This window comes from Phyllopteryx taeniolatus, chromosome 10, assembly GCF_024500385.1.
Source record: "Phyllopteryx taeniolatus isolate TA_2022b chromosome 10, UOR_Ptae_1.2, whole genome shotgun sequence".
In the NCBI taxonomy this organism is placed as follows: Eukaryota; Metazoa; Chordata; class Actinopteri; order Syngnathiformes; family Syngnathidae; genus Phyllopteryx; species Phyllopteryx taeniolatus.
In genome coordinates, this window is record NC_084511.1 from 23190247 (window position 1) to 23262335 (window position 72089).

A 72089-nucleotide genomic window follows, 5' to 3' on the forward strand; every position below is an offset into this window, starting at 1 on the left:
ACATTAATTAACATTTTTGTAAGGAGCTGGGGATTGTGTGTCCTTGTGTGTGTGTGGGGTGGGGGGGGGGGGGGGGGGGGGGGGGGGGGGGGGGGGGGGGCATATTGCTATTTCAGTACCTTGAAAGATGAATCATATGCCTTTTTTCATATTTTTTGACCTTACAAACCCCAAATTAACACATAATTATGAGGGGGCATGAAAATAATTTACAGTTTAAAGCCAGTATAAATCTTGAGAAATGTGGTGTGTTACCCCTAAACACTCTAGGGGTAAGAGTAGCATTCAAATTGGGTGCCTGGTTAACAAAAACTGGTTACCTGCGCCCGGTGTCTTCCCGATCGGCGTTTTGTGGCAACATTTATCCAGGTAAGGAAATTGGGAATACAGTAGATTCTCATTTGCAATACTGACTTGGCTGAGGAAAGCAGAGTAAAACAAAGCAAAATTAAAGCACATTTAAAGACAGTAAATACAAATAAATATGTATAAACATTCTACATTCCTGTTGAAAGTAGAGTACACCGTCAAAATAACGTTAACCTTTTGGTTGCGACAGAGACTGGTAGAGTCACAGAAAGGTTTATAAGGGGACATCATTGGAAATTTTTATGGATCAAACATCTGTTGTGGATTTTACAGTTTAGATTATAGCTCGAGAACAGCAAGTTGTGTCAAAAGTACTGAAATTTTGGTAAAGTCTAATTAAGTTCACCTGTAAAAGTTACACAGCAGTGTATTTTAGGTTCATCCTGAAAGGTCACCCAAAGGCCAAATATCCCAAACTATTTGTGCGTAGTATATTAAACATGTCATCATACTGCAGGAGTATTCGAAGTTCAGACCGGGGGCCATTTTCTGCCCGCTCTAGGTATATATTTATTTATTTATTCAACTTATTGCCTATCCTAATAATAAAATTAAACAAGGCCCGCATCAAAAGGTTCAGAGGAAAAAGTTAAAATGTTGAAAGATAGCACTGTATTTTTTTTTCCTATTAACAAAAATACATTTTTTAAATTATATTTTTATCTTAAATTACATATTTTATTACATTTGAATAATTGATTTTATTCAATTAATTATTTAATCCAGTGAAAAAGTGCAATTGTTATTTGATTGCCATTTTTGTCTTTTATATTTAATTCTATGACTAAATTAAAAATAAAAATGTAACTAAAGTTCTTTATAGTATAATTCTTTTGTACTACAATTATAAGAATTAAACCATACTTTTTTATTATTTAAAATGTATTTAATAATCAGTTAACTGATTTAATTGAATGAAACATGTTTAATAGTTTATTTTACCAGCAATTTTGTATTTTATATAAAATATCCATCCATTCATTCATGCTCATTTTAAAATTGTAATGTTTTTAATTAATTGAATTATAATTCATTATTAATAATAATAATGCATACAACTTATATAGCGCCTAGCAAGGCACTCAAAGATGCTTTTCTATTGCACACGTTATTCATTCACTCAACAGTCACACCCTGGTGGTGGACTGGTAAGCTACTTGTGTGACAGTCTGACGGATGCGTGGCTGCCATTCTGTGCCTACGGCCCCACCCACCGACACTAAGCATCCAAACACATTCACTCATAGGCAATGTGGGTTAAGTGGTTTGCTCAGGGACGCAATGACGACATGCGCTTGGGCGAGAATACGGACCGGCGACCCATACACTTACCCTCTGCACCACGCCACCCTGCTGTAATGAACAAACTATTTATTACAAAATACTGTACTAGTATATTTGTACTTCAACAACTTTAACCATTTTTTAAATGGTTAAAGTTGTTAAATGGTTAAAGTTGTTTAAGAAAAATTTTTTTTTTTATTTGTAAAAATAAATAAAAAACATTTTCATTTGCCAACTTTAGGGTAAAACTAACGTCTAAATCAGGGGTCACCAACATTGTGCCCCAAAGGAAATAAAAATATACAGTAGCTCACCAATAATGGAACATTGTGATAGCCTTGGAATGTTGTAAAAGTGATCTTTTGAGATGTATAAAAACAGTTGCATATATATATATATATATATATATATGCATATAATATATTCTCTTTCCTACCTTTTAAAATCATAGTTGATAATTATTGTGAGAAGTCATTAACATGTTCAGTGTCTTCACACAGATGAATATGCTGTAATTAATTATTTAGAAGGACATATTTGAAGGGACGTTGAGCAAATATGTTATTTTAAAAAGTTTTTATCAAATCGGTAGCCCTTCGCATTAATCGGTAACCAAGAAGTAGGTCTGACTTTCCAAAAGGTTGGTGACCCCGGTCTAAATTACAGGACTCTTGATCATGTAAATGCTCGCAGTGAGTGATGTTCAAGAAGGGCGAAAGCACCGTTTTCCTTCCTGAAATCCGAGAGGCAAAGAGCTGTCGTTTGCCAATTTGGCCTGAATACGCTGGATTGAATGTCATTTTCCCACTAGGCTACACCAGGAAGGAGGGATGGAAGTACAAGGTGGGAGGGAGGGGGCGTGCGTGCGTGCGTGGGGGGCGCAGGCGGCGGTGTGTAATGCTAGAGTAAAATTTGAGCTTTGATGGCAGCTAATAGTGTGTGATGGGTGGCACCGATGTTGGGTTTCCAGGAAGAACGCCACAGGTCCCCCACCGACCCCCCTCAGTCCCCTCTCCTGTCTCTCAGCCAAGTGCTGACACACCTATAAGATTATGCCGGGCTGGCCTTCCTTCCCACAGCTGTAATTTCTGCCCGATCCGCATAATTACACATCTCCGACTTCAGGCCTGCCTCGTGTCTCCTGTTGCGACAAGCTGTCCAGCCGAGGAATAGGCACTTTGTTTGCTTCGTGTTTCAACGTTAACCAGCAGGCTGGGGCTTTATTAAAAATGACGCCGACGTGACGCACTAGTAACGTTACAGTCATCCAGATAATAAGTGGTACCTTGACTTACGAGTGCCCAAACCTGCGAGTTTTCAACTCACAAGTAGTCCCTTGGTCTCATGCACACTCCTGAAACACTCTCATTCTACTTATGAGACAATCTTCTGAAATGCTAAATATTTTTTCCTCCATATACATTACTAAAACATTCTCACATTCATCAATATTTTTTTTCACTCTCATACACAACTGAAATGCTCTCTTACACACATGCACGCACACACACACACACACACACAATCTCTTTCTCACACAGACACACAAACTCACACACTCTTGCTCTCACACATAATCACAACACACGCACACACATAATGTCTGTCTCTCTCTCTCTCTCTCTCTCTCTCTCTCTCACTCACACCCACACACACACATGCACATATGCACATATGCACATATAGGCACGAACGTCGCGCTGTCCATATAAATCTCCTTAAATATCCATTCAGATCGTTTTAAAAATCTAAAGTATATAAATCTTAGTAAGTATTCATCTCACAATGTCCATATCAATCTGCACTGGTTGTCAGCTGCATAATGACAGAAAGACAACCCCATTAGCGGGATCATCTTCACGTGCAATGTGAGCAAAACAGATGGCCAGACGGGCTGGCCGACACGCATTCCTGTGGCTAGCGCACACCGCTCATTCATAAAATTCTTTCATTCCCTCAGACCTTGTTTGATTTTACGACCCTTTCAGCTTGTCCGTGGCCCTTTTCGGGCACGCATAGACAGAGTCTGTAATTTTGTGAGGTTTGTTAGGTTGGTCATTCTAATAAGCCCAAGAGAGAATTTAGTAGACTTTGTGTGAAGATTACATTCCTGTCGTGAATAGAACATTTTTAAAAGATCTGGAATGTGACCCAAAGTTTTATACGAAAGTCGCACAAAACTTGAGCGCTTGAACGGCCTTTGTATGACATCATACGAGCGGTTGCTTCATCAAGCTTCAAAGGATTGTTGCTTTTTATTTGGGTTTTTGTGGCAACGTACGAAAAGAAGAATATACTCTGGAAGTCGCAATATGCCACTATAGACATATGCATTTAATGACTTATACTGTTTGTGTAAAGTGCTACTGTTTGCCCGTGAATGATGCCACACCAGTTTATGCTCGCATATTATTTAGTTTTGTGTGCAACCGAATACTATGGATGAGCCTCACGTGACGGTGGTTTGTTTATGTTGAATAATGTATCGACTGAATACAGCCATTTATGTACAAACGTTTGTAACATGGGTTTATAGTGAGCCTGTTGACGTCAGCAGCAGAAGACGAGCTCATTTCCTTATTTGTACTTGTTCTGTGGCGTAATTGTTACCTCTATTGAAAGTCTGAATGTTTTTTTTTAGACAATACAGTAATGAGTGAAAATAGTGAGGTTATATACAGTTGAGTAGTCTTGTTTATTAAACTTGATCGCTGTGATGATTTGTTGCACAAGGAAGGCAGCACATGAGGTAAGTGCGATAATATTCAATTGCACCCATATTCACATGTTTTTTCAGCTCACTGTTGTATTGATTACATCGCTCATCTTTGAAAAAGAGTTTGGGAAGGTGATGTGACACGGGCGTTTGATTTTGTGGCGCTAAAGGCTTTTTGTAGAGTGGTGGCGTCGGCCTTTGATGGGCACGGCTAGCGTCCGGCGTTGTCTGCGTTATTTGTTGAAAATGACTGCCGCTTCATTTTCTTGAGCAAAAAATACATAAAGAGAACTTGTTAGTGAAATATAGGCCATCTCGATGCCATCGGTCCTTTAAGTACTTTATTTTGCAGTGGAGTGTAGCACAGTAGTTTTACTAACAAGGTTTAATTACATACTAGTACCCCAAAAGTGGCACCAGTAGTGGGAAGTAGTAGTAGTCACCTTTAAGACAATTATTATACTGGTGCGCTGAATTTTCTTACTAGTGAAGACAATGAGCATACTAGTACATGGACCTTAAGCTGAATATCAAGGATATTGAATAAATGCTCAATCGGCTTGCCATACACACATGCTGATTGCTTTGTTTTTGAAATGCTTTCATGCATTATTTATTTATTTTGTATTTTTTTTTGGGGGGGGGGGTGGGGGTAACACAATAGGGCTCTTGCTCACACACAGCGTGGCAAAGCCTCTGGGAAGCTCCGGGTCACTTTCCCCGGCCAAGTTTTGCAGGCTGCCATGTTGTCTATTCTGCTCAGCTATTTAAAAAATGTTGAATATCAACAATGGCCTTGACTGGTGCATTGTCAACTTTTGTATGAAGCAATCTTGACTGAATGAAATGGCTCACAGAGCTGCGGCGAGGGCTCAGCTGCACGGTAGTGTGGGACTGGCCGACTCGTCTCTTTTTCTAGCCGCAGGCCCGGCCGTCTGCCCGGTCGTTCGCCCGGTCGGGCCTGGCCTGGCCTCACAGATGGTGGATGTCGCCACTTTTTCTTCCTGTCCTGGAAAGTGTGTCCTAACAATAGGAAAGGCAGCCATCGTGCAACCAGTCGCTGCTTGGTGAGTGCTCTTACTTTTCTAGCCAGAGGGGGAGGAGAAGAAAAGAGGGAGGGAGCATTTAGGGGAGTCAGTGCGGAGGAGCTCTGTCTTTTTTGCATTGCTGGGTTACATGGCAGGAAACACTATTGATGACAATTGTTCGTTAATGGAAAAATCAGTTGAACTATATACTAAAACAAAAGATTTTAACAATACACTTCCGGTCTAAACATGCCAGAGTCACTATGAAAATGTACACAAATAAGATAAAGAAGCCAATTTAAAGCACTGGTTGGAGCATATCGAGCAACACAAATCAAATAGTTTATAAATGCTTTTACAGTAACACAGATGTAGATAATGTCTGAATGTTTGTTGTGGTTTGCACTGAATATGATTATAATTGAGATTCTTAATGTTAATTTCTAATAATCTATACAGTGCTCAAATGTGTTCGACCACATGAGAACACCATACAGTAGGTCATCCTTATGTCAATATTATTATATACAGTATAGATTGATATTTCTACGAAATGTTATTGTTACATGCCGCTATGACTTGATGCTGAATGTCAGTTAATGCAAAGCAGGAACATTTTTACATACAAAAGCAATTTTTCGCCTTTGTCTCGCACACGCACCGTCATCATCGTCGGTCATTCGGAGACAGGTATGAGTGTCCTCCTTCTTGGCCCTTGTGGGTCTTCAGGCAGGCGTAAAAGCTGATCCAGGAGCCGCATACTTTGGTAGGGGTCGTGGATTTGACCTTTTTTGGGGAAATGCGCTTTATTCTGCGGCTGTGTTTGATATGAAATTGTGCAGTCCCCTCTCGGACAAGCTATTTCTATGTCGCTCTGTTGGCTGCTCTGGCCTCCCAAGTTTCATGGTCTACGTGGCAGTTTAAAATTTACTTGGACGTTGTCCTTGTACTGTTTCTTTCGGCCTCCTTGGGCACGCTGTCCTGCATGGAGCTGAGCATACAGGACCTGTTTTGGTAGGCGAAAGACAGGCCGCCATTTGAGCTGGATTTGCGTGATTGCAGTGATGGTGGAAATCTTGGCCTCCTCCAAGATGCTGATGTTTGTGAGTTTGAAGATTTTCATGAGGCACCACTGATGGTATGTTTCTAGTACTTTCAGCTGCCTGGTGCACGTGGGCCAGGACTAGTCAGATGGGTAGCACCACCGCTTTGAAGACCAGAATTTTTGTTCTGGTCTGGAGGTCGCAGTTTTAAAACAACCCTTCTTCTGAATCTTGAATCTTTTAGCGCAGATGAGACAATGGTGTATTTCCTCATCGATGGTGGCTTTGGAAGAGGCTGCCAAGGTATGTGAAGTGGTCCACATTTTCCAGTCTGGTGTTGTCAATTCAGGTAGTTGGGGATGAAGCAGTGGTGCTAATGTTGGGCAGTGGCTGGTAGAGGATCTGGGTCTTTTTCTATTTTGTGGGAACATATAAGCACCAAGCTGCTTATATGCCTTGGCAAAGGTCTCAAGATTGGACTTGAGGTCTCTTAATTGGCCACCGGGGTGTTATCATCAGCATGCTGCGGCTACGTGATGGATGCCGTAGTTCTGCCTTTGGCTCTGAAAGTATGGATGTTGAACAGTTATCCATCGGTTTTTGGAAGCTTATGTACGGGGGCCCATAATTTGGTGCTACCACACTGGCTGCACCACTGTTATGCTTTGAAATGGTTTTAGTTGTTTACCTGGTTTGAAGTAATGCTGCACAAGACTTATAGCCACATGAAAAGGTATGTTGGGAGACCTTTATTCAAATAAACAGTTGAGAAAATTTAGATGTCCTCTCATTTTATTCTTAAAGGTCCCATCTTTTGCCTATTTAGCCCTCCACAGACTGACTCTCTAACATGGACTTAGTCTAAAAGTGTCAATTTCATTTTAAAGAAACACCGTGGTTTTGTAATACGAGTGTCGAGAAAAGGCCCCTCTGACAGTTACTTCTGTTTGACACAGTTTTGTATCCGCTTTGTCCATATTTGACTAAGACCGCCCCCTTCCTCCTATTGGTTGCCTCCGTATACAAGACCCACTTGTGAGAGTACACGTGTTTGTTATGATGATAGCGCTGGCTCGGGAATGTAAAAGGGAAGGTGGAGATCTTCGCTAGTGACGTAGATAAGCTCGAGATATCAAAGGCATCAGGGCAGAAAAACGTCTGGAACTCAGGAATGAGTGGACAATTTTAATTCATATTTCACATGTGAGGCACCACAGAGACAATGTTACAACCCCAGTTGGGACGTTGTGTTAAACATAAATAAAAACAGAATCCAATGATTTGCAAATCATGTTCATGTTTGATTGTTTTTAGCAAATAATCATTAACTTAGAATTTTATGGCTGCAACACGTTCCAAAAAAGCTGGGACACGGTCATGTTTACCACTGTGTAACAACATTCAATAAACGTTTGGGAACTGAGGACACTAATTGTTGAAGCTTCTTTCCCATTCTTGCTTGATGTACAGCTTCAGCTGTTCAACAGTCCGGGGTCTCCGTTGTCGCTTCATAATGCGCCACACATTTTCAATGGGCGACAGGTCTGGACTGCAGGCAGGGCAGTCTAGTACCCGCACTCTTTTACTACGAAGCCATGCTGTTGTAACACGTGCAGAATGTGGTTTAGCATTGTCTTGCTGAAATAAGCAGGGGCGTCCATGAAAGAGGCGTTGCTTGGATGGCAGCATATGTTTCTCCAAAACCTGTATTTACCTCCATCCATCCATCCATCCATTTTCAACACCGCTTATCCTGGTTAGGGTCGCGGGACGCTGGAGCCTATCCCAGCTGACTTCAGGCGAAAGGCGGACTACACCCTGAACTGGTCGCCAGTCAGTCGCAGGGCACATATAGACACGGACAACCGTGTACCACTACACCATCAGTGACCCCTGTATTTACCTTTCAGCATTAATGGTGACTTCACAATGGTGTAGGTTACCCATGCCATTGGCACTAACACAGCCCCATACCATCACAGATGCTGGCTTTTGAACTTTGCGTCCATAACAGTCCGGATGGTTCTTTTACTCTTTGGCCCGGAGGACACGACGTCCGCAATTTCCAAAAACTATTTGAAATGTGGACTCGTCGGACCACAGACCACTTTTCCACTTTGCATCAGTCCATCTTAGATGAGCTCTGGCCCAGAGACGCTGGCGGCGTTTCTGGGTCTTGTTGCTAAATGGCTTTTGCTTTGCATAGTAGAGTTTCAAGGTGCACTTACGGATGTAGTGCCGAACTGTATTTACTGACATTGGTTTTCTGAAGTGTTCCTGAGCCCATGTGGTGATATCTTTTACACATTGACGTCGGTTTTTGATGCAGTGCCGCCTGAGGGATCGAAGGTCACGGGCGTTCAATGTTGGTTTTCGGCCTTGCCTCTTACATGCAGTGATTTCTCCAGATTTTCTGAACCTTTTGATGATATTATGGACCGTAGATGATGAAATTCCTAAATTCCTTTCAATTGTATGTTGAGGAACATTGTCTTTAAACTGTTCGACTATTTTGTCACGCACTTGTTCACAAAGAGGTGAACCTTCCCCCATCTTTGCTTGTGAATAACTGAGCAATTCAGGGAAGCTCCTTTTATACCCAATCATGGCAGCCACCTGTTCCCAATTAGCCTGTTCACCTGGGGGATGTTCCAAACAGGTGTTTGATGAGCATTCCTCAACTTGCTCAGTCTTTTTTTGCCACCTGTCACAGCTTTTTTGGAACATGTTGCAACCATAAAATTCCAAGTTAATGATTATTTTCTAAAAACAATAAAGTTTATCAGTTTGAACATTACATATCTTGTGTTTGTAGTGTATTCAATTAAATATAGGTTGAACATGATTTACAAATCATTGTATTCTGTTTTTATTTACGTTTAACACAATGTCCCAACTTCATTGGAATTGGGGTTGTACATCTCAAATAATAGAGCATGTTGTTTTGGCAAAATACGGGACCTTTAATGCATTGCCATTGTATCACATCCCGACTCGGTACGGGCAGAAACAAGCGTCTTGGACTCAGGTGCTTAAAAATGTGATCTGGACATCCCTAACAAAAATGAATGGATCACTTAAGAATCTGCATTATAGTGTGTGTGTGGGTGTGTGTGTGTGTGTGGGGGGGGGGGGGGGGTTAGTGTGTGTCACTCTAGTGTAAAGCTTGATGTCCTAGTCTAACGTCCGGGAGCTCCTCAGCCACCTGTGTCGTCCTCCAGCTCACCTCTCGCGGCTTAACCCGGCGCAAGGTGACCAATTTCCTCCGGGGCCATCCATTATGCTGTCAACACAGCCCACCTCCTGCCTCTCCCTCCCACAAGTCTCTAAGCTCTAATGAAATGTGCCATAATCGGCCCGCTCATCTCGCCACGCTCAAGGTAATTAATATATTTAGAGGGCGATGGCTAACTCTTAATTAAATTAGGCCTCCCTTTTAATGAGACCTTGACTGGGAACCAAATGGATGAGCGCTATCTGCTTTATCAAGAGCCAAGCTGGCATGCAACAGACGTTTGTCATTTCCCCCTTAAATCATAGCTCTATTACACATCATGGCGCAATGTGATTTATTAAGCTTGTTTGTTTCCTTATTTGAGGGTTTTAATAAATTACCCCTTCTAATTAACAAGCGAAGTCCGTTTGGAGTTCCCCAAAAAGCCAAGGCAATCCGAGTGGAAAACATCACATCATCATTTTAGAAGAGAGTGCAGATAACGACCTAGTGGCATTAATCATGCTCCCAAAAAAATTGGTAATTAATGAATTAAAGTTGCACTGGACATTAATTGTGCATTTTGACAATATTATCTTAAACTAATGAATTTGACAAAGAGTCTGCTTTTTTTTTTTTTTAATAAACGTGGCTAGATTAGTAGGATCTCAATTATGGGTTAAAACAAAAGAAGGGCTGCTTTGCTTGGGGCCACAGCAGAAAGTGACAACTCGGCACTTTCTTCCAAACAAGAAGGAAAAAAAAACCTCAGAAAGTTCCTTTTGTTTTTAGGGAGAAAGTGAACATGGCAACGATTCAAAAGATACACAGGAAATAATGAGCGGCATAATTAGCCCGTAATGGTTTTTAAACTGATTGTCGTCAAGAGGTGCTTGATAGTGTCATTCACTGGGAGCTGCTTGCATGCATTCACTTTTAATCCTGTGGATGCTCGCCTTTTTTTTTTCTTTTTTTTAAATTCAGATTCCATCTGGTGCTAGTTGTGCTTGTGGAAAACAAATGGCACCTATCAGGATGCATTCGTCAAAATGAAAAGAAGCTCAGAAGTCAACTCAAAATGTGAGATTAGCTTGTAGAGTTTAAACATGATTGCCAACCTCCCATTTGTTTTTTTGTTTTGGTTATTTTTCTCATATGACGTAATAGAGTTACTATTACCATCATCTTCTCTCCCTTTCTGTGGTGGATTTAGACCATCTTTATTTCAATTTTTTATTCCAATTTCCATCCTAGATGAGCTCGGGGCCCAGAGAAGGCAGCCGGCCGCATTTCTGGGTGTTGTTAAAATATGGCTTTCGCTGTGCATGGTAGAGTTTTAATTAACTTGCATTTGTAGATGTAGTGATGAACTGTATTAACTGACAATGGTTTTCTGAAGTGTTCCTGAACCCACGTGGCAATATCATCTACACAATGGTGCCAGTTTTTAATGCAGTGCCACCTGAGGGATCGAACGTCATGGGTATTCATTGTTGGTTTTCAGCCTTGCCGCAGAGATTTCTCCATGTTTTCTGAATCTTATCATTAGGCTTTACACGATCACACATATGCTGTGCAAATGTGGTGGAACCCCAGATAGTTCCTGACACTGTTTCGACCCCTCCCCCCCCCCCCCGCCCCACCATGAGCAGTAACAGTTTCAAGATTCCCACTGTTACAGCTAGTGTATGTCTTCTCTTACTTGAAGCCGCGTCTTCTTTTTGAATAAAAATCCAAAGAAAAAGAAAACACGAGTTAATCCTTGACCCGAGGGCTTGTCAAATATTTTTCGGAAGTCTTGCGTTTGACTTTAGAAGCCCCCCCACCCCTTACAGTGGAATTGGGAATCGTCCCACCTCCTTGCACAAAGACAAATGTCCCTGTGATAAACAAGAATTCTACTCAGTGACTCAGAAGCAAAGGCACATCCCGAGACAATTTCTGCTTAATCGCCACCGAGTCCACAGTGGTTCGTGCAATTTCAGTATTTTATTTTTCCATTTAACGCGTCATATAGCAAATGTTTGAATGGGAGCCTTTTTCCTAATCTGGCCCCAGTGAATTGTCTCGGAAAGGACCTCGAGGAGCAAAAATAATCATGAAGAAATGCCACGCTGATGTCCTTTCGTGTGCTTTTTAGCCTCATTAGACAATGAGCGCAGTGCACAAATATGTCGTTTATTATCGGCTGAAGTCTTACTCCTCCTCTTGTTAGGTATTTATATTTCTGATAGGGGTGTTATGAGTAGGGCTGTCACGATCGAGTCTTTTTAGAATCGATTATCCTACAGATGATCCACGGGTCAAGTAATCGGTGCCCACCCCCAAAAAAGCTCTTTATTTATTTATTTGTTTCACTAATAACATGCATTTTATTCTCATTTAAGAGGGCTGGACTTCCATCCTTGAACTGCATATGTTGGTGCTGAGTGTATGGTATAAACTGAGTACAGAATTTGAGACAAAAACAAATAAAAACGGTTAGCATTTGCGGTTAGCATTTGCGATTAGCATTAGCGCGTTAGCGATTACCCTTATTCAGCTCACTCATACATCATGTTATATGTACATTACAAATCTAATAGCGTCTTAAAAATCACTTACAGACTCTCGTCTGTCATTTATGGCAAAGTTTATCAGTGTTCCATTACTGTGTACGTCAACGATAAATGCTCTTGTGAAACACTGATTCCATTGCCGTGAACATGGTTCCGGGTGAAACTTTTTTTCTTCTTCTTCTTCTTTGTTTTTGAGGGGGCGAGTCAGAAATTCTGCATCGATCTACTTTTGAAGTCCACTTAGTCGATTTATTCCAATTTTTTCCCCAGCTCTAGTTATGAGATTAAGCATTTATTTCATATACTGTACTAGTAAGAAAATTTAGCGCGCTAGTAGAACGACTGTCTCTTGTAGTAATCTTTTTTTCCCACTACTAGGGTCACATTTGGCCTCCTAGCACATTTTTAAAGCTTACTAGTAACTACTACAAACCTCACTGGTTTCACCACTGTCCTACAGGAGTAACACTCCTAAGCCCAAGTATGAGGCATGTGTCACGCACTAGTGGCCTCCTTATCAGAGGGATCGAATATATGCTTAAGCAGCCTTCCTTAAAGCTCTTTAAGCATTTATTTGAGATCCTTAATTTCCATCTAAAAATCGATGTACTTGTAAGCTCTTTGTCCTCACTAGTCAAACAATTTAGCACACTAATCCAATGACTGTGTCTTACTAGTAACATTTTTCATTGACTGCCTTCCACTACTACATTTTATGAAATTTCTGCACACTGCAACAAAATAGTTTACTAGTAATGTTTCATTGCCTGCCCAAAGTGAACTAGTTCGATATTGACTGACTCGTGCAGTTGTCAACTAGTGCGTAGTTGTGCCTCGCTAGTAGCATGTAGTTGTCCTGCTAGTATGCCAAAGTTCTCCCCTTAGTGAGGACAAAGAGCACACTAGTAGCTGAACATGAAGGATATCCACCGAATACTCCAATGGCTTTACGGAAAACCGTTCCAGCATTTATTCGCAGCACTCTACTTTTCATTCACAATTCAGCGCACTAGTGGGATATCAGATAAATAGTCAAACGACTTCAGGGGAGGAAAGAGAGGCTCGGGTTTGATGCTCGACTGCTACTACGAGTGTTGCTGCCCTGTAATCAGTAGAAACACTCCACTCAAACTCCACCAAGAGTGAATCTTCACCTCTGCCTTCACAATTGACTTCGACAAATACTGGCCACAACATTAGGTACAACTCCTGCGCACAGTACTGCTTGTGATATTTTGCCCCTCTCGTGCCGCTTGAAAAAAGACCACCAAAATATTAGAAACATCTTTCGATATGATGCGGTGCTGTTGTACACTGCAGACAGACTGCAACCGCAATAATACACCTGATGTCATGAAAATGTTATATCATTAAATGTGCAAGCGTTCCTAATGAAGTGGCCAATGGGTGTGCACTAGTATAGTGTTGTTGTTTAGTTTTTTGTTTTTTTTTTGCAAAATAAAAATTATAATTGAGAAACTGATTTATTACTTAAGGCACCTATATTGAAAGACACTTGGATTAATGTAAATTTATAATAATATAGATTTTGCAGTGTTGTTGCTGGAAAACTACTGTAGATTTCATTGTACATTTATGGGATATTTCCTAATTGGGTTCACAATGGGACCAATACTATAGTCTTTGTTTTTTTGTTGTGGCAAAATAAGAAAAATCACTAAATTCATTTAACACTACTCCTATGTTAAAAAACACACGTTTGGATTTGTACGAATGATTATTCATTTTGGATTTTGCATTATTTTGGTGGCAAACCGGATTTCATTTGTGCATCTAAAATATATACTAAGCTTAACTCTAAATTCAAATGTGTTTTCTGTTATCTACGTCATTATTTATTTTAGTCCCGCAGTCAATAATAACATGGATCGATTACGTATGTGTATGGGAGACACTCACGTTATTCACCCATTTTTCTCACGTATTTTATTTTTGGGGGGCCTGAGGAGGGGGAAGCGGGGGGGGGGGGGGGGGGGGGGTCTGTATAGCAACGTTTGTGGCTTCATGTAATAAATGAATAAATCAAATTAACACGAGCGACACCGCACAGCCGCTTAGTGAAATAAAGAGGTGATAATGGCGTCGCTTTTCTTGCACGAAATGAGCCGTAAATATAATTTTACCTGCAGCCTTGAACTGCGACCACTTTTCTCCCCGAGCATTCACAAGCGCACAAAGGGAACAGCAGAGCGTGCCTAAACTGCAACTTCATTTGCATCTCTTGCTCCTTCTCGAAAAGGGGGAGAGAAAAAAAATCATGCAAATCTTAATGAGACAGATTTCATTGTTGGCCCACTGTTCCGCTGTCATTGAAATGTCGTTATTGCTTAATTACGTTTTCTTGCAAAAGGTCCACATGCCGTCACCGGACTGAAATAAACAAAATTAAAAAAAAACTCAAATGAGAGTAATGTAAGCCTCAGCGCCTGATAAAAAAGATAAACATAATTATTAGGATTATTTAAATGTTTCCTTTATTAAACCAAGAGAAATTGTAATATGCATGGCCTAAAATAAATCGACAAAGAAAATTCAGGATGTTTAAAAAGATACCGTACATGAAAATCACATTTTAAATAAAATGACAGCAATGTAAGATTCAGGCTCTGATTAAAATATAATGACCAACATAATTATTACGATTATGGAAATGTTTTATTTATTAAACGAGGTGCAATTGAGAATAAAACTGTCTCCCCTCCCAAAAATCTAAATAAATAAATAAAAGACATACGTAAAAAAAATACATAAAAATCTACAAAAAACGTACATAACTATGACAAGGTAAATAAAATGAAAGCAATGGATAGCACCAATTAAAACATAATAATCATCATAAAACAATAGAATTGTTTTACAATGAAATTATATTTCTGTTAAAAAAAAAAAACGAGTTGCAATGACACAAGAGAAAATGAGATTATAAGCATCATTTTAACATGCCTAATACCACCTACCTATAATCAAAAAGATATAATCAGCATCATTATTATTTAATATTTGATGTTTTTGTTTTCTTCAGCTGAAAGTGTGATGAAAGTCTGCCCTAAATAAATAAAAGTTAGAGGTGTTTTAAAAATCTATATATTTTTTTCTATTAAAACTACAACTAAAATGAGAACAAGATATAAGCACTTTGCATCACCAGAAGAGCATGTAAACACAATGACCATATGTAAATTGTTCCTTTATTTTAGCAAGCGAACTTGAGATTTAAAAATAAAATAAAATACAATAAATAAAAGACAAATATGTGACATATGTAATGTTAATTGAGCAGTAGAGTTTGCTGCGCGCATTCATGCGTTGGGTGAAAGGACTCTTTTGAGCAAAACTGAACGCTTCCTCAATTGTGGGATTACGGAGCCCTTTAGTCCTCCTTTTCAATGGCGTTTATTTGCCTCTAAAAACGAACGAACTCCGTATTTAGACCACATTAAACAGTTACATCTTTTGTTTTTTTATGTTTTAATGTGCGTATCTCCCCCCCCACCCCCTCCACACACACACACACACACACACACACACACAGTTGTGCAGGTTTTTCGTCCATTTCGGCCGAAATTCGACTGCTGCCACCATGCAGGACCCCCGAGCGTAACTGCGGTGCCCTGCGGGTGCGCGTGCGCGTGAGACCGAGCCCCACTGTGCTGGTGGTCCTGCATCCCTTAATTAGGAAATTAGCCGCTCAGAGGCCCCTCATTACCCAAACCCCGGGTTACTCCTGGGTGTTTTCTCTCTCTCTCTCTCTCTCTCTCTCTCTCTCTCTCTCTCTCTTGGCTCTCTCCGCTCGTCTTTATGCAATTTCCATAAGAAGATTACAAGCGGATCAGTATTGAGATCAACAAATAACCGGCGGCGTGAGAATGACGTGCAATGGCCGCTAATTGCCGCTTATACACTTGGATTGCCCTCGTCGTATTTGTCAAGCGGCCATTGAACATGGAAATTAAACTGTTGATTTATCCCCACCGAGGGGTCATTTTTGTGATATTTCTCCGGTTTTACAACTCATAAGCAGGATTTCACCCTTTACAAATCAAGTGCTTTTTTTTTTTATTCCCCCAAAATATATTTTACTATTATTATTGTTATTGTAAACCACAGGAAAAACTAAAAAAAAAAAAAAAGGTACTTAAATAAAATACTTTAATTAAAAGAATTTCACAAAAATAATGTTACCTAAATAGATGTTTAAAAACAAACCGTTTCAAAGATGAAAGTGCACAAGTTCATCAGTGGCCCAATAATGCGGCCGTCTGCAATAAAAGTGAAATACAATTGAACTGGAGTGGTTCTTTTGCATACCACTAGAGGGAGCCTGCGTACAACTACTGATACCACACTTTCAAAAGAACTGCCTTAAATAAACGAGGAGGTAACGTGCTGTTGTTATGGTCAAGAAATGCTGTAATATTTCGCAATATCTATTTATTTATGAATGAAGTTTCAACACTAAATCACATGGTCAAAATAATGTTTCATTTTCATTTGGTTTGATTAAAGTTTTAAACACCCAGAATCGCTCGAATCAACTCGAAAAACAAGCGCAGATGAAAATCCAACATAAGACACAATAACAAAAATGATAAATAGGCATACAAAATCTTCATTTTTTATTTAACTGTAATCTCTACTGCATCTTCAGACCAAACTTACTTTAATGGCTGCCTGCTGTTCCACTAGTGGCCTGTTGGTGGTATTGAGGTGTATCGAGTTGTGGTCAGATTCCCCACAAGAAGAGCCTTTAACAAATAGTGTTTGAATCGAAAATGTGAAACCAGCAAAAAATGTTTTATGACGGACTATAATTTTTATGTCCAAATATGTTTTTATGGCATAACAAAATCTTTGAGTGTGTTTTAACGGGAAAACCCATTTTTATCGCTTATTGTAACCTTTTTTTTTTATTTTTAACCAAGATAGTGTGTGAATTGAAAATTGTGTGGGAAGCTACCCCGTTGGTGACAATATGTGGTTGGGCAAAGTATCCATTTGTGTGCCAAAACACAAGTTGTTGTCATCAGCCAAATACATTTGCGTGCACAATAGCACTTTTGTGTCCACGCCTCATGGAAAACTAACATTTCATGACCAAGTGGTTTTATTTCGATATCCTATAGCGTTTTGTGAACACATTTTTTTAAATTCCAAAAACAAAATTGCATTTCTGTGAGAAACTACCACTTGTCGGCCAATTTCTTTCGTGACATTTTTTTATGTCATCAATGCATAAATATTCCAGTTCTGGGTTCAAAATTTTTATGGCACACTTTTGTAATGTTTTATACTGCATGTGTTTTACATTTACATATAACATTGTAACGTTTTGTGAAGAAATAGTGTTTTAATTGAAGAAATATTACATGTATTTTACAATAGAGAGCATTTTTTTTTTTTGCAACTAAATACAACTTTTTTTTTTTTGGGTGTGGTCAGCAATTGCATTTACATGCACATACTCCATGTTGCACTTAAATATAAGCAAATATACAACGTACAAAACAGTATTGTGAATATAGTTCCAGTCGTGCAAACTCTGACTGTTTAACTCAAATATTTCAATATTTTTTGGGGGGTAACGAATCTGAATCAGAATCTTTCCCATGACTCCTCAGGTGTTAATGGCTCTCTCACTCTCTCTCTCTCTCTCTCTCTCTCTCTCTCTCTCTCTCTCTCGATGGTCGATTCCCAGGGGCCCATTAGCAGGTGTGAATGCTTTGGGGTTTCAGCTCGTTTTTGGGGGGGAAGCAGACACATGTTAATGTCGTCTCGTCATTTTAATAACCATTAACACACACACACACACACACATTGGAACCGAGTGGAGCTGTTTGGAAGGGGGAGGGCCACATGATCAGGGAGTATGTATGAGATGTCCGCCACTCTCCACAAGAGGTCGTTGATGTATTACAAGTTTTCGCAAGATGCATAGGAAGGAGTCTATTTTAAACTGGATTTAGGTCATATTTAACCACAGGCTACACTAGTTGTTTTTCGCTCAATTCTGCGACCAAAGCTGTCATTTCAGACAGTCCCTGAAGGCAACACCTGATCTAAAAACAGATTAATTAAAATAAATGGTGAAAAGTGTTTTGTGATGATCAGTCTGCAATATATTGTGATGTATATTATATTTTGACGACAACATGGAATTACAGCTGGGTTAAAGTGGTTATTTCCTGCTTTTCTGGCTACATTTCCCCTCAACGTTACTTTTAATTTAATAATTTTTTTTGGGAGGGATATATATATATATATATATATATATATATATATATATATATACCATTTTGCAGTGATATTGAGCTCTGGAAAATAAAATTAAGAGACCCCTCCCCCCATGTATTTCTCTCTTTTTTTTGCATATAAATGCTCTAAATGACAATATTTATATTTGGAAATTGGGACTTGTGTTGTCAGTATTTTAAAGAATAATAATTAAAAAAAATCAAATTAAACGAACTTGTAGCAAAATTATATATATATATATATATATATAAACGTGTATAGTTTTCAACTTTTTTTTTTTTTTTTTTTTTTTTTGGGAGCCGAAAACACAGGCGCAACCCGGCTCGCTCTCCGATTGGCTGGTCGGCCGTTGGGGAGGCTGGCTCTGATTGGTCGCCCTCCACTCCATCACACGGGCCCTGCCGGGCCTAATAACGCCCGCGCGGGGCTCGGTCGAACAAGTTTGCAGACTTGTGTCGAGAGCCGAGGAGCACCTGCGCGCCGAGCTTTTTCCTCCAAGTTTCGGCTTCTTTTCGGAGTCTAAAGCTTGTCTTTGACTTGAGGTGCTTTTTACCGAACTTTGTTTTTGTTTTTTGTTTGTTTTTATTTTGTTTTTGTTTTGTGGCAAGAGAGCAAAGCCGTCCGGGTCAGCTATGTATAACATGATGGAGACCGAGATCAAGTCCCCGCTGCCTCCTCAGCCCAACTCGGGCTCGGCTCCGGGCTCCAAGGGCGGCGGCGGCGGCGGCGTCGGCGACCCGGAGCGCGTCAAGCGGCCCATGAACGCCTTCATGGTGTGGTCCCGCGGCCAGCGGCGCAAGATGGCTCAGGAGAACCCCAAGATGCACAACTCGGAGATCAGCAAGCGACTCGGCGCCGACTGGAAGCTGCTGACGGACGCCGAGAAGCGGCCGTTCATCGACGAGGCCAAGCGGCTGCGGGCTATGCACATGAAGGAGCACCCGGACTACAAGTACCGGCCGCGCAGGAAGACCAAGACCCTGCTGAAGAAAGACAAGTACTCGTTACCCGGCGGGCTCCTGGCCCCGGGCGGCCCCGCGGTGGCCAACCCGGTGCAGGTGGGCCAGAGGATGGACGGCTACGCGGCGCACATGAACGGCTGGAGCAACAGCGCCTACTCGCTGATGCAGGAGCAGCTGGCCTACCCGCAGCACCACGGCATGAGCGGCCCGCAGATCCAGCAGATGCACCGCTACGAGATGGCCTCGCTCCAGTACCCCATGATGACCACGGCGCAGAGCTACATGAACGCGGCCTCCACCTACAGCATGTCCCCGGGGGCGGCGGCGGCGGCAGCGGCGGCGGCTTACGGCTCGCAGCAGGCCGCCGTGGTGAGCGCCGGTGGGGCCGGAGCCAACCCCAACCCGGCCATGGTGGGCCTGGGCTCTATGTGCAAGAGCGAGCCCAGCTCGCCGCCCCCGGCCATCACGTCGCACTCCCAGCGGGCCTGCTTGGGGGACCTGAGGGACATGATCAGCATGTACCTGCCGCCCGGCGGGGACAGCGCGGAGCACTCGGCCCTGCAGGGCAGCCGGTTACACAGCGTGCACCCCCACTACCAGAGCGCGGGGACGGGTGTCAACGGGACCCTGCCTCTCACCCACATCTGAGCGAGAGCAAAAGAAGACTTAACTATTCAAAAGGAAAAAAACAACAACAGCAACAACAAAAAAAGTACTTGCATACTTGAACTTTTTGCTTGTTGGAAAGCGACTGTGTCAAACTCGAGGCCTGGGGGCCACATCCGGCCCACTAAAGCAAATAAAGTGTCTGATTCATGAATTGCATTTTTTTTTCAAGTTTACAAGCGTTTATCCCCCAAAATACCTTGTATAAATCGAACAATCCTTAAATATTTGCCCACAGCTATTTTCTATGACTTCTCATTTCAAATTAGATTTGTTCATTAAAAAAATAGGTAATGATACATTTATGTGGCTTGTAACAAAAAACGAGTTTGACACCCTTGCAAAAGAAACAATTTTCACACGCAATATTTTTATGTTCTCGTTGTGCTGTTTTGGACTGAGACTGAGACCATTAAGTCCGCCAGAGGAAATTGCATTGCAAAAAAAAAAAAAAAAAAGATTAAAAAAAAGGCAGTTTTTATGATCACAACGATATAAGCAATCAAAGTGATGTAGAAAAATTGGACTTCTATGTATTAAATAATGCCGCATTTTCACCTGTGTGTGAAAAGGCAAGTGGCCTCGTGGAGAGGCTGGTTTATTTCAGAAAAAAAAGTTTACACTTAATTTGTAGAATGTCAGCTGTCCAAACTTGTAGACCTTTTCCTTTTCTTTCCTCTCATCACCTGTTTTTTTTTTTTTTTTTTTTTTAATTTTAGGTTGGAATGAAATCTTAAGACTGTGCTGGTCGCAAGCGCAAGTTTTTATTTATAGTTACCCCCTCCCTCTTTTCTTAGCTTGTGATCCCAATGTTTTGTCAAGTGAAAAATGTGTTCACATTTGTTTTTGTTTTGTAATTTTCTGTGATGGTTTTTAGTTTGTGTTGTTTTTTTTGGGCAGTGTCAACTTCACTCATTTGCTGAAGTAAAAAAGTTTTTTTTTTTTAATTTAAACTGACGTTTCTACATATTTTAAGAGCCTCTGCTATTCTTAAATGCTGAATAAATTTGTATAAAACATTTTCAGTCTCTTGGTTTTTATACTGATTTGTTGACCGGGTGGACACATTTTATTGTCCTGTCACTAACATCTTTTCATTGCTTTACTTCATTCATTTCACTAATAGCCAAATGCTTTCCTTAGTACGATAGACCCTTCTAGAACGATATTGACGGTTATCAATAAAGACACGAGACATAGTAACACTGGCACATCTTACAAGCTTGTTAAATTTGAAATTGGTGTATTGTAATTATACAAGGATCTAACCTTATTGGTTATTAAAGGTCTTAGCACCGCAATTTGGCCCATGCACACAACTACTCTGACTCTATACAAAAGTCATATCTTACATATTAGCCCGATAGCATGGTTGCCCAAGTCATTTTTAGCCTATTTTCACAATATTAATCATTTAAAAAAAGCATCCTACAAAAATTATTATGATTATGATTATTTTTAGTCATCCAGTTCATGGTGATTTGCAAAGGATGAATCAAGAGAACTGGATGCTTCTTGTTTGTTGAATTTGTTGTGTTTTTTTCCTCAAAACGTAAAAAAGAAATTACACAATTACGCTGCAGGTGCCGTTAAAAGTTGCTCTTAAAAGCAACAATTGACACATCTAACGTACCATCTAAATATGTAATTTCTTATATACTGCTGTGCTTTTCTGCACATGTGCACTTTTCAGGTCGTTCACTGGAAATCTGTGGCATCTCCAGTCCCAAACATGAGCGTAGTGTAGCGTTAATGCCGACGAGGCGGCCTGCTGTTGCCGTGTATTTTGGCAGAAATGGGCTGCGGCCACCAAAGAGGTTTTTGGGAGCATGCGGTGGCGTTCCCGCTGGCCTTCCCACACTCTCCTTTATGGGAGGACTTGATCCACAAGCTGAGCACAGCAGCCTGGATTAGCCCCCGCGCACCTTTGTGGAGGGGAAAGATTATCCGGACCTCCCTGCATTCACTGGCCGGAGTCTTAAGTCACTCCAGTGTGCCAGCAGCCACCCGTCACCTAATCACACTCTATGACTATGATGTTTTGAATTTTTTCCCCCCTGTAATTAATTAAGCAGATTGCCTCCTCCTTTGCTCCTCATCATAATGAGTGTTAATGTTCGAGGTGTGGTTTTTATCTAATCATGTGTAATTATCATCAAAACGAACCTAAATTCATACATGGGCATTTTGGCTCCTAATGTCACATTTTGGCTTGCAAACTGTTCAGGTCAAATTAGACCTGTTTTGGCATTGTCACAAATGTCTTTCACTCTGAAATTCGATGACCTTTTCTAAAGTGACTCGAAATAGAAATGAAATGATTTCATTCTTTTGTGCAGGTGCTATAAAGTTTGTGCACACCGACTTCATATCCACTAAAGTGGATTTTAGATTCACAAGTGTGTTAAATCAAGAGAAATTGTGGGACTGTTGAAACTGTACCTGCCATAAATGTGTGTATTTTTATTGAGTAGTGGTATCAAAGTTTAAGGGAGCTTGAAACAGTCTGGAGAACTGTCTGTGTTTCCACCACATTTGGTTGCCGCAAAAACATGCACTGGGAGTCTCAAAAAGGGAATGTCAAAACAGTAAGTGTCTTTGTCATGCAGTTGTGTATTTTTATGGGATAGTGGAAACACGTCTGTGTAGATTGTGTGTCATCCAGGTCACGATAATCCGCAAAGGTTGAATCAAGGTAAGTGTACTGTTCTTGTTTGTTGAAGACGTTTCACCTTTAATCCAAAAGGCTTCTTCAGTTCTTATTTTTCGGTGTGGAGTCCCTCTATTTATGCCTGAATGGATGTTTTCCCTAGGGATGGTCAACAATAGGCTAATATTGTTTTTCTGGATAAGGAGGACCACTGATTTGAAATGGGTGTTATGGAAGACATCGATGTTAAACTAGAAACCGTTCCTAAACACCGCCACCGAGGCATAAATGGAGGGACTCTCGACTTAAAATCTAGAACTGAAGAAGCCTTTCGGACTAAAGGTTAAACATCTTCAACAAACAAGAGCTGTCCAGTTGCCTTGATTCAACCTTTGACGTAGTTTCGAAGCAGCTGAGAGAACTATCTGTGTTTCCACCACATTCGCACAGGGTCCTGCAGAATCACGAACCTGTCATGGCGAAATCTCGAAACAGTTAAACAGCATTCGAATTCAATCTGCTTTGACATTATATGGATCCGATTCTGCTTTTACTTCAAAGGCTTGGCTGCTTATTACAAAACGCCCCAAACTGTAGACAGGAAGTTGTGAACTAACAAACTCCCACAGTGCACATCAAGCCTTGCCGAACCTCTGCAATTTGGATCGGCTCCAGAATTCTCACGTCGGATTACGGCGTTCCTATCTGTGGTCAGGTTCGAGCTACACACTAAACGTTATTCCAATCCCAATTCACAACTTTTATAGATACGTCGACGTTTGCGAAAAAAAAAAAGAAAGAAGTGAAAGATCTTGATGAGTTTGTATCCATATCAAAACCAATAAACCTGTCCACCCCAGAGCCACAACTCAACAGCTTTTTTTGAGTCATGCCAGGTTCCAAACAGTAACAAAAACACTTCATGAAAAGGAAGGCCGATGGGAACTTTTAACCTGGCGGAGGCAATGATGACTAATTTTGTATCATTATTTGTAATTATAATTTGTGTTTTCTGGGAGATAAAATGTGTGACAAAAAAACGTGCGTGTGGGAGTGTGGCCGGATGGGAAGGGACGGGACCTAGCTGTTGACGGAACGTTCTGGTAATGAGGCCGTCCAAGTTGGGGCCCCCACCCCGTCCCCTCCTCCTTTTTTTGCCGTCACCCTAGTGAGTACCCAGAGGGCCTCTCTCTCTCTCTCTCTTTCCCTCGCCATCCCTCTCGCTCTCTCTCTCTTGATCTCTTGCTCTCTCTGGGTGCCCACTCAGCAAGTGCAGGCATATCCCACTTCCATCTCCCTATGACCTCACAGGCCCTGTTGTTTTAACCCCCTCTCTCCCAAAACTAACCTAATTATAGACCTGCACATCACGGGTTCAGCAGATTACCTCTTTTGCACTCTATCGTCTGCATGCAAGGGGTTCTCAAACTTTTGGGGGTCCAGGGAGCCCTCAAAGGGGAGAGGTTTTTGAAGGATCTCCTCACGATCATAACGATCGTGTGTACCCTTGAATACCGCAGGCATCAAAAAGTTTGCTATTTTGGAGAAAAGCAGTCGCAAATTTACGATAAAACAGTTATTTTCTTTACTGAAAAAAAAAGTGTGGAAAAAAGTGCTATATTTTCCAAGAAAAGAGTCTTATGAGAATAAAATCGTATTTTAGCAAGGTAAAGTGATAACATTATAATTACAAAGACAAAGTTTAACTGGGGAAGAAAGTCAGGTTTGAACAAGTCAATTTCAGAAATGCAATTTTATTCTCGTAATATTGCACCTTTTACTCTGGAAAAGCAACTTTATTCTCTGAAAAATAGGAGTCATGTTTTTTCAAGGGAAAAAAATCATATTCTTTAGGAGAACAAGGGAGTGTTTGTTCTGGATAAAACGTTGTCATAGTACGAGAATAATGTTGTCGTTTTCCAAGATTAAGTCCTAATATTATAATATTAAAGTCAAAATTTAACAAGGGAAAAAAAGCCATATTTTAACAAGTGAATTTCAAAAATACAATTATATTTTTGTGATGTTGCACCTTTTATTCTCTAAAACCAACTTTGTTCTGTAAATCATAGTAGTTCTAATATTTCAAGGAAAAAAAGAGTCCATCCAGAAAAAGCATTCTAGAAGAACTAGAAGAACGAAGATGTATTTTGTTGGAATAAAAAGTCGTAACGTTACGAGAATAAAGTTGCGTTTTTCTAACACAGAGCCAAATTCAGTTCAAGAAGGGAAATAAGTGAATTTTTCAAAAATACAGCTTCCTTCTCGTAAATTTTATGCCTTTTTATTCGGAAGAGATGCTTTTATTCTCTGAAGAACAGAAGTCATATTTGTTTTTTGAAAGAAAAAAATGTCCTAATCTTTACAAGAACAAAAGATGTATTTTGTTTGGCTCAAAAGTGATCATATCAGAATAAAATCGTGTTTTTCGAAGATAAAGTTGTAATTTGAGTTGACTAATGTAACTAAATTACTAAGTAAATAAATAACACTAACTTTGAGGTCATATTTGGAAAAATATGTCATGCTTGAGACGATATCAGAATAGCACATGACCAGAGAGAGCCATTCACAAGAGTCGGCTTTAGAAGGAGGAAGTGATATGAAAAAAATCTGAGCTTTTGCAGCTATTTTTCAAAGTAATTAAAATTGCAGTCATGGAAATTTCCAAAAGAAACTGTAATTTAATTACACATTTTCTCCCAGTAATGTAATGGACTTGAATTACATACATTTTGTATTTAAATGATGTAATCTTGTTACATGTAATTAGTTACCACTTAGTTACTCCTCAACACTGTTCATTTATCATGTTCGGTCCCCATATGTAGGTATGCCCTTTTTAGATAAACATTTTAAAATAATAAATGTCCACCCATCCATCCATCTATTTTCTGAGCCGCTTATCCTCACAAGTGTCACAGAAGTGCTGGAGCCTATCCCAGCTATCATCAGGCAGGAGGCGGGGTACACGCTGAACTGGTTGCCAGCCAATCGCAGGGCACATATAAACAAACAACCATTCGCACTCACATTCACACCTACGGGCAATTTAGAGTCTTCAATTAACCTACGACGCATGTTTTTGGGATGTGGGAGGAAACCGGAGTACCCGGAGAAAACCCACGCAGGCACAGGGAGAACATGCAAACTCCACACAGGCGGGGCCGGGGATTGAATCCCGTTCCTCAGAACGGTAAGACAGACACTCTAACCAGTCGTGCCGCCTAAATGGAGATATTTTTATTTTATTTTATGGGCCCCAGACTACATCCCTGGGACCCCCGTGATGTCCTGGGACCAAGGTTTGAGAACCACTGGCCTACATGCGTGCGCCTGTGCCGCGCTCCAGCTCCTCCTCGTAATATGTCACGACATGCCCCCGACACCTACTTCTTCTTCTTCTTCTTCTTCATGGGAAAGCATCTTCCTCATCTGTGTCACCGTGACGAGTGGAAAAAGTCATTAGAGAATGGCGGCTGGTGGAGTGACGACTTGGTCTGATGACATCACATAACCCGCCTGCTCGACCGGCCGGGCCGCTCTCCGCCGCAGGGCCACGCCTTTTGCGACATGTACGCCCTCCTTTGCGTAATCTCTCACACGGGATCTCCTGCTCCTGCAGAAGAATGTCTGATTGCATTTGGGGAATCAGACTTTCTGTGTTTGGAATCACTCCCCATCTACTACAGAGTGACTTTACCATTTTGTAGTGCTGTTCGAATATGTTGTTATCCCAGTGAAATCCCACTATCGTGCAAATTTTTAAGGGATGTTTTATATGCCTTTATACAGGCAAGTCCGAATTTAGAGTTGTGTGCCTTCAGTGTAGTACCACGTTCTGCCTCAACATGCCGGGCAGCACTGAGCTATACTACATGTAGATGCAATGTAATTAGAGCGAAAAGAAGAAGGTACAAGTTTTCGTTGTATTAGTCTCCCTAAGGCTGAACCCAACAATCGCGAAAAAAAAAAAATACTGTCGGCGATTCACACCTGCACACCAGGCGATTGACCCTCGCACATACCAACTCACTGCAATAGAAACAGTGCGACCCCTATATATATATATTTTTTAAAATTGGGATACAGTACATTGTTTTGATGCACAACATATACTACTGTCCTATTTTATTTTATTTTATTTTTTTATCGAACCACAAACAACAGAGTGCAATTGTCAAGCAAGAAACGGCTTGCCCTCGCCAACATGACGTATAATCATACAAAGACGAGAAATAATGTCGATTTTTGAAATAATAGAATAATAGAAATAATAGTGTCGATTTTTGAGAGAATATAAGCAATGAATGCCCCATTTATGCACTCTCCACGCTTCGCTTTTCAGCCACAGTTACATATGAAATGATAAGTGTAGTTAAGAATCTTTGTAAAACAAAATATATATTTATATACGGCTGACTGGAAATGTAATTTTTCTTGTGAAAGCAAATGTGATAAGATGCAGCATTTTTGATTGTTATATCTCATTCATCCAGCTCATTTCATTCTCAGAGCATTGAATCAATCCTAACAGAACTGTTCTGGTTGTCTTAGAAGAGGTTTCGCTTTCAGGCTTCATCAGTTGATGCAGCAAGGCCTAATGAGGACAAACATGGCTACAGCTACAATCAATACTTCCGTTTCATCTACAACTTGGGGAAGCCCCTTCCCCGATCAGCTGACAAGTTTCATTAAAAAATATCCACCGTTAAGTGTTCTCCAAGCTGATCCCTGAAAATTACTGTGACGTTTCCAACTGCGTCACTCGTCCTAAAAATGCTCGATTTCAATAGCGCAAACGGAACATTATTCGTGAGAAGAGTAGCAGAATTGGCCATGTACTTCAGTCAGCCATTGTTTTTTCTTGAATTGATTTGTTAAGGAGGACTTTAGAGGCGTTTGAAGTGCTCATTGAATTTCCATTTTTTAGAAATTCCACAAAGATGGTGGCCACGTTTTTTTGTTGCTTGTTTAAGCGTGTTTTAATAGGTTTAAAGGGTTTGGGAGGAGTAAAACTGTAAAAAGTAAAAAAACAAAAAAAAAAAAAAACAGTTTTATCATCTGGAACGGACGCTCCGTGATAAACGGGGGTTCACTGTGGCGTGATTTGGGAATGAGTGAATGTGTCTGAACACAGCCACTATATCGATCTGCTGTGGCTGGGATCTCCAGGAGGGCCCTCGGAGTCCAGCCCGGAGGGGCCTGGAGCGGCCCGTCCAGCTCAGCCCCTGGCCTGGCCCTGAGTAGTAGTACTTGCGTGGTACTAAGATTGACAGCAGTGAGCAGTGTGTGTGTGTGTGTGTGTGTGTATGTGTGTGCGTGCGGGGGTTAGGGTGGGGGTTAATCTCCCTGAACTGGGGCAGATGTTGTTAACAAGCTCCTCTCAGGTCGACTCCCTGCGTGGGAAAATGGCATCAAATCCTCCTGGGGTCAGGACTTTCGGGCTGACCCACTGAGAGCCGTCCTCTACAAACAGGCGCTCCCAAGAAGCAAATTGCATCGAGCCATCTTCATACCAGTTTTTTTTTTGTTCTCGCTCAAGTTCGACTGCCACAGTGAACACCCATGGTCTTTTTCTCTGTTGCGCCACGTCTCATTAATGATAGCTGTGGTCGAATCGTCGTGCCTGACACAACCGGCAGGAATGCCAAGTGGGAAGCGCTTCAAAGGGCAGCGCGCCGCCGGTTGAGAAGACGCATCCGCCCAGCCGCCAATTTCTTTGCTTGTTTGTCGCTGGGAAGAAAACAAGCTCAACCCAGGACCTCCCAGAAACCAAACCTTCCAGCTCTCGGACGTGCTAGTTTGAAATGAGAAACTTGAAATGAGTTTTATTAAAACAACGCTACTGACCATTTTTTTTGGTGTAGCTTTGGATACACATACAGTAGTATACTGTATAAGCACTTCCTTCAGAAACACCAAAATTCTATGAGTTAAGCGGAGTACACCCATACCAATCATTAGGCTGAGCATTTTTCACCCCTTGCGATTAAGGTCAGCCCAGCCCCGATTATTGGGTGTCTTTAAAAGATTATCCTGATCAATTGTACTGCGGTGTGGGGTGGTGAAGAGTGTTTTTTTTTTTCTTTCAGTTCTGCTTGGAAAAAGTCAAGTCTGACAAACGTTAAGCAAGGTTTCTTCCACACATACTGATAATCGGGCCAAACATTTGTCACCTATTCCTATCATTTAGTGGGCTTCACACATAATAATAATGGAACAGAATTTGAACATTTTCTCACCTTGCAATCAAAGTCAGCAAAGGCTGATTATCTGCTATCACTAAATGATTATCCCGAGCGATTATCCTGTGGTGTGGCTATCTAAAGAGTAATTTTTCTTTCGTGATTCTGCTGACTATCCTATGATGTGGGGTGCGTTCCGAGGGATTTTGGCTCGCTGATCCCCTCAGAAAACGGTTGGGTCTGGCAATCGTGAGACAGGCACAGGGGGTGGACATAGCGATTGTCTGTGGAGATATCGTTATATGTGTGTGGTGCGCTGCGTTGGTCATCTGGAGCAGTAAGGACATTTTATGCCCATTTTTTTCTCCCTATCATCATGTGTGGAATTGCTCTCATTTGAAAAATCAATTAAGATGTTAAAAATGGCTATGTATGCTTTAGCTGTGGCAGAGCCTCTGTACAATACAATGTCAACATTCGGTCTGATCCTGACCTCAGTGGTTAGGTCATCCATTAACATGTCTGCCTGTGAAGCTGTGTTTACTCTGTGCCAGAAGCGTACGAGAACTGCCTAATATGAACGTAATAAGGCTTGGTGCCTCTTTTGTCCCTAGGCAAACAAAGACCATGCTAATCACACAAACAGCTAAAAGCAAAGCGGGTAACGTTTTGTTCTGCTTTTTTTCTTTTTTCTTTGCAGAACAACGTCGGACAGACGTTTGATGTTTTATCCAAGGCCTTTTAGAACTACACGTACAGTATACAGGTATTTTTTTTTCCTACTCTCCAAAGTAAATAAAATGATTTTGAGAAAGAAATTACTTTTGCAAGAACACATGGCAAAACAATAGTTGCTACCTCTGGATTTCAGCCAATCAGAAACCAGAAAGTTAATTCTGGTAAATGTCTTATTGCGAACTGAGTAAAAGGCCACTCATGTGTGTGTTTGTGTGTGTGTGTGTGTATATACTGAAATGCAGCTGCACTTAAATATCGCACAGGAATATAAAGCTCACATAGGGAGATAACGGCACATGCAGTACAAGGGACAAAAGAGACAAGCCAAAACTTTGCTCGACTTTTCCAAAACGTTAGTGACCTAAAACAAACTTTGAAAAAAACAATACTGCAAAATTTTAAGAAATAATAATTAAAAGACGTAAAAAAAAAAAAATTACTTGGACAAATTCGCTCTTTGTATAAATATGTATCTTTTGAATTCATGTATGAAGAAGAAATCTCTCTGACCACACCCCACACCACAGGATATTTGCTCAGAATAATCTGTCATCCGATAATTAGGCCTCTGCTGACTTTGAACACAATGGAGGATAAATGCTTAAATTAGGCCCGATTGACGGTATGTGTGTAACCTGCTTCATGTTTGTCGGCCTTGACAGTTTTCCGAGCAGATCAGTATGAAAACAAATAATCACTCTGAAGACACCTAAAATATAGTTGCACAGGATGATCTTTTAGAGACGTCTAATAATGTCCTGGCCTTCAATGATTTTGATTGTAAACGGGGATCAACGCTGAAATTTGGCCCGATTATTAGTACGTGTTAACCAAGCTTAATGAATGTTGGCCACAACTATTTTCCAAGCAGATCAGGAATGGAAAAAACACTCTTTTTACACCCAACAACAAAGGATATTCACTCTAAATAACACTGGGGAACAATTTGAAAAAAAAAAGATTTCTGTTGTGTTAGATTTATATGCTGATTAAAACTAAAATTGGCATGCTGATTTCAAAATTGCAGTCACTTTTCTAGCACGTCAAGGTTTCTCTCCACAGCTTACCCTCCAGATAAGCAAACCTCCACTGGTTAGCTGTAGTAAGACTTGCCAGCTGATTACGATTGGACTCATCTACAGCTACGTGGCAACTTGTGTGTGCAGTCACAATTGAGAGGTGTGCGCAACTCCCAATAGGTCGGTACTATCAACATCTGCACACAGAAAGCTAGCATAGTCGGAATTTTGCTGGCTTTTCTCTTAACCTTGTAACCATGGGCATACCGTTGTAAGTTCAATTCGTTTTATGCTGTAACTCTTCCATCTTAGTGTTTTATTTACATAGGTATATATTTCCTTTGTTCCACTTTGTTCTCACTTTGTTCAAAAACTTGACATGATAGGAGAAAAATGAGATCAGTTTTGGATTCTGCACCCAAGAAATTGTTAAAAACAGCTGTCAGACCTAACTCACCAAAAATTGTGATCCCCAGTGAATCATTTAAAGACAAACGATAATCAGGCCTTTGCTCAGTTTGTTTGGAAAGGAAGAAAAATGCTTGAATACACCTGAATTACTGCTATGTGTGTATCGTTTTCTGAGCAGTTTGGGGGGGGGGGGGGGGGGGGGGGGGCGTCATTCTCAACATACCCCACACAGGTCTTTGCTCACTTTGATCAGAAATGGAGGAAAATGCTCAAATCTGGCTCAGTAATCAGTTCGATTTAGTTTTGAAAAATAAGCGTATTTGTATGGATATTGCCTTAAAGCGTTAAGGCACAACACATCGGCACAAGTGGACCGAGAGAACGCTTTCCGATGAACCTGTAAGTGCAATTAGGCACAAACGGAAATTCTCGCATTACATTGAGGAGAAATGAGTGTGTAAAAGTGCGTCTGCCGCAGATGGTCCCTTTCTGTGTCGCACATTAACTTTGTCTAGGAACACTGGAGCATGCAGCCTCGTCTTGAACCCGACTTCTTCTGACCCCACTTGTGACCCGTCTCGGAAACCGGCAAGAAATGGGGCCAAGTGTGTATGTGCGCACACGAGCATGTACGCCTTGGGACAGTGCGCTGAGTGGCGGCCCGGCTCCAAGACAATGCCAGGGTCCGGGGGGATGAGAGGGAAGATTAGGCCTTTCATCTAGGCCACAGCTATTGATTAGTGTTTGTCGAGGACAGTGAGAGGGAATCCGGATTGACAGACACACAATGGCAGAAGCCCTCTGATCATATAGCTATTGTCAGGTGGAAAGTGGTCGTGCACCTTCTCATGGCACACATGCGTGCACTAACTCTCTCACTCCCTCACTCACTCACTCACTCACTGACACATATGTTTTGCTGAGGTCCGTTTAGGCCCAATTTACTGTTGCCCATTAGTAAGTGTGTTTACATCAGGCGTAAGTCACATTTGAATTTTAACACAGATAGACGGCTGTCATTCATACATTCATACAAAAAAATAAATGAAAACAAATATATATATGTACTGTCTACGCTAAGATCCACTACAAAAGGTCCCATTAGTTAGCCACCAATTATTTATGATGCTGTACATGTACCGTAAAAGTGGTAATAATACATTTAGCTCAAATTGCAGTTAACTGTCTTTTGAACAACAACAAAATAAGTCAGAAATAAAGACGGCAATGCAATTTTTTTGGCCCATGTTAAGATTTACTGTAAGTACGTAGTGGGAATTTGAATGTCATCCATCCAAATAGTGGACGGAGGTCTCAGTTGGATACAAATTACAGCCACAATAATACACATATTGTTAAATGAATAGCTCTCTGACATAAAAACGGAGCTTCATCATCTTTTTTATTGACTTGCATTAGAGTGTGCAAGCGGTCCTTATGTTTGCAAGTGCGTGAGGTTTATAATGTGTAGTCGAGTGTAACTCTGGGAACCTTTTTCGGGGTGGGGGTGGGGATTTTTTGGGGAGTGTTGAACACACTCAGCTGCTGACTGACTGTGTCACTTATTGATTAGTTGCCATGTAGAGTTAGTCGGGCCATCTCTCTTGGAGGTGTGTCCCGCAGGGCCGCCAGCGCTAGCCCGAGGAGCCTCCAGAGGCTTCTGCACCAGCTTAACATGTATGGATATACACATACAATAAAGCGAAGCGAGGGGATACGTTTCAGACCCACTCACGATATGTGAAAACCTGTGATCAAGAGCGATCATAGGAGAATTTTTTTTTTAAATAGAATTTTGCCCCTCCCACACACGTCAAACAAATCGAAACTTACTAAAAGTATTCCTCAGTGCCTCATTTAACTCTTTAGCTGTCAACAAATAGCAGACTATCATATAAAATCACGTTTGAGGAAATGAAAAGAAGACTTTGGCACAATGTTCCAAATTTGAGGCAAAGCTTGCCTGCTTCAAGCTGTTTACTTGTCACTCCCAGTTTGAATTTACCATAAAACTGATCCATAAAACAAAAGAGAACTCAACATTGTCTAAAACACCAACATGTTTAACCAAACAATATAATAACAAAAGTCCACAAGGTGAATACTAAAATATAATGCAAAAAGCCATAGATGGGCTAACAATGGGTCTCAAACTGGGGTGCCACGTTCCTCTGTGGTCATCAGGCCGTAACTTGGCGTCCCCACAAAATTATTGGCAACAAATTATCATTTTAAAATACCTACATGGGGACCAGTGCAGCAATAAAGCAAACATAATAAACCAACTACTCTTATACTTATAAGCGTATTATTTCAAGAAGACAATCCCTTTATTTAAAAAATAAAGGCATCTTTTCCAAAATAAAAGAATAAAGACTTTTTCACTGGCTAAAAAATGACTTTCTTCTATGGTTAAACTTTGACTTTAACTTCAGTATGGAAAAAAAAGATTTATATGTTAAAAAAACTTTTTTCTCGTAAGATTTTCATCCTTACATTGTTCTTGTTTTGTTCTTGTAAATATTACTACTTTTTCCTTAAAAAAATATGACTCCTATTTTTTTAAAGAATATAGGTGTTTCCCAAGATATAGTCATAATATTATGCTCATTAAAGTTTAACGAGGGAAGAAAGTCATGTTATAACAAATGGATTTCAAAACTAAAACTATCACAATATTATGCCTTTATTATGTAAAAATTAGGAGTCATATGTTTTGCCATATTTTTAAAATTCACTTGCTAAAACATGATTTCCTTCCCTCGTTAAACTTTGACTTTAATATCATGATATTACAACTTCATCTTGGACTAATACAACCCTATTCTTATAAAATTATGATTTTTTTTCTTGAAATTTTGAAAGAGAATGAAGGCGTCTATTCAAAGATAGTTGTAATAATATGACAAATACATTTCAAAAATAAAATTATTCTCATAATGTGGCAACTTAAATTCTCCTTTAAAAATAGGAGTCATATTTCTTGTTAGTTAGTTGTATTTTCAAAATTCACACGGTAAAACATTATTTTCATCCCTCGTTGAAGTTTTATTTTAATATCATAATATCACCATTTTATTCTGGAATAAATTATACTACTGTGTTTAAAATAAAATAAAAACCCTACTCCTTTCTGACTTTATCTCACATTACAATTGTTTTGTCTTGAAAACAAATATATGATTTTATTATTGTATATATATTTTTTTTAATAGGAAACTTTTTAATTCCTATGATTGTATTATTATGCCTATGGTTATGTTTAATTGGCATTAGGATTATAAGCGGGTCCTTGGAAAAATATCTCCCCTGGACCCAAAAAGTTTTGGCTAAGCAGCATGACTTAGCCTCAGCTTACTTCGCAAAATCATCAATATTTATGCCAGCTCCCGCGGGACTCATAATAAAAGGGATTGTCAACAAATTGTCCAAATTTATCGAGCTGTGAAATCCCCCTCACAGCCCCCTCGGATTTGCCTACTCATGATCCCCTCTCATCTTCTGCTCTGTCATTGTTCTCGTCCAGCGCCGTGAAGAGGGCCTGCGTGGGCCGCGTTGGTGCCAGGGGGGGTCGGCCGGGTAAGGAGGAGGCCACCTGAGAGGGTGCTGGACTTCACGCCTCAGGTGAATAATGAGATGGCTTGTAACGACGAGTCGACGAACGAGGCGACATGTTAGGGTCTCGATTACCCCAACATGAAAAAAATATATATAAAATAAAAAAAAAAAAAAAAACCTCTGATGAAACTTGGCAGGGACAAAAGTGTCTCAGCACGTTAAACTGCATTTTCCATGTTTCATTGAAATTTGCAATCAAAGTTCAGATCCAATGAAATCCGCACACTTTGTTTAGTTTATACACGTCACCATATACAGATGCATCGCAATCAATTAGAATATGGTAGAAAAGTACATTCATTTCAATAGTTTGATTCTTCAAAAGCGAAATTCAATAGATACCTTCAGAAGACCAATTCCTACATAATTTCTATATTCACTTCCCATTGAGGGATGAAACAAAACAATGTAACGTGATTTAACGTCATGATGTAACATAATGTAACGTTATGTGACGTGACGTGACGTAACATAACATAATGTAACATATCGTAGTGTGATGGACAAAATCTTAATGTTAAAGCCCCGTTAAGGGATGAAATAAAACAAATCAACATAACGTAATGTGACATAGTGTGATGTGACGTCACGTAACGTAGCGTAACATAACGTAACGTAACGTAGGAATAACTGCTGATGCGAATGAGAGCGCTCAAGTTTTTAGATTGTGAAGGAGGAGCAACTCATGTTGGACGCCCAAGTGTGTCCCTGGTCCTCATTTTAGCTACAGCCCAAAAAATTCAGGGACGCTAAAATGGTGGAAAACAGTTTAATGCTAACTCTACAATTCAGTACTACATAGTTTGCAGTCTTTGCACAGCAACGTAATCAGCAATTATTATTATTACAATCTTAAAACATGTATTTAGAAACAAATATCGGAATTTACTTTACACGGTGTTTGGACTGCAATTTTAAGGATGCCAACAATTCTCACCAAAATGTAAAAAAAAAAAAAAAAAAAAAAAAAAGTTACCCATTATAAAAAGAAAATTCTCGGTCAATTGTTGTCTAAACGTTGCACATAAACAAACCCACACTGGTGAAAATCCACAAAAATCACATTTATTGATTTTTCAAAATAAAAATAATAATAATATTTAAAAAAAAAAAACATTTTACTCAGACAACTTATTGTGATTTAAATAATTTTTAAAGTCTTTATTCATACCCTACCTTGCCTTTAATTCACCCGAGTAGGATTAAAATGTCAGAATAACATGTAACACATTGAAATGGTTTCTTGATGCACCCCCTTTGTTGGAGACACTCGGCAAAGTGGAATGCGTTGATCTTAACTTAAAATTTTAAATGCCTCGTCAGAATAATGCGCACAAAGTTGTTAACCCGAAACTTGACGACGACGACGATGCGGCCCCTCCCTAACGTCACACCTTGGCCGCATAAACATGTCGTCGGCCCGCACATCGGTCCTCCCCGGGGGGTAGATGGGCGGTGGGAGGGATTAAGGGGGGCTGCGTGGCTTTAGTGCCGCACCGTGACACCAATCAGGGGGAGATGCCGGCCTCCTTTATCATGCAAACACCGATTGCTTCTTGTCTTATTCAAATGTCTGCCCTCTCTTTCTCCTCTGCACGCCCCCCCCCCCCCCCCCCCTCTCCCCACAACACCACCACCCCGCTCGGCACCCCCCCGACCCCCAAAACCCCCCTTCGGCACACACCCTCACAGATCGGCTTCGGCCCTCTCGCACCTTCTCAAGTCCAAGTAACTCCTAGGATGCCGGATGGAAGCTTGGTCCGCCGAGTCGGGTCCGTAAGAGGGGGTACTCGTGAGGTGGTGGTGGGTGGGTGGGGGTGATGTTTCCAGGCCCCTGTTTCATATTCAAATGTTACAATCAGGCCTCGCTGACCACAGGGGGGCTCTTTATGGTTGCGGCCTGGGGTTGCGGGGTCAAGATGGTGATTTAATAGCTCGGGCAGAGGAAAGAAGTGGGGAGAGCAGTGGTAGGGGTGGGTGGGGGTTGATGAGGGGGGGGGGGGGGGGGGGTCAGTGAGTTATGCATGAATGAGTCATAAAAAAAAACATTTTTGAAAAAATGTGGCTATGGAAATTATTCCATATCCTTGATATCCAGCCTAAGGTCTATCACCTCACTAGAGAGACATTTTAGCTCTTGGGTAGAATGACTGTGTCTTACCAGTTTTTTTGTTTTGTTACTACTAGTGCCACAAGGATATCAAATAAATGGGTTTCCATAAAGCCGTTTGAGCATTTTTACGTCCATGTACTAGTACACTATATCCTCACTACTAGGACACTTCACCACCTGAGTAATTACTGTGTTTTACCAGTACTGCCCCCCCCCCCCCCTACTATTAGTGCCTCTTTTGGCCTACTAGTGCGCAATTGAACCCTGCTTGTAAGCTACTGTGATGCACTAGTACAAGCATAACACTACTAGGCTGAACTAGTAGGTATGTGCCATGTACTAGTTGCCTCCTTATCAAGGACATATATAGGCTAAGGTTATCCTTGCTATCATGTTAAGGTCCTTGTACTAGTATGCTGTTTGTCCTCACTAGTTAGACAATTCTGCACACAAGTAAGTAAGGTTTTTTTCCACACAACTGTCTTCTACTACTCATTTGTGCACACAACTTTGGCATGTACGACAAAACCCAGTTTGTGAGCTCGTCGGACCACAGCACACTGTGACGTCAGTCAATCTCAGATGAGCGCGGGCGCAGAGAAGCCGGCGGCGTTTCTGGGTGTTGTTGATATATGGCTTTCGCTTTGAATGGTAACGTTTTAACTTGCATTTGTAGATGTAGCTAGCGTTTGTGCAATTATTTATACGTAATAACATGATTAGATGATTATACATTTACATGATATTGACGAGGCCCACTGAGCGAAACCATAACTACAATGTGGTCTGTGATTAAAATGAATTTGACACCACGCCACCCTGTTTTATGCCAAAGTGATGCTTTTGTTCTGGACTTGCGGGAGCAGACGGTGGAAGAGAGCAAGGATTAGGGCCGAAGATAAGTAGAGTGAGCGTGCAGGTACGGTTCCACAGTGTTTCGGATGTCCTCGTGTTCTGGAGCAGCCTGTTAATCCTGTCCCTGTGGGTGTGTTCTAGATCTAGACGTCGCAGATCCAGTAACATAGGTAGCGTGGCCTGTTTATTCAATGTCATGTGCCAGTGATGGTGGTGAGAGCTCCTGCCGTCTGCTGCGTTGCAATACTGGGTCCCAGTCACGTGGTTTGGTCTGGGTAGAAGGAGCTGGGTGTCTCCTCGCTCTGCTCCCTTGGTTTACCAACAACCAAATCATTTCTGTTACTCTAAAAGACGGTGCGAGCTATAAGTGGGCGTGTTGCGTGTGATCTACTAAGATTGTTGTGCAGTTGGCAACAGGTGGAAAAGTGGAGGGGAATGCCCTATTTTTGATTTTCATTTTTTTACCTTTGATCCTTTTCACCATGGAGAATTTGGGGCAGTCCTGCAAGTGAAAAATAAAGTTTGAAGTGCTGAAATTGGAAGATGCAAACTTCCCCTGGATATTTCGCAGCCCTTTATTAGAATTATTCTATTCTATTCTATTGTGAGACTACCAAAATGCAAGGGAATGTAGAGTGGAAAGATATTTTCTCCTACTGTATTATATTCAATTTTAACAAGGGAGGAACAATCATATCGAAGTTTCTAATTGGCTCAAAGCTAAGGTAGGGAGGAATAATTTTAATCTTTTCGTCTTTGTTTTACTGGCGCGTCGTCCTCATATGTAGGTATGCACTTTTTTAAACGATACCACATGAAAGTTAGGAATACCTCGCTCACCGACCGTAACTTTAGGTACATCTGCACATCACTTTTGATTGACACTGTCAGATAAGTAGTGAGACAGTATATATAGCCTCGAAGCCCCATGACTTCCTCAATTCAACTCAATGGCATGGTGTACATAGTTTAGAGCAATTGTCAACAAGGTGTTTAGTGTTAGTCAGTAACCAACTTTTTGGTGTTTTCAAAGACCTTTTGAATCGCCCATCAGTCAGTGTATAGCTCGTGAGTGTTTGTGGATGGTGGGGGCCAACGGTGGTGGGATGTTGATGAGGTAGTCCTAGCCTCAGTGGGCACAGCTGTACCCACATTAATGCTCCTCTACTGGCTCAGAAGAAAAGCTAGTGGCCACTCTGCTACACGCACGCACGCACACACGCAGGCCTGGTCATGCCAGGTGCAACCTCTCGCAGTGGTGTGAACCCATTTGAGCACTTAGTCAATAACTTTGATATCCGGCTGAAGGTGCACGTGCTGGTACACTCCTTGTCCTCACGTGTAAGACATTTCAGTGCACTAGCAGATCAACTGTCTCTTACTAGCAAAATGTTTCCACTACTATTAGTGCCACTTCTGGCCTACAACAATGCATTTTAGGCTTGCTAGTAAATTACTATGCTGCACTAGGAACACTTCTAAGCCCAACTAGTTGCCATGTGACATGTAACAGGTAGCTTGACATACTCGAGTAGGCTCTTAGTCTTCAATAGTAGACAACTTTGGCATACTTGTAGGACGAGAAGATGTTATTAGTTAGGCCAAACTGTGCACTAGTAGTACTACTAGTGACAGTATAACCTTTACTGGTACTACTAACGAAAGGATGTTCAAAGATTTACAGTTGGAGGATGTGAACACTTTGGAGTTTCTTAAATTTCTGCATCAATTGGTCATAAAATGTACTCTGATCCTCATCTAAATGACAAGAATGAACAAGTCTGCTTAAGTTAAGACTACGTAAACAATTCTATGTTTTTATATTTTTATTGTCAATTCAATAAAATCAATAACCTCAACCAAACCTTTCCTGTAGGTGCAGGCATGTTGAACATCGGGCAATGCTTCTTGACATGAGACAATTCTAAAATGGTCTCTGAGCAGCTTTAGCCACACTGCCAATCTTGACTCATTGATTGGACTCCAGGTTGGCTCACGTCTGACTGCTCTCTGAAAATCTATAGCCTAGAAGTTCACTTACTTCTCCCTGTTGTCGTGTAAATATTTACATTATTTTCAATTAAAATATGAAAATAGAATCGTTTGTACTTGTATTAGTTTAATCAGACTATTTATTCTTGTGATTAAGATAAAGATCACACTACATTTTATGACCAATTTATGCAGAATTTTAGGACATTCCAAAGAGTTTGCATACTTTGTCTTCCCACTGTGTTCAATATCCTTGATATCCATATTCATGAACTAGTGCAGTCTTTGTCTTCGCTTTTAGTAGAACTCTGACATACACGTAGGACAACTTCATGTTACTAGCACCAGTTGACATCTGCCCACTACACGTATTAGTAGATAAGCACTACACTTCCACGAGGAGAATGTTATCATTTCACTATCAGTACTAGTAGCATGCAGGTGTCATCCCATGCACAGTTTTGCCTCACTACTAGCATGCAGTTATCCTACTAGTATGCCAAATTTGTCCTACTAGTGAGTACAAAGAGCGTACTGGTACATGGACCTTTATAGTGGATATTAAAGATATGGAATAAATGCTCCAACAGCTTTCCATAGCAACATGGAGGATGGGGATGCAGGGCACGGGAAGAGATGGGTGGGTGAAGAAGCTAAATCAGAGTGGGAGGGTGGTCGTGTGTTGGGCGGGGGTCTCTGTTCCTTCCTCTCTTATCTGCCGACTAACCATTCTCTACTCCCAGCACCCCCCCCCCCCCCCCCCCCAGTCAACCCCCCCGCTCCAAAACCCTTCTCTCTCCTTTGTGGTCTGTGCACCTGCAGCCCTTGAGTCCGGGCAATAAAGCTGAAGGATTTGCCTACTGGAGGATGGAGTAAAAGTGTGTGTGAGTGAGGTGGGAGCGGGAGTGGGGAGTGGAGGTGGTGTGTGTGTGTGTACGTGTATGTGTGTGTGTGTTGGGGAGGGGGAGGCAGGGTCATTAAATAGCACTGGAAACACAAAAGCAACAGGTCCAAACCATGTGTTGGATATGGCGCTATGCCATGTTTCAACGCGACGGGTGCGACCTAACGCCATTTGACACGAGGAGGGAGGGGGGCAGGGGGAAATCGATTTTAAGCAGATTTGCGTGGGGATCTACACCTTGTTTGGGTTGGTGTCATGGTGCATCAACTTGATCCCACATATGATCTAATTGGAAGTCGTTGCGGCACTTACTCCCATGCTGGTCACACAGGCATAGCTAATATGTCTTGGAAACCCATCAAAAAGCTTTGGGAAACTTTATTTACTTCACTTGTACTGAGAGATGAATCCCGTTCATATCGTGGGGGCGTTTCCCCTATGATGAGCTGAACCTGTTACTCCAACTGCAGTTTTTTTGCGCTATGTGAGTTATTCCAGACAATTAGCAAAGGATGCTAATGGTCACTAGAAGGTGTAGTTGCTAAAGAAAGGGAGCTGAAATGCCCTAAAAAGAATTTGAAATGTAGGAAATCTACTGTAGAACACTAGAGTATAGGATTGAGGCACATCATTAATAAACTTTCTCAATTCATTTGAAAATCTTCTCACTGGAAATTTGGAGGTACAGTGTTCCCTCAGTACTGTACATCACACTTCACCTTCACCTTATGAATTCAGTGCATTGCAGAGTTCTTTTTCACATTCATATCATGCATAATTTGGCTTATCGCAGGATTTTGAGTGTACATTTTTCCCCGCAAAATAAACATTTCCTTGCCAAAACCATGAAAACCAAAAAAAAAAGACAAATTAAAACATATATTACAAGGAATAAAATGTACGTAGTGCAAAGTAATACTATTTGTTACTGTATGTTTAAGAATTTAAAGGGTGTTTAAGAGTATAGAAAGTGTTAATAAGAGTATGGTAGAGGTTAATAGTTGTGTTGGGAAAATTAAAAAGAGCCTTGGGAGGTTCATACAGCTTTAAAATACAGTGGAACCTCGATTTAACGGACTAATGGGACTAATAATTCCGATTGTCCATTAAATTGAAGAACTTTTTTTGTGGTTTAAAAACACCCAGTAGAATACAAAATGAATATCAAAAAGCTTTAAAATGTTTTAATGTTTATTCAAATTTACCTTGGTGGTGCATGGGAGGGGGAATTTAGAGTACCAGCTGAACACTATTTTCTGTCCATTAAATCCGAAGTCTATTAAATCTGGGTCCGTGAAATTGAGTTTCTGCTATATTTATGAATAATTAAAAAAAAAACGGTGGTCACTAATTTGGGGATTTTACCTATTGCGAACCTAACCCCCGCGATAAACGAGGGATTACTGTATGATAATTCAAATCTGTTGAGAAACGTTGAATATTGCTATTTTTCTTCTGTTTATCGGCTAATTTTCTCATGGAAAATAAGAATTGTTAAAAAAAAGGGAATTTTTGGAATGTTGTACATTTTGAAGTCAAGAATGAGAAATTATACTTATAAATGTTCCCATTAATATGTGAATTTTCTCATAGAAAACATGCGCTTCAGCATCCACACAATAACAATAGAACGGCTTGAATTATTGTAATATAATGAATATAATGAAATTTGTTTTATTATTTTTACTTTTTATTGTGGATTATATTTTCTTTTTGTTGTATTATTGTTGTTGTTTATTAAAAAATTTTTCCATGTTGTTTATTTGTGTATAATTATGATTATTTATTTATGTATTTATTCAACCAATAATTTATTATATTTATTTTTATTAATTAAATAATGATGGATAACATTTTAAAAAAATCATTAAGTCAGAAACAAAATTCTTACTGTGCTACAAAAATTACAGGGCTATTTTTTTTGTTTTTTTTTGTTTTCACTTTCTAAGTATTCCAATCATTGCCTTCTAAAGAAATCAATCCATCCATCCATCTTCTACCGCTTATCCGAGGTCGGGTCGCGGGGGCAGTAGCTTTAGCAGGGACGCCCAGACTTCCCTCTCCCCAGCCACTTCATCCATCTCTTCCGGGGGGATCCCGAGGCATTCCCAGGCCAGACGAGAGACGTAGTCTCTCCAGCGTGTCCTGGGTGGTCCCCGGGGTCTCCTCCCGGTGGGACGTGCCCGGAACACCTCACCGGGCAGGCGTCCGGGAGGCCTCCGAATCAGATGCCCCAGCCACCTCATCTGGCTCCTCACGATGTGAAGGAGCAACGGCTCTACTCTGAGATCCTCGCGGATAACCGAGCTTCTCACCCTATCTCTAAGGGAGAGCCCGGACACCCTGCGGAGGAAACTCATTTCGGCCGCTTGTATCCGGGATCTCGTTCTTTCGGTCACGACCCACAGTTCGTGACCATAGGTGAGGGTAGGAACGTAGATCGACCGGTAAATCGAGAGCTTTGCCTTTCGGCTTAGCTCCTTCTTTACCACAACGGACCGATACAAAGTCCGCATCACTGCAGACGCTGCACCGATCCGCCTGTCAATCTCCCGTTCCATTCTTCCCTCACTCGTGAACAAGACCCCAAGATACTTGAACTCCTTCACTTGGGGCAGGATCTCATCCCCGACCTGGAGAGGGCACGCCACCCTTTTCCGACTGAGGACCATGGTCTCAGATTTGGAGGTGCTGATTCTCATCCCAGCCGCTTCACACTCGGCTGCGAACTGCTCCAATGAGAGTTGGAGGTCACGGCTTGATGAAGCCAACAGAACCACATCATCTGCAAAAAGCAGAGATGCAATACTGAGGCCTTCTAAAGAAATATATCTAAAAATAAAAAATATATATCCACATATTGTGGTATTACTCAGATTGCTATAATGGGATTATTTCCACTTGTTTATTTTTTTATGTCAAACACGATTCTTTAGTGTTTGAATCAAGTCTGTCATTCCATTTAAACAACAAGCCTGCTTGCTCTTGAATAGAGATGAAAGGGACCTGTCTGTATAAAAATGTTACATTTTTTTTAGACACTTTATTCCACACAGACATATACTAATGGAGACGGTGCACACATGAGCACTAAACCCATCAAAACTATCGTGACCCAGTGATGTAAAAAGGCCATATTCTATACAGTCCGTGTTTAATTCACCACCTGTTGTAATGTTATATTCAGTCATGTAGAACTTTTCTCTTTCAGCCGCTGCATGCCAGACCCCCCACATTGTAAATGGTCGCGAAGGACGGGACCCAAAAAAAAAAAAAAAAAGCCACGACTCACTGGCAGGCTTTTTTAGGGTCTAGACACCGAAGGCAGATGAAATCACTCTAAAAGCGACTTAATTCAGCTGTTAGATGAGAGCGAGCGCCGTTGGGGATCGTCCAGTACTCCATATTCACGGCGTGGGCGGCCTGCTGGGAAAATAGCGGCGTAATCAGGAAGCCGGCGCTTGGGCCTGATCAGGTCTTCTCCCTTTCCTTCACACCCCTCCTCCTCCTGTTCCTCGTCCACCTAGTTTGGACCTACTGGGCTCCTCATATGTGAGGATTGGAGATGAGGTCTGAGGTAAGCTATCGACTCGGATGGGGGGGGGGGGTTGTTCCCACATTTGATTATTCAAGTTGGCTGAACTAAATTCTAAACTCATAAAATTCGTATCCCCTCTGGGGGACCATTTGCATATATTTTAGTGCCCCCGCCCCAACCTCCCTCACAACCCAATTCCCCTTTTTTCTGAGAAAGTGAAAGACAGGGCCAAGCAACCAGGCCTGTATGGGCTTTAAGATGTCACTGTAGTGTGAAATATGGCCGAACAAGCAGGGGCTTTGAAACCCAAACTAACCCCCCCACCCCGATCCCCCCTCCCTTCACCACTATACCCCACCCATGCATGACCCGCCTATCCTTGTGCAATCTGCTCACCAAAAAGTAGGAATTAAACGTCACTTTGCATTACACATTCTGCTCCTCTGCGGTCAACCTTGTGCACCTGAACGTCAACTCAGTTGACATGACAACATGTCTGCTGTCACTAATGGGCTTCTCTGCGGGAGGGAGGGGGGGGGGGGGGCTTACTTTCAAGTCCCAACTTTAGGTACAGGTGCACAATTTAAAGAGAAACTATACAAGACCTGTTTACAGTGAACCCCCGTGGCTTGTTTAGTAGCCACACTTAAACTATTTTGTGCTTTTTTATTGAGTGCGACTGTGAAAATAAGCCACCATGTGGACAACGAGAGTTTGAGGAAGCTGTGTTATTATACTGCATGCTTTTATTTTGAACGTCTGACCTGACAAGATGTGTTATGTTGATGTTGCCTGAGCGTTGCCGAGCACACCGGGAGGGTTATTGCCTTGAGGTTTTAATAAAAGCTTACATTGCGGAATACATCTTGCTGTCTGATGAACCCTTTACATACAATTTAGGAAATGGATCGAATGAACGGGACAAAATTTAATATAACATCACTTTGAGTAAGCGAAGACTCTCTTGCTTGCCTAGTTCTCCACATAAGAGGCTAAGCGTGCTTGCTTCAAGCTGTAAAATTTTCATGTGTGATGTGCTGCCATCATTCAAACAATAAACAATAAATGTGGACAATAACTGTCTACAGTCAGCTGCAGATTTGGGATTTGCCAGAAGACGAGTTAGAGGTGTAACCAGCATGAAAATCAGAGCACTGTCAATGGGTGAAAAACAACACCACCTATGGACAATTAACATTAACATATATAACAATACACATAAACCCAATATGTGAGTTTTAAAGGCCCTCTAAGCTGAATTCAGATATTTGTTTCTAAATACAGTGTTTGAAGATAATTGCTGGAAGCATGTGTGAAGACTGAGAACTATATAGTACTCAATTCTGGAGATAGCGGTCAGCTGTTTTTCACCATTTCAATTTCTTGGTTTTTTTTTTGGCGGGGGGGGCCGTGGCTAAAACAGGGTCCAGTGATGTACTTGGGCTGTGGTATTAAGCGGCCCTCCCTCTTCATGTAATAACTTGCCCGACTTTTTTCGCATCAGTGGTTATCTGGCACAATTGAGACCTGCATTTACCAAGCTAGGTATGCCTACACTCCGGAAATGCATCTTCATGACTAAAACATGTAATTATGTGTTTCATAAGAAAGATGCTAGATGAAGTAGCATCTATTTTTCCAGGTCATCGTAGAGGTATTTGATTGACAGTTCATAGCTGAGCGGGGCGTGGTTTCAGCATTTGAGAGCAGAGAAAATAGCGTGATTTTTCATAATTTTTAAGCCTCATTTTATATTCTTTGCGATTTTTTTTAATCAATAAAATTTGGCAGGGTTGTCAGCAACACTCTTCTCTGTGGTGTGTCAAATTTAAAAGACATTTATAATCTATATATATAATATCAAAATATTAAAAAATATATATAAAAAAAAAAGAAAGAAGAAAAAAGATTGCAACCCAGAATTTTAGGACTAGGACTGCACTCCATTTAGGTTGATGTGGTGCAGTTCTACGCCACTGCAAATTCTAACCGCAATAACTAACATAACAAAACATGTATTTGTTGTGTCAATCAATAGAGAACGGAATCATCTGTATGAGCCTGGACATGTCACACCTCTATCATAACATCGCCAACAAGGCATCCAGATTTTAATGAACATGTCAAAGACTTGCCACAATTTTTTTTATGTTGGGTGGGGGGAGGGGGAATAAATATTTTCACCCCCCCCCCCCATCAAAAAAATAAATAAAATAAAATAAAATAAATATCTCTGAAGCCCAGGCCTTAAAATTCTGCTCTGTCTGTGTGGCAAGCAGAGATGAAGGGAACGCGCACACACTCATGCACGCACGTGCACACACACACACACGTCGTCACACCAATTGGGCAGAGGAAGCGTGAAAGACACCTGTTTGCTTGTTTGGACTGAGCTGTGCCAAGCGGGCACTGCTTTTTAGTGCCCATCTGGAGCCTTGCGGTGCGAGTTACAACTCCTTTGAAAAAAAAAAAAAAAAAAGACCAAAGGCGGGAGTTGATGCTTGGCATTTTGGTCACATGGGGTGAGTTGCTGTCATCCTTTAACCCCCCCCACCCCCGGCCCCCACCCCCACACTGCCACCCACCCCTCTTTCCAATATCCCTCCCCCTCCCATGCCCACTCCCCTGGTGCACATGCAGAATGCAGTGTCAGGAGAGCGAGCACTGAGCGCCCATTGTGCGTGCTAACCAAAGCGGAATGCCCGGGTGACAAAAGGGGGAGGAGTGGACTCAGGGCACACAAAAGCCAGTGGGAGGAGAAGGGTGGTAGGCAGAGGGGAAGGGGAAGGAGAGATGGGCAATCTGCTGGGGGCTAAATAGACGCACTCAGCCCCAAAAACTCGAGGCACCCTAAAACCCTTCCATCAACCCCCCCCCCCCCCGCCGCCTTCTTGTCCTCATCTTCCCCCCGCCCCACTCGCAGCCTCTTTCTGGGTACTGTACGGCGGATGATGGAGGTCGTTTCCCCTGACGGTGCCAAAAAAGAGGATGAAGATTCTCTATTATGAGTTTCCACTCTTGGGGTCTGACAGGAAGACCATCAGTAGCCACCGATGGCAAAGCTTGTTCACTTGTTTACACAACAAAGTGTAATTCCTTCATATTTTGGGGGTAAAATTATTCAGTCCAAAATATTCAAAAGGCATTCACACATTTAAACCCAGTGGTGTTTTAATATGAACACAAATAGTGAGTATATGTAAGTAAATTTAGTTTATAAAGTGAATCCCCGTTTATCGTTGGGGATACATTCAAGACCCAACCACATATAAATATATAAATGAATAAAAAATAGTTTGACGCCTCCGACATGCTTGAAACACATTTAAAGTTATTAAAACACACTTAAACTTTTTAAATCACTTTCTTTAGTATTCCTTTGTGCCTGCTGGTCTCGCTCTTTCCCCGTCAAGAAATATAACATCACGTTGAGAAAACAAAAGGAAGACGCGCTAACATATAATGTGAAACTCCATAGACAGGCTAAAGCAAATTAGCATAGATGTTATGGTAATTGTAAGCCTTCAAACAACTGCTACTTTAAAACACACGAACAGAGCATACAACAATACACACTCACCAAACCAAACCAGGTAATAACAATAATAAAGTCAGCTAGCTTATTGCTAACATATAACGCAAAGTGCTATAGACGGCTAATGGAAATTAGCATTGATGTTAAGTATAAACCTTCAAACAACTGCAACTTTACTCACCTTTATTTAGAACACCCATGGAGCAGCAAGACTTACAAAAAGAGCATACAGCAATACTCAGGCATGTACTTTTTCTCAGAATTTTTACAACTTCGACTGGGAGTGACAAATAAACAGCTTGAAGCAAGCACACTTTGATTCTTATTTGGAGAACTGTGCGCGCGAGAGAGTCTTCTTCTCGTTTCTTCAAGGTGATGTTATATGATAGTCTTCCAGTTCTTGAAATCGAAAGACTGAGATCAGGCACTTAGAAATACTTGAAATATTTAAATATTTTCATTTATCACAGGTGAATCTGGAAACTATTCCCCACGATAAACAGGGGTTAACTGTATAGTAATATTGAGACTATAGATATGTGCAAAATGTCAACGTCACAATGAAATGACAAGGTAACTATTAGTTCAAAAAGAAAAGAAGATGTTGGACTCTCAACTCTGTCAACTAGTATAAATGTAGTCCTTACATGCCAAACCCAAATCTGAAACAAAACGTGTTATTATTAATTGTCTGAACAATCAATGAAACTGGGTGGGTTAAAAAAATAAGAAATAAAAGGTGCTCCTATCTTCTAAGTTAAGTAGTGGTAGAGGTGAGGGGGTTGCACATGTGCATGTACACGCCTGCCTGTTGTGTACGCTGAGAGCAATGTTGTGAGCATGTAGGATCGTACGTCAAAGCGCGCCGCTTCACTCCCACACACGACCCGCGGCGAGAGAGACACAGCCAGGGCCAGGGCGCTGCCTCTTGACAAAACACACACACACACACACACACCACCTGAATTCCCGCTTTCTCAATGGCGTTACTTTTCCACATGCATGCAGGATGAGCAACCTTCCCGTTGAAGGGCTCTTGCACTTTAAAACACTTGCCAAACCATTGCAATTAGTTTATGAAATGATATCGGCACATCATAGGGCTTTGAAGATGAGGCAATGAGCCATTTCTATATATACAGTATGTATCAATAGCCATCATCCATCATCAAAAGGAGGGTTTTCAAAATCTTCGATACGCTCGTTACAGTTGCCTTGCTATATTCACTGGCGACCAGTGCATGACTTAGTCTGCCTTTCGAAAACGGATGCTGTTTATCCAGAACTTCACAGTTTTTATTTTTACAGTTATATTTTCATGACAATGTTGACCTTGTAACAACATGTATCTGGATTTTCAAAAGTTTCACGTGAACAGTCACGTGATCACTTAGACCTCCCGAAACCATGACAAATCCTGAAAGGTGCTTGCCACAGAAGTAGTTGGCAAATTTACACACATGTGCAACAGTGGCTTTTCCTCAAGGATCTTATCTAAAACCCCGAGTGGAATGTGATGTATGTAAACAATGTGGCTCTACTGGACTCCTAAATGTTAATGTACACTTTGCAAGCACAAACACTCAAACAATATGGTCCGCCATTGTTATTTTGTTGTTGCGATAAAAGCGCTGTATGTATTGTATTCCTTTGATCTCACTCTCTGGCTTGCAGTTCTCCAAATAAGCTGTTTATTTGTCACTCTCAGTTGAAGTTTACCTGAAATCTGACACATTAAAAACGAGAATTAAACATTGTATGTTTGAACAACAAAACGTTCAATCAAACCGCAAAAGTCTGGAACGCTAAAGTCAAAAGCTAGTTTAATGCTAACATATAATTTAAAATGCCATAGATGGGCTAATGGGAATTAGCATCATCCTTACAGTAATGATAAATGTTTAAAGAACTACTTTAACACCTATGGAGCAGCATCACATACAATAAAAGATAATTAAACATTGTATATTGAAACACCCAAATTACTCCGATGTATACTGTATATGCCTAGTAGGGGACCTTATCTGCTTCTTCTCTCGTCTTAATTAGGCTGCATCCACATCGAGTAGAGTACAAAAAAAAAACCAGACTATAACAAACAGACAGTAAAAAAAAATATCTGATATACTGTATGCCTTAAATGGGAATTGAGCACTATGTAAATCCAGCCTTAGATTCAGGTGCTTGTCAACTTTTGCTCACTTCCTCCGAAACCTTCGAGGGTCACTTTGAAGTGAACTTTTTCAATCTTTGGGCTTCCATCTCTTTGGGCAAATGATGACTCTGCAGATCAAAGGTGAGACGCTTTAAAGAAAACTCCTGACGGTGGACCCCACTTCTTCCCTCCCACTTGCCCCTCCTATGCACACTTAACATCTGAACTTCCCCCCTCTACCCCTTCCATGCATGCAAACCTCAGGCTTTCCCATGGAATTAACATATCCTGCTGCGGGGCGCAAGGTAGCTTCCCGTTTTATCTAGGGCCCAGTTCATAGGAAGTAGCTTGCTGTGTTGTTTTGGTTGAGATGCGGAGGGTCAAATGCAAGCCTTGGGGGCATGTTTAGGTGAAAACCTGGCAGGCTCAGACCCAACACCCCTTCACTTCCCTCTTACCTTTGAGAATGAGCCCCGTTACCTTTAGAATGAAACAAAGTGAACTTTTTTTAGGCACGTTTGGTCTGCAGTCTTGCAAAGTACCACGTGTTATGTGGGAGAAAAGCCTGCTAGAATGAAGAGCAAAGTTTATAAGGCAGTGGTGATGTCAGCCATGATGTGCAGATTTGAGACAGCGGCACTGAAGAGACAACAGGAAGCAGAGCTGGAGGTGGCGGAAACGAAGACGTTGAAGTTCTCTCTAGGAGTGAGCAGGATGGATAGGATTAGAAATGAGCTCATCAGATGGTTCGATGGTTTTGGAGACAAAGTTAGAGAGAGCAGACGTCGACGTTCTGGACACGTCCAGAGGAAAGAGCGTGAGTACATTGGTATAAGGATGATGTAGTGAGGGAAGACACGAGGGCAGTTGGTGTTAGAAAGCAGGATGCAGAAGATAGGCTTCCATGGAAAAGATTGACATGGTGTGGTGACCTCTTACGGGCCAAAAGATTCGGGCATAGCTAAAACGCTGCCTAGTGACGCACGTGAGTGTCCGGCATGAGTCGTCCGTCCCCCACTATACAAGAACTTGAGCGCCTTTTTCCCATCAGTGGTTATCCAGCCCAATTGTGACATGCAGTAAGCTAGCTAGCTATGCCTACACCCCTAAACCTCCCTTCTGATAGTACGCTGGCGTGACTGCTTTAGAGCGCCTCGTTGTCGGCCATGAGAACGATTACGTCACGGAGAGAAGGTGTAAGAGCGAGAGGGGAAAAAAGTCAGATTTACTAGTCAGTGTGTGGACAGAGGCCTCGGGCTGCCGTGGCCGCTTAAAAGCGCCTTGTTGTTACAGCATGGAAAAGATGCGTGAAATGGAATCCCATTTGTGTTCTAGGCAGGCTGCTCCAATATTACTGACTGCACGACATGCGCCGCTTCAATATGATTGACTGCTGTATCCCAGTAGAAAGCGTCCTACTGCTTCCAGACAGGAAAAGAAGTACGCGACTTAAGTGTGGCAGCGTTAATATGAATCCCCCTAACCCTAAACCTAACCATAGCAAACTTCCTTGTACAAATGTTATACATATGTTGCAGCGGGGTATGCCCGCCAGAGGCTTTAATCGGATATATTTACACATAACATGTAGTTATTTGTAAGTACAGCAACTGGCTGATACTTTAAGACATTTACTCAAGGTGACTTTTACTTCTATCAAAGTTCTTTTCTGGTAGTCTACTTGTACACTTGTATCACTTTCATTGACTTTACACAAGAGGCCAGGTGAGTTTGTGGTCCAGCCTCCTTCAGCGTTAAGCTGGGCAGCCATCATTGTTCTGTAGCTGCAAATCACCCATGCTGCAATCAGGCGCCCCGATCTGGGCTTCCGTGAGCCCCCGCCGTTCCTGATGATTCCTCCGCTGATTGGCCTAACTGGACTCCTGTCTGTGGCGGCAGATTAGCATGGATTGTTTTTTCTCTGTGGCATACGGATTGGGCCGTGTTAGCATTCACACATCTGCGTGGCACCCCTGGGGCTCTGGAGGGGCTCACAGATGCAAAGCAGAACTTGACTTGATCCAAAAGTGAACTTTGATATGATGAGTAATAAGTAATCATGGATTCTTTTGGATTTCACCGGAAAAGTAATGCAGCGGTGTTAGTAACACAAAAAAAAAAAAAAAAGACAAAAAATAGTGGCTGGACATTTATGGAAAATTTACATCTGTAATTTGAGTTTAATTCATCCCGTGACCAAGCTTGTAATTGTATTGATTCATATATAAAATCAATTTTCACCATTTTTTGTTGTTGTTACAATGATTTTAATAAAGGGAAATAGCACTTTATTGTAAGTTGTTAGTTCAGTGTTAGCATATATAAAGTGTTTTCACTTTATATATGATATCACTTTGTATATATATGATATCATTTTGTTTATATATCACTTTATATATCACTTTATATATGGCTAAAAGCACATCGATGACTGTTGCTCTACTTTTTTTTCACTTTACTTTAGTGTTGGTGTATCTGAAGCTTGCTCATAGATGCAATTTTGGCTTGCAACACAAAGCAAAAAAATCGAGCAACTGACAGCTTGGAACTAAAACACTTAAGTTTGGGCACTCGTAGGTCAAGGTATCGATAGTGAGCAATTATTTAAAAAAAGAAGCTTCCGGTTGTTTATTGCCAACTCTCAGTTGAAGTTCAAGATCAAAGTAAATCTAAAACAGAGAATTACACATTGTGTATTTAAAACAACCACGTAAATTTGAGACACTACGGTCGCACTGGAGCCTATCCCAGCTATCATCGGGCAAGAGGCGGGGTAAACCCTGAACTGGTTCCCAGGCAATCGCAGGGCACATACAAAACAAACAATCATTCGCACTCACATTCACACCTACGGGCAATTTAGAGTTGTCAATTAACCTACCATGCATGTTTTTGGGATGTGGGAGGAAACGGGGAGAACATGCAAACTCCACACAGGCGGGGCCGGGGTTAGGGTTAGGGTGAGGCTGACGCTCTAACCAGTCGTCCACCGTGCCGCCTATATATATATATATATATATATATATATATATATATATATATATATATAAATTATATATATATATAAATAAAGCTTCCCCGGTTTAGTTTGAGAATAATTTTTAGTTTCATTACAGTGCACTAGGCAGCATGGCTTTCGTCCATATGTGACCTGCAATTGGCTGGCGCCCAGTTCAGGGTGTTCCCTGATAGGCTCCAGCTCACTGGCAACCCTAATGAGGCCCAGGGCTAGAAGATGAATGTAAGGATGGATGTGCGGTAATGGGACAAGTAACACGTGTTGAAAGAGGTATACAAACAAACAGTGACGCTAACAGAGTGCTAGAGAGATAGAGATGTAGAGCGAGGCATGTACAGGTAGAGAGGGAGGTGCAGTATATTGCCTCCGGTGTACATGTCATCTGTCAAATCTTGTGTCCTTGCTTGACTGAGTAACTCTTGACATGAGTGTAATGAGACAATCATACTGACTGACAACTCGTCTGTCCAGTTTTATAGCATTATGTTACATTTCAGGACAGGCGTTGAGTAGTCTACATACAGTACCATGCCACCTACCACTAGTGGGATTGTACTTATTCACAAATGCATGCTTTCTCACCACCCACCAATCACTCATCGTTCATGGCTCTTCTTCAGTTGAAGGATTACGCTAAAGCTATGTAACCATTTTCTACGAAACTTTGTGGAAAGGGTGACGCAGTGACCTAAAATCTCAACTTTACGAGGCATTTTTCGACTTTGGTGGAGGTCTCCATTCTCCTTATTGTCATTCTAGTTCTTATCTCATTCACTGTCATTGTCGTTTATATTCGTCAACTGGAATCCAACCATTTACTGCCACCGACGTATATATTCGTCAAGGAGGTTTTTCAATGGATAGGTTTTTTTTTCCCAGTGTTTCTTTTTAAAAATGAAAGTCAAGTAGTTCAAGTCTAACGAATAGCTTGGAATCCTACATATTATGTTAATAATAAAAAAACTTAAACTAAATGAAAAAAAATAAATAAATTGGCGCATTCTAAAACTTTGGACCGGTAGTGTTACTGGTCAAAGGTTGTAGAACATGCCAATTTTTTCACTTTCTTTTCTTTAAATTAAAAGTCAAGTACTTCAAGTCCAATGAATAGCTACAGTTATGGGACTGTCCACAACAGAGTTGGGAATAACTTTCAGACGAATATTTGATTTCCATTTTAGAGATAATGACACAAGTGTGGTCAGCCGTTCTATCTGCCCAATGTGGCAGTTTTTTAAATTTTGTATTTATTTTTATTTATTTATTTACCTTGAATAGTATATTCGGTCTGTGCTTTCATTTCAGGCTATAATGAAAAAGCTGGAAAAGTGTGGGTGTTGTGTAAATATATATATATATATATATATCCATCATCCATCCATTTTCTGAACCGCTTCTCCTCACTAGGGTCGCGGGCGTGCTGGAGCCTATCCCAGCGATCATCGGGCAGGAGGCGGGGTACACCCTGAACTGGTTGCCAGCCAATCGCAGGGCACATACAATCACACAACCATTCACACTCACAGTCACACTTACGGGCAATTTAGAATCTCCAATTAATGCATGTTTTTGGGATGTGGGAGGAAACCGGGGTGCCCGGAGAAAACCCACGCAGGCACGGGGAGAACATGCAAACTCCACACAGGCGGGACACAGTTCGGTCCTCAGAACTGTGAGACTGACGCTCTAACCATATATATATATATATATATATATATATATATATATATATATACAGGGTGATTGAAAAGTAACTCCCTATTTTGCTATTATGCTATTTTTAAATACTTGTAAATTATTATTACTACTATTTATTACTATAATTCTTACAAGAAATGAAAATGAGAAGAAAGTGTATTGCGTGGAGTTTAATTTAAAATTCGATATGGGTGCCAGCATTAGCCACCAGTTTCTCAAGCCGCCTGAGAACCGCATTAATTGATTTCACAAGGAACTCTTGTGGGATGGAAGACATAACTTCTCGTATTCGCCCTTCAAGTTCTTCCAAAGTCGTTGGTTTGGTAGAGTAGACTTGCTCCTTTAACCAACCCCACAGAAAAAAAGTTGCAGGGTGTTAATTAAGTCAGGAGTTCTTATTACAACATATGAATGAATTATAAGTATTTTAAAATAGGGAGTTACTTTTCAATCACCCTGTATATATATAATGTGTTTTTAACTGCTTTATGTCCATTCTTTAGGTCAGTAATCGCTAGACGTGCATGTGATTTCAGGTCGGCTTGTGCTTGAGTTGTTTATCTAATGCTCACATATTGACATTTTATGTCTGTGCGCTCGCACCTATTGTATTGTCGTGTTTACTTTTAGCAGGGGAGGGGTTGAGGGTCCAAGGTGAAGAAGGGGCGGGGTGGGTGGTTATCCCAGGAAGCTCGGCGCGCTCCAGAAATACGAAGCTGAAGACAATGACCGTAACACGTGAGAGGCGTTGCACATGGCGTCTAAGGTTACCTGTTTGTCATGGCTCACTTTGAACTTTTGGCCCGATGGGAGAAAACCGCAGCTCATCTCACTTTTACCACTCCTGTGCTTCTCCACCTTCCTCCCTACAATTACCCGACACTTTCCTGTTATGTCGCACCTGGCCATGGGTTCTATGGGATGGCTTTGTGTCTTGCCCCAGCAAATCTTTGTGTATCTGACGTTTGTTGTCTCGTACGTGAATAAGATTACGCAAAAACTACTGAGCTGCTTTCCCCACAGGACACTTTGTAGGTGGAAAGAGAAAACTCAGCGATCCGTGCCGTGCTTAAGCCCCCTCACACCTAAAGTACCTAAACGTATGTTCTAGTTTTAGAGCTCTGTCGTAGATTTAAAATTCTGATAAAGTGAAAATAAATCTGTCTTATAAATGTGACACATCATTGAGAAGAGTGTTGGTAACAACCCTGCCAAATGTAAAATGAGGCTTCAAAATTGTGAAAAATGAAGCCCTCGTCTCCGCTCTCAAATGCAGTGGGCGTGCCCACTGAATGGACTGAGACCACAGCTACGTCATCTAGCATCTTTGTTAAGCCTACACATAACAAATGTTTGACCAGCGAACATATATCTGCTTAAAGCACACCGGGTCTTGTCTCCACTTTGACAACGAGGCACTCTAAAGCGTCCATGCCAGTGCCAAACCCCGGTCCACACGCTGGCTGTGCCGCCCTCCTCACTCTTCCGGAATAAAAGCAAATTATGTGGGGTGAGGGGGCATCAATTACATGTCAGGGAGAGATCTTTGGAGTCCCTGAAAGTGTGAAAATGATCTCTGAAATATATGTGGACTTTCTGACTCACCACTTTCTTCCATGTACGAAAATACACCGTGCCATTCACACATGGATCGCTGCGATTACACATTGTCCTTGTCTACATAGAGATGTCTCCATAAACACTGTCATTGCGCCACATTTAAAGGGAATGAGAGGAGCCGCTTTGATTGTTCGTGAGTTAGGTAGTCCTCAGTCTTTGCGTGTTTACGGCAATTATCGTCAAACGTGTATAATGTATTGAGAAATACATCTCTGAATTCACTTTCCAGGGCCTACAGATTTCGTGCTAGTTCAAAATAATTTCTAATGAGTGTCATTCTATTTTAATGACGAAATAAGTAAATATACTTATTCATACTATCCACAAGCTTGCACATACTGGATACTTTACATCCAGAGTTGTCTCACAACTCTGCCCCCCCCCCCCCCCCCCCCCCCCCCCCCCCCCCCCCCCTCTTTCACTTAGCTAACAGGCTATTATGATGAATGATCTCTTGAGTGCATCTCTCACTGACAGGACGCCTCAGTTTCTGTATGTTAGCGTGTTTGCTGTCTGTCTCTCCAGACAAAAGGGACGGCTGGAAAAATCCTCCCACCCCTCAACATGCACCCACCCACCACTGCTCTTAGACCCCCATCCACCCACCCAATCATCCATCCATCCATCCATCTACAGTGCTCAGGTGATCAGCTTCCACCAGCCAGGCAAACCGGACTTTCAAGTCCCACACCTATTGGACTGTGGTCCTCTCACCTGCGCAAACAGCCAAATGGAGCGATATACTCCCGGCCTTGGTTACTTGGGTGCGGCGGCGTACAGAATAATGCACAGCTGAGCAAACGCACATATCCATAGGACTTCACCTGTTCCTCCTCGCTAATCCGTCCTTTCTATTAGCGCAACACGGCCCGCAAGAGACGTTCTATTATGGCCGCCTGAATGGAGATTTCCTTTGAGGTTACGCAGTTGATACACTCCTTAATGTCACCATTGTGCCGTAGTTACAGTAGTCGAAGTGATTGCCCGCCTGGGGGGACGCATACGCCCTTTAAGAGTGCACCAACATCAGTGGGAGGTATTATACTATTGGCGTATATGGATGCAATACAGGAAATCCTTTCATCTGCAGGCTGAGATTTGAGCTAATTTGGAAAATGTAGCGTGCGATGGAGACGAGTAAAGCGTCTCGATGAATGAGGAGTTCCCGTGCTGACGTGGACCACTTGTCCTGGGCAAAAGCTCTTAATCAACCTGAAAATTGTGATGGGAAAACTGTTTACCGTGACACTTCCCACACATTCCTGAGGAGAGTGACACCGGAGTTTCGCAATTGCGATGATCTAAGACAAACTATTATTATGATTAGTACTATTAATATTAACTACTGCTAACAGGCGGCACAGTGTACAAGTACACTGTTTCCCAACCTTAACTGAGACAAGGCACATATTTTAGCTGAGAAAAATCTCACATCACAAACCCCAAAAAGGAATGCGACAAAAAGTATACACGTGCTATTCAGATAAATTGGTGCAATTTGCATCCCCAGGCATGATAAAATAAACTGTAAAATACTTTGTGCAACTAGGGCAAGTCTCGTGTACTGCACTAAAATCAATACATTGATCTGCTTGTACAGTATATTTAATAAATACAATTTAAGATGAATTTAAACTACCTTGAACACTGGGAAAATAGCATTTGTTGCCTGTCCCTGCTTTCTAAAATTACATTTTACCATTTAAATCCTTCAGAAATTGTATGTTTTTTACATACACATACATATTTTGAGTAGTTTGATTTGTGAATTATCGGATTTAAAGTTGGAAAAAGAAATGTAAAACTAGTTTGACTGAGTTACAACATTTGGAAGATTCCTTACACTGAAATAAGGATGATCTCTTTTGAATGTACTTATTTAGTGCGAAATCTTGGTCTGTTTAGTTGAACACAAAGCTGTTCCGTTCTGTATACACCGGATACTTGTACCTTCTGTCATCTACTGGAAGAATATTTAAGATCATCATTATTTCAGTATATACACGGATTGGCTTTTTATGGCTTATTTTACTACACTCCTTCATATTGAAATGTACAGTAATACCTTACATAACTTTTTTTGACATAACTTTTTAACTTTTATCCAATAAACGTTTGAAAGCGAATCGGCAACTGATGCGTGAACTTTAAAAATTTTTTTTTTTACATCACTTAAAACTTTAGCTCGCAAAATAAAAGCTCGTAAGTTGCCGCACTCAAAATTCAAGTTTTTTTTAACGCATACGTTGATATTTTATTATTTCAAATAGAAAAAAATAATAATACATTTTTATCACCTAAATTTAGAGTAAAATATATTAACTGACCTTTCCTGAACAAGTTGCACATTCTGTTCTCTGAATTTGTTGCGAAATGCAGCTGCTATGAATGTTTGTCTTGCGACATAAATACAAATAACTGATGTTGCTGCTCATTTTTTGTTTTCTTGGGGTATTTATGGGATGGCGAGGTGAAATAAAGTGAAACGTATGGCACGAGTGCTGCTAGACTCAGGCCTACTATATGATGACTCTGTTCCTCCTTTCTTTCCCTCTCTGCAGGTTTGGGCCTGAAAGACGTGCCAGACCTGCTGCCAAATCATTGGCCGCCACCTCACCCTGCAGACATGGCTGACACACACACACGCACGCACGCAAGCACACGCGCGCAAGCACACACACACACACACACACACACACACACGAGTTTTTATTTGCAAGCATATACAGCCAAGTGAAGAATATGACCTGCCTTTCTTTAAAGACAATATAAATGCAGCATACTCTATTTCTAATGCGTTTGTGTATTCATAAGTCAGTATTGATCACTTGTGTTCTACCTCTAGAACCTTCCTTGCCTTTCCGTGCAACACCTCGTATTGCTTGATATATTTCTTAATGTTCTGCACTGTAGAGCGTGAACTATGCAAACCTCTTGAAACGCTAGTCTTGTTCTTTGACTCGCTATGAGTTTTGTCACTTTTTATTATTTTTTTAAAGCACAAGGAAATAGTTGCTCATTCTAAGCCCTACATTGTTGTAAAAATGTTAAGGCACAAACCACAGCAGTTGTGGTTACAAGTTAGATACTACTGTCAAACATTGCTTTGTTCTGTTTGTTTGTCATCAAGAAATAAGCACCTAATCAATTTTGGATGGGAATTCTTCTTGAGGTTTGATGATTGAGTTGAATGATGACTGTTTTGAACATTGCTTTGCGTTTTGTCTATGAAGGCAGGCAATTGCCAAACTGGCAGGTGACACATGGGGCATGGAAGAAGCCATTAAATCATAAACTTGCAAATTGAGAGATTTGATGAAACAAAAATTGAATCTGAGTGGTAACCAAATCCAGGGTGTAGCCTGTCTCACGCCCAAAGTCAGCCCCAGCTCCCCTGGGACCCCAATAAGGACAAGTGCTAAAGAAAATGGATGGATGGATGGATGGATGGATGGATGGATGGATGATGGCCTTGGCGGAGGTCTGTGAGTGTGAATAAGGTTGTATGCCCTGTTTGAATGTGTGTTAATAGTAACAGTTGTTTGAAGATTTATAATTGCCATAACACCTCTGCTCATCTCTGTTAGCCCGTCTATGGCGTTCCGTATTATTTATTGTAAGCAAGTAAGTAAAAATCTTTATTTCAACCAAGTAAAGAAGGGAGATTTATAAATATATATTTACACGTTAAACTGAAAGGACAGAAGCAAAGTTTAGGAAATTAAGCCCTGCCCTATAAAAAAATAAACCATTTCATTTGTTGCCAACTGATATAATGCAATACCCGAGAATATTCAATATTCAACACTTTCAGATAAAAATTTCAATTATTCTACCAGTCAACTCAACCAATACCAAAACAAACACATGTCAGAGCAATTGCACAGCATTTTAATAAACGGATCTCAATTATGGAATGAACTAACACCAGAATTTAAGAATGTTAAATTATACCCACTTTTCAAATCTAAATTAAGAAAGAAATCCTAACTGGAAAAGTATCTATTTTAATCCCCATTATTCACGTATTTGATTTTTGTTTCAATTAAAAAAAGGTTAAAAAATGTATGGAAACATTTTTTATCATTTGGTTGAGCATTTTGTTGTTTAAATAGACAACGTTTAATTCTCTTGATTTATGTGTCAATTTTACAGTAAACGTAAACTGGTAGTGACTAATAAACATTTTGAAAAACGAAGAACGCTTGTTTTCCTTTCCTCAAAGTGATATTATATGATTGTGCCCCATTCATTGACAGTGAGAACCAGAACTGAAAAAAACAAACAAACAAACAAACAAAAAAACAACTTTGAATGTGTTTAAAGCGTGTGGGAGGGGTAAAAAATACCTCTACTACTACATAGTAAATGGAAAACAATAAGCACGGCCATAACTAAGCCTGCCTTCGAAATCTTCTAAATCAAAGCCAGTTGAGTCAGAGAGACGTTACTGTAGCATTGTTGCAACATTTGATGATAAACATCTCCATTATGCAGGTGTTTGGTATGAAGGTGTGCAATTTTGTACTGTACATTTCTATAAAAAACAAACCATCAGGCTATTTACATGCAGAGTACGAGCCTGCGTGCAGCTTTTCGACTCCCACGACGGCGCACATTTTTGTCATGGCTCGACTGTGTGTGTCTCCGTCTCGGATCATGGAGCTGTCACACACTCCTGCCATGCGTCAGCGTTTGACACAATCAGGCGACGTTCACACGGTCCTCCCTGACATAAACACATTGTAAACAAACAGGCACGCACGGCGACGACTTGTCACTTATCTGCCGGTGACATGCAAGTCCCCCTGTGCTATTTTTAAAGACTGGGGAGCACACCTACTGTGCATGGATTCTCAAAGGCCCGGCTACACCCACCGTCGCCCGTGCACCTGGGATGGAAAATGAAGTCAGGTGAAGGAAATCTCAGGACTAGTGTACAGTGATTCCCATAGGCCTTTTTTTGGAGAGGGGTGGGCGTAATGAATCCCATCACCCCTCAAATTTAAGAGATTTTTCTACTGAATGTTGTTTTTAAACCACCAAGAATACTTTAAAACCACAGTACTTGGTCATAAGGTAATATTATAACAACACAAATACAGCAACCAGCCTCCTCATTGCCTCAAAAAGGGTTTGCTGCACCCAACCCTTCCCACCTCTCCCCAACTGGACTCTTGAGTGCTCTACCTACACACCTGTCTTCTCGTGATATGGTGTAAAGGCGTGGCTTAAAACAGGAAATGTGGAACATTTGATAAGCACTCAACACCAACGCAATATTATTAGGTTGATATAAAGGATAATTGGGCGGCACGGTGGCCGACTGGTTAGAGCGTCAGCCTCACAGTTCTGAGGTGCGGGGTTCAATCCCGGCCCCGCCTGTGTGGAGTTTGCATGTTCTCCCCGTGCCTGCGTGGGTTTTCTCCGGGCACTCCGGTTTCCTCCCACATCCCAAAAACATGCATGAATTGGAGACTCTAAATTGCCCGTAGGCATGACTGTGAGTGTGAATGGTTGTTTGTTCCTATGTGCCCTGCGATTGGCTGGCAACCAGTTCAGGGTGTACCCCGCCTCCTGCCCGATGACAGCTGGGATAGGCTCCAGCACGCCCGCGACCCTAGTGAGGAGAAGCGGCTCAGAAAATGGATGGGATGGATGGATAAAGGATAATTGCACTTTCATTTTACTTTCTATTTGAAGACTATTTAAATGTTCTGCCTGTCACTGTCCATCACCAGCATAGATGGATGCATTATTTGTAGAAGTAATAATTTGGACGACCATTTAATTAAAATTGGATAATTTCCACTGGCACAGTGTTTGGGAAGCTCTTGGGGATATAGCTGCTACAACAGCTCAGCTAAGGAAGAGGAAATATGGAGCAGTAAAATGAAGTAATGTAAACACAATATACATTGAAATAATGATGATCTCAATGCAATTTACTCACAAATGTAGTTGCTCAGTTGAACACAAAGCTATTATTCTGTTGTACGAATGGCAACAAGTGAATGCACAAGTTCATTGGAACTTCTGCCATCTAGTGGAAGAGTATTTCATTCTTCTGCCTGTCACTGTATGTCGCTGGCATAGATAGAGGAACAATGATATATTAGTTGTAGTCGATACTAGAATCAAGACATCAGTGGTTGGGAATCACAGCACTAAATCTCCTTTAAAGGCGTAACCGCCTACGTACTCGAAGGTACGGCGCCGAATGATTATTGCAAGCTTCCAGCATGTTTGGTGATTGCACGGTACATACTTGTCCAGTGTGTAAACCAACATGTGGGGCCTCCCTTGTCAGTTCGTTGCTTGGTTTTATTTTTAAATCCCAACTGTCACTAGGCGCCTGTCAACGTCAGGGGAGGTTGGTAATCAAAAAGGTTTGTTAAATGTGCGTGACTGGGCTGCCCTTGAGGCTGCGCTTGTTTTCATGTGAGTCACACCTGAGCGTTTGCAGTGTGTTTCTCACCAGGAATTCACAACACAGATCACTCCTCGGTTGTTTGAAGGTTTAGTGTATCACCGTCCCTCATCAGAGATATGTCCCACCTGATCGTATCTGCAGCTTCTTAAGTTGTTCCTCCTCTTCATCCATTTGAGCTAGCCACAAAAGCACCTTGTGTGATTTCTTTTGCGATTCGCGTGTCAATGTGTTTTATTTTGAAAATTGAGCGGATCTTCTCCTCCGCAAACAGCTGCGCGTCTCAATTGACACGTCGAGACTGCACAGAACGTTTCCGTTTTCGGTCCCAGCCAGCTCAAACAATTCTGTTTCCGGTCCGAGCAGGCTGCCTAACGGCGGCAGAGCTCAAAGAACAAAATCATTTCATAAACTAATTCAGTTTGTTACGTTTACTGAAAAGATTTGCTCTTTTGATCGAAACAACACTATATCAGGAGCCCTACTTATATATCGGAACAGTTAACGCTCACGGACCAAGTCCGCTCTGATACAGACACAGTTGTAGGTTGATGCTCGACACAGGCAGAACTACTTTTACGGAGTTAAAAGTCTATATATATATATATATATATATATATATATATATATATATATATATATATATATATATATATATATATCGCGGGCGTGCTGGAGCCTATCCCAGCGATCATCGGGCAGGAGGCGGGGCACACCCTGAACTGGTTGCCAGCCATTCGCAGGGCAATTACAATCAAACAACCATTCACACTCACAGTCACACTTACGGGCAATTTAGAATCTCCAATTAATGCATGTTTTTGGGATGTGGGAGGAAACCGGAATGCCCGGAGAAAACCCACGCAGGCACGGGGAGAACATGCAAACTCCACACATATATAATAATATATAATAATACAAAAACCAAAGCAATATTTCCATGACAAATAATGCAAATCCAAATTAATCCGTTCCAGACACGCAAATATAGTAAAAAAAAAAAATAAATCCTTGTTTGTTAGCATTAAGCTAAACAGACTTTTCTAAAACAAAGCTATGTGGTTGTTTTCAATACACAACGTGTAATTCTCTTTGTCTTATGCTTATTTTGACAGTGCAGTAAACTTCAACTGGGAGTGGAATTGTTCACAAGCTGTGCGGCACGGTGGACGACCGGGGTTCAATCCCCGGCCCCGCCTGTGTGTAGTTTTGCATGTTCATGTGAATGTGCGAATGGTTGTTTGTTTGTATGTGCCCTGCGATTGGCTGGCGACCAGTTCAGGGTGTTACACCGCCTCCTGCCCGATGATCGCTGGGATAGGCTCCAGCACGCCCGCGACCCTTGTGAGGAGAAGGTGGCTCAGAAAATGGATGGATGGATGGATGTTCACTATCTGCCAAACTGCTGCTTGTTGTGAGTTGAGTTCACTGCTACCATGCAGCGCTCGCATCTCAAATTTCTGCACGCAAGTCAAAGTAAAAAAAAAATCGTCCGGACAACTGTATTTCGTAAGTCGGGGTACCACGGTACTTTGTTCTGTAAAAACAGCACACAAACATATAACGATGATGATGTTAGCAGGCTGCGCTTGCCTGGAGTCACCTAGCGCAGTCCTCGGCCACCGTGCCAGGCCTCGCACTCATCCTCCCAAATAGCCCCGCAGGCCCTGGAAATGTCTCATGAGACGACCTGCCGTGAGATAATGAGGAATTAGAGGAGAGGAAGATGGTTAGGGGGAAGATTTACAGGCTTAAAGTGCTGTTACTGTCACCCAGAAAGACAGCAACACCTCTAGGTAGCGGGAAGGACTGCGAACACAGTGCCGTGCGTGACGTGCACACAACTGCTGTGAAAAAGAAACTAATCCTCACTATTTATAGACAGTCTAATCGAAATCATTATTAAAAACCACAATAATAGGCACGCTGTGACATTGAGTGATTCCTCTCTGACAGTGTCAATCAAAAGTGAGGTTGATCTCGGTGAACGTAAGGCAGTGATTGACATAGAACTCACTAGATTGCGCACGTGTACCCGCGGGCATCGAATTTGGAATTGTGTATCAAGGCCCCAAGCCCAAGGGTGCTTTTGTAAAATTTTAAATAGCTTTTCTTTGATTTCCATGTCAGTTATAATAACCGACATCATAAATATCTAGAATAAAAGACATTTCACTGTGCAAGTTCATTAATAAGGTTGCTTTAATTAAATAAATACTGTCTGAGAATAATTATGACAGCCACCTTGCAAAAATGCTAAATGTTTTGTTCCACCCGATTTATTCGTAGCTATGTACTGACTACATAGCATTAAACTTATTTTTGTCACGGGCCACACTGATGCTACAGTTTCCTTCAGAGGGCCGTTATGACGAGGAAACCATAGAAATGTTTCATCGCCTCGTCATATTATTTCATATACACAACAGATTGCTGGATAATAAGTTTTGCAATCAGAAGTCAAGGATAATAGTTTGTTCAGCTATTGGTCAAGTTACTGTAAAGTTTTAGTAACCCCAAAAATGCTTGCAATATGCCAACATTATTATTTGTTAAATATGACGATTTTAAATTTTGCGTACAGATTTTAGCACGCAAGTTGACGCACATGATTTGCTTTCACGGGCCACATAAAAATGATGTGGCAGGGAAGATCTGGCACCCAGGCCTTGAGTTTGACACCTGTGATGTACACAGTGCTCCCAGGAGAGACAGGTGTGGGAAAGATTGGGAATTTCTTTTTTTAAAAGGTTATTTCAGTACAAATGTCAAAGCACAATATAATTGATGAAATGCCATGGTTTTAATCATACCTCCCAAGTTTTAAGAAAATTCGGTGACGGGGATTGGGGGCGGGGGCTTGACGATGATCAGGTAGCTAACATTAGCCTCTGATTGTCACACTCTCATTTCCTCTCAGTGTCCGTCCAAAGCGGAAATACTACCGCTTTATTGGGGTTAGTTTACTTAGTTTACTTGCAACCACTCTTGGATGGTTGGATGTCGGACATATTCTACCGAAAACAAAAGAGTGCCTCTCAACTACGTTGCTTATTTTGCCTGCCAGTAATGCGTGTGAAATCCATGTTGCTGCTGGCATTGACTGAGGTGGACTTTTCATTTTCACTGTTGACGCATGACTTTTTGCCTGCATTTCCTCATGAGACACACCTGGCAACTGGCTGCTTACAGCAGTGTTGTTGTAAGCGCAAATACTTGGTGGAGCATCAAGTAGTAGATAGGCAGCATACCAGGAAAACTACAGTACAGTACTGTATGCTCTGTAACGTTCTGATGTTCTTGCCAAGTTCTCTGTCAAACTCACAGCTGACAAAGGTCAGCCTTGACATGATATAAATCTAGCACAGTTTCTCAAGTTTTTTTTTTTTCATATCAAGGCACATATTTTACATTCGAAAAATCCTACAACACACCACTAAACTAAATTGTCACAAAAATATAAAGTATATACAGTAGTAAATACATTACTAGTTTGGGGTCACTTGGAAATGTCTTTATTTTGGAAAGTGTAGCACGAGTATTAGGTACGGACCTAACTTAAGAGTTAGGATGCTTCAGAACATTGTCCATTTGGAAGACCCATTTGCACTAAAGCTTTAACCTCCAGGCTGATGTCTTGAGATGGTGCTTCAATATTTCCACATAATGTTCTTTCCTCATGATGCCATCTACTATATTGTGTGAAGTGCACCAGTCCCTCCTGTAGCAAAACAACCCCACAGCATGATGCTGCCACACCCGTATTTCAAAGTTGGGATGGTGTGGATGGCGTAGCACCCGATCCTGGGCACCCATACAGCACCTTCATAGAGGACCCCCTCCCAAAAGATTTTGTCAACGGTGGGCCTGCCAGACAAATGCTCAGGGTCCTGGGACTGTTGTCCCTCTTTTCCCCCTGTTCGACGCCCCTGGTTCCCAGGCTTGGAAGGTTCCCTGTTTTTCTTCCAAACGTAACGATGCTCATTATGGCCAAACAGTTCAATTCTAGTTTCGTCAGACCACAGGACCTGTCACCAAAAATTAAGGTCATTTCCCCTGTGTTATTGAACAAACTGTAATCTATGTTTTGGATTTTTCTTTTGGAGTAGTGGTTTCTTCCCGGCAAATGGGCTTTTCAGCCCATGTCAGTACAATACTCGTTTCATTGTAAATAATGACACACTCTTATCAGCTTCGGCCGGCATCTTCACAAGCTCTATTGTGTTTGTTCTTGGGTTGATAGACATATTTTGGAACAAAGCACGTTCATCTCTTGGACACAGAGTTTGTATTTTTCCTGAGTGGTATGATGGTTGGACATTCCCATGGTGTTTAAACTTGCATATAATTGTTTGACCAGATGAACAGGGTAACTTCAGGCATCTGGATATTGCACCCAAGGATGAACCACACTTGTGCAAGTCCACAATTATATTCTAATATTTTGGCTGATTTCTTTTTACTTTCTCATGATGTTACCCAAAGAAGCAGTATTTTTCAGATGTGCGTTCAAATACATCCACAGGTGTGTCTCTAGTTAACTCAAATGTCAATAAACCTTTCAGAAGTTCCCAAAGAAATTACATCATCCTCATCACAGTTTAAAGGCATAGTAATCTTGCTGTATGTAAACTTCTGACTCTGAAAAAAGTAATTGCAATTGCCCCCAAAAAATCCTTCTTTTATTATTCTGGCATTTAGCAAATAGAAATAATTTCGGTAATCCTAATTGGAAAGGTTTAGTCTGATTTCATGTCAGACAGTGAGAAAAAAACGTGTTTCTCTTTTTATATAATGTAATGTGTGTAAACCTCTGGTTTCAACTATCATTACGCTCTTCAGTGCACAAAAAATACAGTATGCAGTACATACTTTTGATGAATAATTAATAAGTATTCTCTAATTTTAGAAGTACAATGTACAAAAACAGTTACCATTTACATTTGGATAGTCACATGTTGTATCTCAAGGTGGAAAAGCACAAGACAAAAGTACATAAAATTGTATGTGAAAATATACAGATATATACAGTATCTTAAACATGCCAATGTTTCAAAATCCCTTTATAAATACTACTTAGGTACAACATGTTCTTATTATTTCCTGTCTTATTAAAATTGTATGTTACTAGCATATTTATAGTTTAAAAAGCAGTACGTATAATAGTGAAAAAAGGTTTCCAGACCACTCATCATCTCAGTCTACATGTGTGTAACTTAACACCAAGCCCCTCATTGCTTGTTTGTCTACCTGGGTCTTGGTGTCTTAACCTGTGTCCCTAAACAAACCTTTCAAAAAAAAAACAAAAAAAAATCACTGTTGGTTCCTTGCACTGTGCAAACAACTTTTAATTTATTTTTTTATTTTTTTATTCCAAGCCTGCAAGGGAGGGAGTGGCGTCATCTGTTTACTAGCCCCCACTAGTGGCCTAGTGGCGGTACTGTGTTCAAGTCAAGCGAACAGACTCTTCACACTTTCCCATGTGTGTTGACCTAATTCATTTTAGCTGTGTGTTGATGATCTAATTACACAGAGTTCTGGTAATGATTGTGCTGCAGGAATAGCGGAAACAAGCCAAAACAAACACGTGCCGCGACGTGTACACGACGAGAATGTGCTGACAGGCAGGTGGAATCACTTTGGAATCACTGTGGCTCGGCCGTCCAAGTGAATCATTGCACCCGCGGCCTGTTTGAGCCCGCAAGTGCTGCAGCGTCTCCTCCCGTTGGCTGATCAATTTGGTCGTTGCCTGTTAAGTAGGGTACTCTACACACATGCTGATTTTTAACACCTGCAATTATTTTTAAAATGAGTTATACTCAACACAGGAAAAAAATAAAAAAAATATCTTATGGTGCGAGTTCTGAAAATAAATAAAAAAAATACTCTCAGCACACTTTACACTACAGGATAATCTTTTAAAGATGTACAGTAATCGGGCCTTTCAGGACTTTGATCGGTAGGTGAGAAAATGCTCAACTTTGGCTTAATTGTCAGCAAGTGTGGAAAAGATAATTCAAATGTGTGCTTAGTGCCCGTGTGTATTATATTCAAAATGACCAACCATGGAAAATGCTCAAAATTTGTACCGCTTGTCAGTGTGTGTACCACTCTATAAATGAATATAAAATGCGAGCGACCCCATACAAGAAAAAAAAAAACATCTCATCTTCGAGATTTGGAAGGAAAGATTACTCTTAAATCACCCCACACCACCAGGATAATCACTCAGGATAATCCTTTAGAGACAACCAATAATTAGAACAATAATTAATTAGTACAATTAAAACATCATCTGGCCTTTGCTGACTTTAATCAGAAGGCATGGAAAATGCTAAAATTTGGCCCGATTGTCAGTATGTGTGTATGCTGCTGGAATTGATTTTTAAATGGGAGGGAGAAACAAAGGTAAAAAAACAGCTTATATAGTGTGTTGCGTCCTCAAGATCTGGGAGGAAAAAAATACTCTTAACACACCCCACACCGAAGGATGATTGCTCAGGATATTCTTTTCGAGACCGCCGATAATCGGGCCTTTGTTGACTTTGATCGGAAGGGGTGAAAAATGCTCACATTTTTCCAAATTGATATGTGTGTACCCTGTTTAACAATTGTCGTCACCCAACTGTTTTCAGATCAAATCAGGGAGGAAGAATCACTCTTAAGACACTTACGACAGAATAATCATTCACGATAATCTTTTAGAGGCATCTGTTATTCCGGTCTTTACTGACTTTGATCAGAAGGGGCAAAAAAAGCTCAAATTTGGTCCCATTGTCCGTCATGTTAGTTCCCTGTTTATTGATTGTCTGTCCCAACTGTTTTCTGAGCAGATCTGAAAGGGAAAATGACCGTTAACACACTTCCACTACCCGATAATATCGACAAATTTTTCAGGGACATCCCAATAATCGGACCTTTTTCTGACTTTGATCGGGGTGAAAAATAGTCAGTTTTGTCCCAGTTGTCAGCATGACCCAACATAACGATTATCGACCCCCAACAATTTTCTGAGCAGATTGGAGACAAGAAAGACACACCACTAATCATATATAATTATATAATATAATTGCTCAGGATAATCTGTCAGAGACATATGATAATCTGACCTTTGGTGACTTCGATCGGAAAGGGCGAAAAACGCTGAAATTTTGCATGATTGTCAGCAATGTGTGCCCCGCTTGACAATTGTCGGCCCTGACCATTTTCTAAGCTGATCACTCTTAACACACCCCACACTACAACATAATTTCCCAGGATGATCTTTTGGAGACCTTCAAAAATCAGATTTTTGGTGACTTTGATCGCAAGGGGTACTAAATGCTAAAATTTGGCCCGATTGTCAGTAAATGTGTACGATTGTCTGCCCCCAACCGTTTTCTGATTAGCTCAGAGAGAAAAAAAAACACACATCAAAGGATGTCTGAATAATTTTTCAGCGACATCTAATAATCAGATCTTTGCTGAGTTTGATTTGAAAGGGTGAAAAATGCTGAAATTTGACCCGATTTTTAGTATGTGTGGATGACAAATGTTTTTTGAGCAGATCAAGGAGGAAGAATTACTCTTAACACACCCCTTACATAAGGTTCATCATTTAGACACATCTGGTAATTGTTGACCTAAATGGGAGGGGGGGGAGATATTAAAATTTGACCTGATTATTGGTATGTGTACTTAAGAGATCAGCTGTCATTGTTTTCAAATGCAAATGGTGTCATAGCTAGACAACCACTCCAATGTATCAATCGAATCAAATTAGCATCTTTTTTTCTTTTTTGTATTCTCATTCGGGGGGGGGGGGTGCAGTGGAAGTTTTCATTGATGACCTCTACATTCCTGAGTGAAAAGTTGTGGCAGGCGTGAGCCACAGTAGCATTTGAAAGACAAACAGACAAGCGGTGCACTCTGGTGGATACTGTAGCGGTGAAAGTGCTTTCGTTGTTCTCTTGGAGCAACAGCAGACACAGTTGAAGCTAATGTGCGTGTCATTACAGTGCAAAGAAGCCATTGTGTACCTGCTTAGCCTTAAAATACCCCTCCCACGTGCTTTAAACACATTTAAACCTATAAAAACACTTTTTTTTAAACACATTGTACACCGATTTCAACCACCCCCCAAAATCATATGTTGAAGAGAAAAATCAGCAATAAAGCAAGATCGCGAAGTTTTAACTATACCCGAGAAAGTGTTTTGACTGTATTCTGTTAGCGTGACTTCTCTTTTCTTCAAGTAAAACCAGTTCCAAACTGGGCCTCCAACAAGAAACGCCTGGAACAGGTCAGGCTATTGGGTTGCGGATGCATTTCCACGCGATTGTCCTAAAAGGGGGACGAGAAGACGTAAGCGATATGACCGCGGACTGTAGTGGGATCATATTAATGGAATGCATACACACAATAATCCCACAGGACTTCCTGCCCGTTCCAATTAGAAGCCGCACCCAGCGGGACAGGTAACAAGAGAACACCTTTCACAGGGTCATATTGGAAGAGGTGCTAAAACACACCCACACGCGGTTGAACTTTGATTAATGTAACCCCATTGTCACTTCAAACCACTATAGAAATATGACCCTAAAAATGAAATCTTTAAAACCATTTAGGACAGGGATTCTCAAAAAAAGTCACAATGTTACAAAAAGAAATTTATATTTTTAAAAAAAGTTATAATGTTATGTATTAATGACAAAGTTTAACGAAGAAGGAAAGCGATACACTGAAGAAAAATACACAAAAATAAAATATTTTCCCCCCATTTTTCAGGAGCTGAACCGACAGATCTGAGACTTTCTATGTACACAAAAGAACAAACAAAATAGCTCTCAAATATCGTTGACACTTCTGTTTAAATCTGTTACTGAGTGCTTCCCTTTTGCTGAGATAATTCCAACCAGCCACATCACAGGTGTGGCATATCAAGATGCTAATTAGACAGCTTGATAATTGCACAGGTGTGCCTCAGGCTGCCCACAATAAAAGGCCACTCATCAGTTTCTCAACCTGAGGGCAGTTTGTTGTCGTAACTGACTTGAATAGGCAAATTCTCAAATGAGATGGCATTTGGCACTTTGGAGAGGTGTAATAATCATTCTGTCTAATCAGCATCTTAATATGACACACAAAGGAGAGGTGCTCGCTAACACAGATGGAGTCAGATGTGTGAACAATATTTTGGAGAAATTGACAGAGACATTGAAAAAAACTGTCACTGAGCAATAAAAGGTTGCTAGTAATCTGGTAATGCCGGTACAATTTTTGTTGTTGTTGTTGTTGTTGACGATTGTGCAAAAAGATGCAGAGTCCTCTAGCAATTAGAGCAGTTTGAAATGACTAATAGAACAATAGTCCATTGTGCAAAGGGCGCCGAGACTTCAAGAAATGTATGCAGTTTAAAGTGACTTGTAGTGCGATAAACTTATAAAAACACACTTTTAAACTTTGTTGTTTTTTTTTTTCAAATGGGCCCAAAGCTAAGGTAGGAAAGATTAAT

General features: G+C 41.1%; 1 protein-coding gene and 1 long non-coding RNA gene across 3 annotated transcripts; both read left to right on the forward strand.

Annotated features, from left to right (window-relative positions):
* Positions 1 to 5119: 5119 nt before the first annotated feature.
* Positions 5120 to 59469, forward strand: LOC133485123 (uncharacterized). Of its 2 annotated transcripts, none has more exons than XR_009790618.1 (4): positions 5120 to 5436; positions 29652 to 29717; positions 34646 to 34743; positions 58728 to 59469. It is a non-coding gene; the product is annotated as an uncharacterized LOC133485123 (long non-coding RNA). The 2 variants fall into 2 exon arrangements; XR_009790617.1 differs by lacking the exon at positions 5120 to 5436 and adding an exon at positions 25788 to 25959.
* On the forward strand, positions 18865 to 21133 carry sox3 (SRY-box transcription factor 3). Its single transcript, XM_061788248.1, has one exon. The coding sequence runs from the start codon at positions 19118 to 19120 to the stop codon at positions 20093 to 20095; it is 978 nt and encodes a 325-aa protein (XP_061644232.1). The 5' UTR covers positions 18865 to 19117; the 3' UTR covers positions 20096 to 21133.
* Positions 59470 to 72089: the final 12620 nt, after the last annotated feature.

Coding starts and splice junctions, on each gene's coding strand:
- sox3 (XM_061788248.1), top strand. CDS start 19,118: ATGTATAACATGATGGAGACCGAGATCAAGTCCCCGCTGCCTCCTCAG.